This window comes from Chrysemys picta, chromosome 3, assembly GCF_011386835.1.
Source record: "Chrysemys picta bellii isolate R12L10 chromosome 3, ASM1138683v2, whole genome shotgun sequence".
Classification (NCBI taxonomy): domain Eukaryota; kingdom Metazoa; phylum Chordata; order Testudines; family Emydidae; genus Chrysemys; species Chrysemys picta.
The window spans coordinates 73,965,968-74,038,056 of record NC_088793.1 but is presented as its reverse complement, the minus strand read 5'-3'; the positions used below and the strand labels follow the sequence as shown (position 1 = coordinate 74,038,056).

General features: G+C 40.3%; 1 long non-coding RNA gene across 1 annotated transcript; it reads right to left on the bottom strand.

Moving 5' to 3' along the window:
- Positions 1-48,729: 48,729 nt before the first annotated feature.
- LOC135982037 (uncharacterized) lies at positions 48,730-63,573 on the bottom strand. Its single transcript, XR_010599236.1, has 4 exons — positions 63,410-63,573; positions 62,769-63,094; positions 50,395-50,472; positions 48,730-49,253 (listed from the first exon to the last, which is right to left on the bottom strand). It is a non-coding gene; the product is annotated as an uncharacterized LOC135982037 (long non-coding RNA).
- Between the last annotated feature and the right edge of the window lie 8,516 nt (positions 63,574-72,089).

The window sequence follows — 72,089 nt, the reverse complement described above, 5'->3', positions numbered from 1 at the left end:
AAAAGCCCACATCTGATACCATGTTGTTAAAACCAGAGGTGATGTAAAGAGCTGCTAGAGGAAGCTATTTGCAGTGCACAAGAAGAAGTTTTATTGGATCCATGTGTGATGGATTGCCTCCTGCCTCCAGGGTGCGACCTGATATACTGGGATACCACTGAGCCCACCTGTTCCACCAGCCTGGGCTCCCTTATACTGTCCTGCTGAGCCAGGCCCTCAAGCTTCCTCCAGCACACACACAGCTAGGGACACGCCCAGCTGCAGAAAGACACAGACACTGAAATCAGCTCTGCATGGGAAGACTCAGCTAGGGAATTGCCCAACTCTCAAGTGCACTCCCCCTCTGGAGAGTAAACCCAAAATTGTATCGTCTTGCACTGCACAGTTAACTGTACAGCGTAAGCTCATAAAATTCACTCTCTTCCTCAGTGTGGAGGAAGACATGCACAGCTTTGTGCCCCCCAGTTATGAATTCCACAAACTGGTTTCAGAGCAAACAAAAACAAGTTTATAAACTACAAAAAGATAGATTTTAAGTGATTATAAAAGAGTTAGCAAACAGATCAAAGCTGATTATCCAGCAAATGAAACAAACACACAAGCTAAGCATAACACTAAAGAAACTGGTTACAAGTAGTAATTTCTCACCCTAAATGTCGTTGTAGGCAGGTTGCGGAGTTTCTTGAAGGCATGCTACTCTTGGTTGCAGCTTAAAACAGTAGGTATTTCTTTTACAGGCCAGACACCTTCGCAGCCTGGGTTCAGTTCTTTTCCTCCCCCTGACCTTTGTCTTTGTTTCTTAGATGTTTCCAGCAGTCATCCTGGGCAGAGATTCAGTGAAGAATGAACACTGATTAAGTCACTCTCCGACCTTAAATAGGTTTTACATATGGCGGGAACCCTTTGTTTCCACACTGGAAAAATATTGGTGTTCTATCATGGAGTCTAGTACCAGGTGACGTGATCCATGACCTTTCAGTGTCAAAGCAGCCATGAGTAAAAGGCCGTTTGTAGCATCCCAGGAAGCTTCTCCGGAAGGTGGGAGATTAGCATCTTCAAAGACTTATTGTTCTCCCTCATGGTTCATAGACTTGTCCCAGCTAATCAGCTAGACTGATTGCATTTTGTCTGGTGGGCATTCTCAGGTGCAAAAAACTATTGTTGTACAGATGTATAGTCAATATTCCTAACTAGATACAAAAATGATACATGCAAACAATTAGGATAATCATATTCAGTAAATCATAACACTTCTAATGATACCTCACACGACCCCTCTTGCATAAAATACATCTTAGATATGCTATAATCATATTAGAACAATATTTCTATGAAGAATATGGGGCATAGTGTCACACCATGAACCTCAGGAATTATGCTATGTATTCTTGAGTGCCATCTACTTGCACTTTATCTATTAACTATTTATATATACACAGGTATAGATCACTCCTATAACACCCTCCATCATTGAGCAGCCACATGATTCCTACTGTGATGTATCCGGAGGGTACCCAAGGTTGCGAGGTACCTTGCTACCACCTGCCCTTAGCAAGAGGAAGCCTTGTCTGTGCCTGCAGGGGTCAGCTCCCAGCTCCATAGGCAATGCAAGCACCCCCTCTAGGCCTCACAGGCCCCACTGTGTCTCTACAGGTTAGCAATAGACACACTCCAACACTTGAGCCTTCCAAGCATCTCCCTGGAATGTCCAGCCTCTGTTCCACTGGACACTCGTAGTATACACAGATTGTCTTCTTCCAAAGAATCACTACACCCCAGCTTATCAGTTCCATGTCTCCACTTAAAGCACATCACTTAGATATGTTTACAGTGAAATCAAATAAAAGTTTATTTAACAAATCACAGAGATTCAAGCAATAGCAAGTAGAAGTATTGGAAACAAAAGGTTACCTATGAAATAAAATCATAACACACATTCCAGAACCTATACTTAACTAGATACTCTGATGTCTTGTAGAGTAATACTCACCAAAAGTCCTTGCAGTGCTTTACAGCCAGATTTGGCTGTGCTCATTCATTCATGAGACAGGCATGCAGTCAGCTTGTCTCATAGGTGAAGGACACTGTGTCTTCCTTTGAACCTACAGATATACCCTAAAAATCCTTTGTCTTTAGTCGTAAACAGGAAACCACATTGCTGTTTGTCTCAGCCTGTGAATTTCCTCTTGTACATTTTGCAATCTCTTCTTTTGCCTGTGGCTCAGTATGCAAAGAGGCCTCCATTGTGAGAGGCAATACAGAAGATACAGAAGATACAGAGATGACCAGAAAGGGAGATAAGCATCTGTTTCCTCTGCCTGAAAGTAACGTGCCTTAGTGCCAAGACTTTAAGGACATAATTTTCAGTGTAAATTCATAACTCCTTAAATGTTATCCATACTTATATTTCACAATGACCAGTGGGCTACTGGCTCTTCCTTTGGTGAATTATTATGCCTATAATTCTGACCCAGAGAATCTGTGAAAAAACCTGTATATTTTCTCTACCCTCTGCCAGTTGACAGCAAAAGGTCCCTTGCTCACACCTTCCATGAGCTGCTCCTGATACAACCTTAATATTCTTATACTGTAGTCTTTAAAATGGGATCTGAATCTCAGTGGTATTTATTATTTTATAGTTCTACATATCACACCAAAATAAGCGTGAAAAGCCAAAGAAGACAGAGGTGATATAAATGTTGCTGGAAATTACACTTTGGTAAGTAAGTGCAGCTTTACATACTTGTGGGGGAAGGGGGCAGAAAGCACCCAACAAGAGCATATACGAAGGTATAAGAAACCAGGTCTCCTCCACTCTTACACTCACAACAATTCTTCAAAGTGAAACTCATACAACTAAGGACTTAGTTATTTACTAGAGATCACACAAAAGAGACATGTTAATTGAAAAGAGATCATGAGCCAGATTTATAGTCCTACATAAGGAATGTCTGCTTTTGGGGAAAAAAAGAGTAAAAACCTTGAATGCCAAGATTAATTCAGAAAGTACTTAATCAGAGGGCTTGATTCTCTCCTACACCAGAGCTCAACTCAGCAAAGGAGAGAGAGAGGCATCAGGGACCTGGTTCCACCTGCCTGATTCTGAGCATCAGACTCATCCCTGAGGAGACTTAGAACTCCTTCTGGTCAGTTCTGATTTGTACCACTGACTCAGAACCCTACCCCAGATGTGGCCAGTTGTAGCATTGTGGAGATCTACCGCATCCACTCCTCACACACTAGAGCTGGGTGAATAATGGATATTTCAGTTCATTGGCAATTCTGAAAAATTGAAAAAAAAAATATTTTGGGTTTAACTTTTTTTTTTTTTTTAATTTTCAGTTAATCGAATGAAAAAAATCATTTTGGGTCAAACAAAATGCTTTGGTTTCATTTTTAACATTTTAAAATTATTTGTTTTTAAGCAAAAATAAAGCAAATTTCAAAACAGTCATTTAAATAATCGAAATATTTCATTACAAAAATATAAAAAAAGTTTCAAATTTTTGTTTGTTTTTTTAACTAGAAGAATTTGGAGAAACTGACATGAATTTACAAAAGTTTTTGGTGTTGCCGAATCTGAATTTTTCACCAAAAAAAAATGTTTTGGCCAAAAAATGTCATCCAGTTCTACCACACATTTCCATCATACTCCCCGTGCTGAGTTGGCCGGGGTAATGGGAATGGCACACAATTAAGATCATTCATATAACAAGTCAACAGTTGTGTGTAAAATGCAATGCTGACAGACTGGAAGGTCCTATTCTATATAGGCTCTTATACCACGCTCATAATTGTAGTATCTGTGTGCCTGATTATCATGGATTACATGGGTCAATTCAAAGAGAAGGGTAAAAAGATTCCATTCCCCTTTGTGTGCTTAGCATTCGTAGCCTTCATAATCTACTGGACAAACACTGCACTATAACTAATTATTTGCAAAATGCAGAGGTTCTCACTGTGCCATATCCACACTTTTTCAGCATGCTGGGAAAGAACTGCCACCTATACTTTTGAATTCTGCCAGATGAGTCCTGGAACAGAAGATTTTTGTTCATGTTTAGGTTAATCACTCCCCTTTTGATGAAACCCACCAAGTCTGAAATAAAAGATTTTCATAATTACAATGTCCAATTTTTCAGCTTTCCTCAAAAGCTTTATTTAAATCCTTCATGTCAGGGCTAATGAGTGATATGGGATGATGATTGGTACATTCTAATTATATTTCCCAAGCTTGGGAATTACCATAATTAGAACCTCCAACATCACTCTTGTCACTTAACCACAAATCCAAAATTTCTGATAGATCTTTAATGCCATGGGTGCCTGAAATTCATCAAAATGTACATAAAATTCCATCACCACTAGGAGATTTCACCTTTGTTTAATCTGCTGTCAGTCATTCATTAAATATATAGCATTCAATGCCAAATAACACATCAAACAGATTCATCACGCAAAGCCAATTACAAGTGCTTTCAAGAGAAAAGGAAGGAAGATGGTTTCAGTCCAAAAGAACTAAAATCTTATTCACAAGGACCAGATATTCCATACCCTGGGAACATAAAATGTAAAAGGACAAGCATCGAAAAAGGCACACCCAATTTGATTTCAACCATCCAATTCATGTCAAACACAGAAATCAACTGTAGGCTTGGAGGGAACTAAAATATCTTTATGGTAACTTAAAAAGGCAGGGTTTGAACTTCTTTTAGACTATTTTCACTAATAATGACCAGATTTCTAATCTTCCTTTTTTGGGGAAAGGTAGAGAAGCTGGTATTAAATAAACCCTTTCAGTAACAACTATTTAATCTGTTTCTAGGCCTGTATACTATCTGAAGACTACACCAATTTAATTGATCAAGGTAAAAGGCTAGAAACACACTTTTTTTCTTTTCTATACTCCTTTACAGAAGAGATTTCCCAAGGCACAAGTGGGAATTAAATGCCCAACTCCCATTGACTTTCCACCAGAGATTGGGACCTAACTGACTTGTTGCCTTTGAAAATCTCCCATTTCATGTCTATCTCCTCTATGTAAAAGAGCTTGCAGCCACAGGCTTTTTTGGGTGCAAATCTGTCTTCATTCCTTTCAGACATTGCAGAGTCACCTAAATTGCAAAGGCCAGTACTGATTGAAGAAAAGATGATTTACTCCTATTTTATGATTTGCTAAAACTTAATTGAAGAAAACCAGGTTGGAATTTGCTAATAATCTATTTTGACTTAACTCTTCTGAAACAAATATTGAGACAGATATTCAGTTAATATTAATTAACATAGTTCCACTGAAGTCTGTGGGGCTGTGCCAGTTTACACCAGTTAAGAATACGGCCTATTAAATATACGTTTCTCTGTCACTCATTTTGGACATCAAGGGAGGATCTGGGTTTAAATGAAAACTTGGAGTCAATTAAATCCTGCGCATTCAGTTAAACTGTGGATTGCAGAAAGTTGAAAGCAATGTATCTGATTAAAAAACCTCTTCAGAGTTCAACAACCAAGGAGTTAAAAATGGATCAAGAGCTCATGAAAAGTCCAAATGTTGAAATTTGGGAAGTGCTAGAGACAGGTGCCCTGGAAATTGTTCCTATTGCAGATCTATCAAGGAGATGATTTAGCTTCCTGCAGTCCCCACATTCTCAGTGGTTTGTAGTGTGTATTAAATCTAAACTTAGTATGTCTAAGGTCAAAACTTTTCAGGATAGATGCCTTAAAGATTTAGGAGTGACAGTTTATAAAGGAAATCTATTGCTTAAGTTAGATCTGAATATTACTTTACAAAGTATATTAAGTCACTAGAATTACAAGAAATTCCTTGGGTTTGGTTGGATGGGGAATTTATATCTATGGAATATGATGATTGGCCTGACAGTAGTATCAAGGGTGTTTATTATGCTGTTTTTTCAGTAGTGTGCATTCTTGTCAGGGACTTCACTTAGGTAAAATAAGCCTGTGGGAGGGTTGTTTTCAAACACAGAACTTCAGAAAGAAGCTTAGTGGATGAGCAGACAACATCAGCATTCCCATGTGAAGTAAAACCTGCATGTAAACAAGTGGTGAATTGTTAACACAATTAAGAAAAGTAAGAGGTAGATCCTGATTCTGCTCTCACTTGTGTTTGTGTCAATTCTAAAGTTAATGGCATTACGCTATGTAAATGTAGTGTCAGAATCAAAGACTATTTAGAGGGAGCTGTTCACGCTTTTGGGTTCCTGACTCATGCTGTTTATTTTCAGAAATGTTACTTAATGTCTTTTTATACATTTTATTACAAAACTGAAACAAAAATAAAATCAAGAGAACATATCACCATAGATAAACTATTAATAATATTAAACTAAACTAACAATAAAGCATTACCACTATCAAATCAAAATCTTATTGACAACAAATCAAACACGTCAGACTCAGTGTTGGATTGGAGTTAAATCATAATATTAGTTAAATCCTCCAATTAATGCCAAAACTAACCAATCCTTATAAGGTGACTATCCATTTAGTTATAAATTCCTACTAAAGAATATGACCTAAATCAACCAGATCTATACTTTGAACAGTTAAGTAGCTTAATATTAAAACCAAATTATCTAATATCTAAACCACAACACCAAAGCCAATTATAAAGCTACTTTCTTAGAATTCCATTCTTATGTAGTGGCTAACCCTGCCCCCCTCAGCAAAGATATTATAATACAGACTTTGACAGAACACTCTAGAGAAGAAGTTTAACAACTCTTATTTATAAGAAATTGCAGCTGACAATCTCAAGTCTCTCAGGACTTTTCAAAATAGAACATAGGACACTCTCTAATGAGTAATTTTATGAGACAATATTTAGGGCTGTTTAAAACCTGGGGAACATTTCCTTCTGGTGCCTTATGGACTTTATTGGCTCACATGTACGCACACATGCATGCACACATTCACACCCTATAATTAAAAAGGATAACTTCACACAAATAATGAAAATAGAAAAAGGAAAAATAAGATACCTACAATTACAAGGAGTTTGCAAAGTCTTCAGCTCTCACAGTGAACTTGACCCTTATATAGTAGGAACTGAAATTGCAGTCAAGGAGCCAGGTGGTGATGTTCCGCTGGCTGTCACAATTCTCAAGTTACTGATGGGAACCTCCTGATGCTTGGGCGCTGCAAAACCTGAAGGGTGCTCACATCTGTATAAACAGGAGTCTCAGTGTTGAATAGTGAAACTGTTTGAAGGGGATGGCACTCCTAACACCAGGAGGGGTTGTGGATACCTGTACTGACCATTTGGTGGCTTGTCTTGGAGCTTGCTGACCTATCCTGCCCAACCAGCAAGCCAGAGTCTGTTGTCTCCTTGTAGGATTATATAACCGTCTTGAGAGGAATTTCCCTGAAGTCTTTCAGGAGTCTCTCTGTGGGAGCTGTCTGCTCTCTCCTCTCTACAACAACTGACTGTAACACCCTGCTTTTTAAATTCTTATTCCAACCCTCACATGGTTGACAGTGCTGGAGGGGCAGGGCCAGCCTTGGCCACAAGAGTTCTTTAACCCCTTTGTTACCAGTGTGGGGTTTGTACAACCTTTTCACACATCCTCCTGCTTAGGATCAGGATAAGGATGTTAGAGTCATGTGTGGGGAGGAAATATGTTAGCATTCTGGTAAGCTTTTCCATCTCAGTGGTGGACCTGAAACCTATATGGTTGTGGTGACAAATACCAATGTTTTAGTCAAGGGTTGGTCTCCTTCATTGCATTCAATCATTGGATTGGTGCGTGGTTTGTAATTAATGAAAAGGGATTGACGAAACATCCCATCTCACAGCTAGTACCTCTTTTTCTATGACTGAGTATGCCTTCTCTCTGGAGAACAGCTTCCTACTGATGTATAAAATTGGATCTTTTTCCCCCTCAAAATTTTGTGAAAGCACTGACTGTAAACCCACATCTGAGATGTCAGTGTATAATACAAACTCTTTTGAGAAATCAGGGTTGAAAAGGACTAACCAAATTGGCACTCTTTGAGGATCTTAAATGCCTTGTCACAGGTTCCTGTCCATCATATCTTCCTGGGGTGTCCATCTTTTATGAGGTCTGTTAAATGGCGAACCCCAGTATAAAATGTTTGTAGTACCCAGCTAATCTCAGGAATTATTGCATTTGTGTTTCCATCGAAGGGATAGATTAGCTCATCAAAGCATGGACCTTGTCCACTAAGAGTCGGAGATGGCCACCTTCTACTGTAGGTGTGTAGCTCGACCATTCCTGATTGCATTTTTCCAGAATGGCAGTCAACTCTGTTTCTATGAGTGATTAAAGTACCACTGCTATCTGTTTCAGGTGGTCTCTTCAATTCCAGCTATATATGATAATGTCATCCAGATAAGCTGCAGCTTATTGCAAATAGGGTTGTAAGATTTTATCCATGAGTCTCTGGAAGTTCGCACCTGCTTTATAGAGCCTGAATGGCATGTTACAGAACTGGTACAATCTGAAGGATGTGGAAAACAGCTGTTTTTTCTTTGAAGTCTAGCGTAATGGGGCTCTGCCAGTACCCTTTGGTAAGATCAAGGGTAGATATATACTCAGCTACCCCAGCCATTCCAGTAACTTGTCCACCCTTGGCATGGGGTGGGTGTTGAATTCACATACTATGCTGACTTCACAGAAATTGATACAGACATGCATCATCCTATCTTAGGTACAACAGGGCTCCTCCATATACTGTAGGACACCTCTATCATTTCCAGGTCTAATATTTATTGAAGTTCTTGATTGACACTTGCCACAATTTCTATGGACAGGTCTGAGGGTTTCCCCTCACATTCTGTCCTGGAGCTGTTTCAATATGATAGGAGATCAAGTCGGTCTTTCCTGGAGTGGACAAGAATATTGCAGAGAACAAGTCGACAATTTGTTGTACTGGTGCCATTTGATCAGCTTGTAAGGTTATCCCATCATTACAGGCTCGCAGGTTTTTTCTGTTGTGGTCTGAGATCCTAATTCAGGTTCATGGAGGGGACTCGGTGGAGGACAGGAATCAATGAAAAGCCCTTCCTTGGCATTTCAGGTCTTTAGAATATTTACAAGATAATTTTGGGTTTCTTTCCATTGTCCTGGGTCTCAGATTTTGTAATCAATGAGCCCCGTCTTTCTAACCACTTTGAAGGGCTCTTGCCGGTGGGCTAACACTGTAGACTCCAAGCTGCTTTGCAGTAATAGTACCTGATCACCTGGCTTACATTTATGCAAGTGAGTGCTGTGGTTATAGGACATTCCTTGTTTGTGTTGAGCCTACAGGTGGTTTTCTTTGGCAAACTCCCCCACTTCTTTAAGTCATCTCCATAACTGGAAGACATATTGGACCATGATGAATCCCTGAGGGGCCTATTCTTCCCACGAATCTCACAACAGGTCTAGGAAGGCCCAGGATTGTCTCCCATACAAGACCTTGAAATGTGAAAAGCCTATAAAAGACTGAGGGACTTCCTGAATGCAAATATTAGGGGCAGAAGTAGTGGTCCCCATATTTGGGATCTATGATCACAAACATTTCTTTTAAAGTTTTATTAAAATGTTCTACCAGTCAGTCCATTTGCAGATGGTAGACTGATGTTCGTAATGTCTTGACTTTCATTAGGTTGCATAGTTCCTTCGTGAATTGGCATGTGAAATTAGAGCCTTGATTCATGAGGATTTCTTAGGAAGTCCTATGTGAGAAAATAATTTCATAAGATCAGTTGCAAGGTGACTGCATTGGTTGATCATACTGTATCAAGTGTATTGGTGTATCAAGTGGCTTAAGCTAGGAAGAACAAGATGTGCAGAAAGCTGGCAGCACTCTTTTCCAGGGCCCCCTCTAAATCTATTCCTGTCCTTTCAACGGGTAAATCCACAAGGAGAAGGGGGATGAAGGGTGCCTTGGGGATGTTCCTGGGGCCTGTCAACTGACACTCTGGGCATGATCCACAGTAATTCCTCACATCTTTATGGATGGTGGGCCAATAAAAACAGGCCATGATTTGGTCAATGATTTTCTCCCTCCACAAGGGTCTTGTGCATGGTATTTCATGGACTAGTCTCATCACCACCTTTCTGTATGTGGTAGGGACCAGGAGTTGGGGCCTGAGTTCTCACATCTGTTTGTCTCTCTTGATGTCACTCTGGAGTTCAAAACAAGGACACTAATTCAGTAGTTGGGGTTTGAGTGGTTTGCCATTCACTGCAGTGACCTGATCAAAGGCCTGACTAAGCAAGGGGTTGACCTGTTGTTCCTGTACTAAGTCAGTGTTCTGGGCGAGGATGTCAGTGCCATGGTCATCGGTTTCTATAAGGTCATTAAGGCACAGGGAGGAGGGTAGTAGCCTGAGAAATCATGTTGTTTGCCTACCTCAACCAATTCCCCTTGGCCAGACTTTGTCTCCAACTGCTGGGAGTATCCAACCTTCTCACAGGGCTGACTCCCTCACTCAGCTATGGTTTCTTGAAAATATTGATAATCTCTTCCTAGAATAGCCAGGTATTCTAAGGCCAGGATTAACCCAAATTTTCTGTAAGGCTCCTCACAGTTAGTTGTATATTTTGTTTCAGGTAGGGCATCATGTCTCCATGTATATACTGGAGCATGATAGTCTCCCCAGCATCACCTTCTTGTCTGACTAATTGCTCCCATACCAAGGTCTACCAACAGCCAGAGTCTACTAGACCACTGACCTTTTCCCCATTAACTCGTATGGGCACCACTAGTTAGCTTGGCCTCTTCTTCTGACCTTGGGCCTAAGCTGTTCATACTTAACCATAACTACATTCCACATAGGGACAGTCTTGGTGGAAGTGTCCTCACTGCCCACATAAAAAGCATACCTTGGCACTGCAGAAACACTGGTTTCTGTTTTAGAAGTTTGTAATTCTTGTTGAAGAAGTTCCTGGTTGGTCTTTGCAATGTGTCTAATGGGATCTCCGGTTCTGCATAAGAGATCCCTTCTCTAGATGACCAGAGCTTCCCAGCTCCTTTGCTCATGTTCCTTGACACCTCCATGTCTGTTTCTAGGGGACCACACTAAGGTAGTTTGTCTCCTGACTGGTCCCAGGCTCTGTTTGGTCAGGCCCTGTGGTTCCACATATACTGCTCCCTGGTGTCACTGGTAGACTATCAGCAGGCATATAATTTTCCAAGAGGTGAACCACCTTTAACATCTCTGGGTAATGTTTTAACACCCAGACCCTCCCCAGCAGATAGGATGTGTGTGAACTGTTTCACCACCACAAGTTCAGCTATTTGTTCACCTATCCTGGCTTCGGTGAGCACCAGTCATGATTTCTCAAGTACTGCGCCACCACTTGAGGTCATGGTCCTGAGGGATATTTCTCCTCTTGGAAGTACTGACATTGGGTTTCCTCAGTAATATTTAAATAGTTGAGGATAGCTGTCTTGACTTTGAGGTAGTCGTGCATGGCTGTCACATTAAGTGCTCGGTATGCCACCTGGACTGGTCCGGGCAGGAAAGGGGCCAGAAGGATGGCTCAATTCTCCTGTGGCCACCAGGCTGCCTGGGCCATTTGCTTGAATGTTATGAGGAAGGACTCGCGGTCATCATTCAGGCCTATTTTCACCAACTTTACTGGTTTGGGTGTGGCTTCCGTCATGGGATTCATCAGGCTCATTGAAAAAAGGTAACATTTGTTGGACTAACTGTTGCTATTGCTCCTGATGCCATGTTGTTATTTTTCTTAGCAGCTGTTGTTGCCCCACCACAGCTAATTGTTTTAGCAACTGCTGTCACTGTACCTGCTGTTGTGTGTCTGTCAGCCACTTCTGTAGCCTATACAAGTCCATCTTGCTTAGGTTGTCCACAGGTGTCATAACTGTAACAGGTTTCATACTCACTGCTGGGGAGCCTCGTTGTGGCTGCATCTCATAGACTCATAGACTCATAGACTTTAAGGTCAGAAGGGACCATTATGATCATCTGGTCTGACCCCCTGCATGCTGCAGGCCACAAAACCCTTCCCTGGACTCTGCTGTTGAAGTCCCCAATCCTGTGTTTTAGTGACTTCAATCGGCAGAGACCCTCCTGCTAGTGATCCCTGCCCCATGCTGCGGAGGAAGGCGAAAAACCTCCAGAGGCTCAGCCAATCTACCCTGGAGGAAAATTCCTTCCCGACCCCAAATATGGCGATCAGTAAGACCCCGAGCATGTAGGCAAGAGTCTCTAGCCTGACCCCTGTTGGCCATTATACTATTTACGTACCATTGCTTGGTTTTCCTTGGCTACTATGTTTTACCATTAAACCATTCCCTCCATAAACTTATCTAACTTAATCTTAAAACCAGACAGGTCCGTCGCCCCCACCATTTCCCTCGGAAGGCCGTTCCAATATTTCACCCCTCTGACGGTCAGAAACCTTCGTCTAATTTCAAGCCTGAACTTCCCCATGGCCAGTTTATATCCATTCGTTCTAGTGTCCACATTAGTACTAAGCTGGAATAATTCCTCTCCCTCCCTTGTATTTATCCCTCTGATATATTTAAAGATAGCAATCATATCCCCCCTCAGCCTTCGCTTTGTCAGACTAAACAACCCAAGCTCCTCTAGTCTCCTTTCATACGACAGGTTTTCCATTCCTCTGATCATCCTAGTCGCCCTTCTCTGCACCCGTTCCAGTTTGAGTTCATCTTTTTTAAACATGGGAGACCAGAACTGCACACAGTATTCCAAATGAGGTCTCACCAGCGCCTTATACAACGGAAGCAGGACCTCCTTATCCCTACTAGATATACCTCGCCTAATGCATCCCAGGACCGCATTGGCTTTTTTCACCGCCACGTCACATTGTTGACTCATAGTCATCCTGCGGTCTACAAGCAACCCTAGGTCCTTCTCCTCTTCCGTTACTTCTAACCAATGCATCCCCATCTTGTAACTAAAATTGTTATTAGTCATCCCCAAGTGCATCACCTTACACTTTTCACTATTAAATTTCATCCTATTTCTGATACTCCAATTCACAAGCTCATTCAAGTCTCCCTGCAGAATATCCCTATTCTCCTCCGAATTTGCAACGCCTCCCACCTTCGTATCATCCGCAAACTTTATCAGCCCACTCCTGCAATCGGTTCCGAGGTCAGTTATAAATAGATTAAATAAAATGGGTCCCAAAACCGAACCTTGAGGCACTCCACTAGTAACCTCCCTCCAACCTGACAGTTCACCCTTTAATACGACCCGCGGCATTCTCCCCATTAACCAATTCCTTATCCACCTCTGGATTTTCATATCGATCCCCATGTTTTCCAGTTTAACCAATAATTCCTCATGGGGTACAGTATCAAACGCTTTACTGAAATTCAGGTATATTAGGTCCACCGCATTTCCCTTATCTAATAAGTCCATTACTTTCTCAAAGAAGGAGATCAGATTCGTTTGGCACGATCTGCCCTTCGTAAAACCATGTTGTAATTTATCGCAATTGCCATTAACCTCAAGGTCCTCAACTAGTTTCTCTTTCAGAATTTTCTCCAGCACCTTGCACACTACAGATGTTAAACTAACAGGCCTGTAGTTGCCCGGATCACTTTTTTTCCCTTTCTTGAAAATAGGAACCACGTTAGCTATTCTCCAGTCTAACGGGACCACCCCCGAGTTTACAGATTCATTAAATATTATCGCTAATGGGCCTGCTATTTCCCGTGCCAATTCCTTCAATATTCTCGGATGAAGATCGTCCGGTGAAGAGCTCCACTCATTCTGATGCCCTCTTTTGTGTCTTGTTGATGCTGCGTCCCCTCTCACATTCCAAAACTTGAAGTGCTTCCTCTTCATGGCTTGGCCTTCTGGCCAGGTCACTCTAGTTTTCCCCTTCCAGAGGGGAGTCAAAGTCTCCCTCGACAAACTGTCTCAGGCAGTCTTCTGCTCCACTGCCCAGACTGTAACACTTCCCCAGTGGCTGGTAAGGGAACCTGGGCCTAATCATTACTTAGGGTTCCATCCCACGGACCCTAAAATCAGCAGACAGGGTCTGCTCTATCCCAAAACCCTTCCACCATTTCCCTGGGCTTTTACCTATTAAACCTCTATCAGGCTTAGCCACTCCACTGTTGGGTGTGTCTTGTTATAGCTTATTAAAATATGTGTATGTTAACCCAATATGTAATTTGTAAGGATATAGCATCAATTCAAAATGGAGTCCAAATCACCATTTTGTAAACTCCATCTTGTGACCCCTTTTGTGCCTTGTCATCCTGGCTTAGTTATAACTTGATCAAACTGGTTTTTCCTGCCACTGGGCGATCTTAAGAACAATTTTACCTCAGACTGTTTCCCGCCTTTGCTGGGACTGTACCATGTTTTCCCGCCACAAACTGCATAAAAGAACTGTGACCACAGACAAGTAATGCAGTCCATCCCAGTGACCACGCGTGCATGGTTCAGGTCTTCACAGCACCAGTGCGTCATTGAAGGGCACCACCATTCCTGAAGTGAAGAGAAAGGGAAGAAGACATTCCATCTTACCTGCTCCTGTTCCTGGGTACAACATCACCAGATGTCCCCTTCTTCTACCCCGAGACATCCAATGCGCCTCTTCTGCGGGTTCCAATTACCCAATGAGTGTAGGTCCTGGATTTCACTGCTGCCACAGACATGCTGATAGTGAGACAATTAGGGTTCTCTTAATCAGGGATTTATGCTGTTTATTGCCAGGGTGATTCTGGGCCTGAGCTTCATGCTCCAGTTTTAAAGCTGCTGTTTCACTGTTTTATATTGTTATTTAGCTACTGTTCTTTCACGTTTACCCCTTCCCTTACTGTACTCATTCCCTTACTACACTTGCCTGTTGTTTTTACAATTACCTATTGTCAGTTTTTTATTATTTGCACTACACATAGAGAAGAGGGAGGGAGTCCTGTACACCAGTCCACCGGAGACAGACACAGCAGAGGGCGCGTCTGCTCTTCTGAGTAAAAGGTGCTTGTTTTACATCTCAATACCTACACCTACACTACACATCTAGAATTACCTTGGCTCCCCTTTGAGGTAACACCACCAACCCGCTGGGTAAACCCTTCCTTCAGGGCCAGGATCCCAGGGCTTCCACTCTCTCCCTGGGTTTCCTCTTTTCCCTCTGATGGGTGCTTCCTACTGCTTGGGTGCTGCAAAACCCGTAGGGTGCCCCTGTCTGTATAAACAGGAGTATCAGAACTGAACTGTCAGTTTGAAGCTGATAGGGCTCCTGGATCCCACTCCCCTAGTCTTTTCAGTTTAGTTAACCGATTCTCCAATCCTCAGAGGAGTTAAGGATTGCAGTACTGAGTGCTTGGCAGCTTGCTTTGGGGCTTGCTGACCCATCCTGCCCAGATCAGAACAAACTTCCTGAGGGCATTTTCACTATGCCTCCTTCCAAGATCTTCAGACAAATCAGGTGCAAGGCTTACTTTGGAGCCATGCAGTTTGGTCCAATCAGATTTGAAGTAGGTCATTGCTAATGACTATCAATTTGGAAAAGTCCCATTAAATCAACAATTATAAAAATATTTGGTGTTTTGCAAGTCTGTGATTAATCCAAAAAAATATCAAAAATCTGGACACACCTTTGAGTAAGTTGTCATGGTCTTACTTGGGTGAAAAGACCTTGAGATGACATGTCACCAGTTTACTGAAAGTTCAATATAAAAATTCTATAAACATTGTTAATTGGAAAAAATCCTAATAATAAAACCAGTAACTTACCATTTATTCGCCAGCAAAATTAAAAATAAGTTCAAACTTATAATCCGTTTCATCACCTACAATTCCTTCTTAGAAATGAGGCATTATACAGTAATCTTTGTATTTTAGAACTGGAATCTTCTGGGATCTTCATAGTTACTTTAAATAGGTAGGTTTTTAAGTAACTATTCTATTGAAACTATCAAGATGAAACCCATTTAAAATATAAAAAATTAAATTTATATAAGTCATGTATTCTCATAAATTATTCTTTTCACAGTAGAGTAATGCCCTTGAAGTCAATGGAGTTATAGCAGTGTAAGAAAAACAATAACATACAAACACTTCATTTATATAGAATATATTTAGTATAGGTTTGTCATTGTGTATAACTTATGGGTGCAGAACCATGAGCTCCAGTCTGATGGTGTAGCTAAGAGGGAGCATGCAACCCTTACATGCATAAACTAGGGAATATAAAGTAGGAATAGGGAGCTAGTACGTCTATGTATGGCATTTGTAAGACCAGTACTGGAATACTGTGTCCAGTTCTGGTATCCACAGTTCAGAAAAGATATTGAAAAAATAGAACGACTTCAGAAAAGAGCTACAAGAATAATTTGAGTGAAAACGTGCCTTATAGTCACAGATTAAAGAAGATCAATCTATTTAGTTTATTTGAGAGAAGGTTACATGTTTATTTGAGAGAAGGTCTACAAATATCTATGTGGGGAGAAGATTTCTATGATAGATGGCTCTGTAATCTAGCAGAAAAAGGTATAACAAGATCCAACGTTTGGAAGCTAAACGAGGTGCTGTAACTCAAAAAGAAGTGATTGGCCTGATGCAGAAATTATTGTGTGAGGTTTATGGCCTGTGTTATGCAGGAAGTCATACCTAGGTGATCATAGTGGTTCCTTCTGGCCTTAAAATCTCTGAATCACCAGAAGCCTCTGAAAAAGAGAAATATAACCCTTTAATCCATGCAAAAATTGGTGGGCTCATCCAACTTCTCAGCAAAGATTTAATAGCAGTAATGAGGGTTCACCAGGACTTCATTATGTATATAGAATATAATGTAGTGCATTTGTAAGTACATTGAGTATTCCTAATAATGAAAATTGTACATATCAAAATAAATTGATAAAATAGGCAGTATTGCCAACCCCAAATGTTCAGATATCATGAGTCAAGTCTCAAAGAAATCATGAAAATGGGGTAATAAGCATTACATTTTTAAAATACTACATTTTGAATTTCTTTTATCTGCCTGGTGGGTTTTGTACATTTGGTGTTCATGTTTTAAAGCTGCAACTGGGAGGGCCAGACACTTAAAGAAAAGGATGTTGAGATTCTGATGTATTAGTAGAGGCTCAGGATCTAGGGCTTTGAGGAGAAACACCAAATATCACAAAATTCATGATAAAATTGTGAGCATTGGCAAAAGCGAGTATGTTTTATGATGCACTATCATTGGTGTGTGTATGTGTGTGTAATTTCATATTGGGTGGAATACCTCTCTCATACTGCAAAAGGCTTCCAAGGCAATTGAACTGTGGCAATTGTGCAGCTTCAGAGGAAATGCTAATGTGTTCATCCAACCATGGAGCTAACCAGGAATTTCACCTTTACTTGCTAAAAGGTAGTAATTTGCAATGGATCTGCCAGTTATTAGTATGAATTAGCAAACTTCTACTAGTATATTTTATTTACTTAGATTTCTTTGACATTCGTATCCCGATGGGTGTAGGTGATTTTCCCACATTTGAAAGATATGAAAATGAAGCATGAAAACCAAAAACACAATCTGCCCATACAAAGCAATTTAGCCTAACATAACACTTTATTAATAACTAATTAATAATCTCCTGCATCTGACCACTGGACTTTCACCCTCACCCCTTTCCCCAAAAAACAGATAAATAAGATAAGCTTTGCAACATGCTCTAAAAGAGGCTAACAAATCCGCCGTGCCCAATCATAGGGAGGAAGTGAATTCTAGTATCAAGGACCCCTCCTATAAAATGCTCTGCCTCCTACCCCCCACCCCAATCCCTTTTAAATTTGAGGACTGATCATTTTAAGCACCTCCATTGATCACATCTGTGGTGCTGTCCAGGGAGAGAAAGAGAGAGAGAGAGAGGCTGTCAGCCAGCCATAACATTCTACCTGAAATACTACCTCTAATCTAACTTCAGGATTTATCATATATCCATCATTCTCAGGAATTAATTACTTGCAGTTATTAACTAAATTGAATGGTGTTTTCTATAACTTCTGATTCATATTGAAATGTATAGTTAATTTTATTTGCATCAGTCTCTCTAACTTTGATTTAGGACTTTAATTATGGAAATATTATTTGTCCTCTATTTCCCCTTTAAAAATCTACGTAGGCCCCTGGAAGCTTTATTTTCTTTCTAATAGAATTTAATCTGAGATTAATGATACATAAATTCTACCTGAGTTCTTAATTCCACATTTAATTCACATTTTTCCTTCAACTTCATTGTAAAAGATTGTTAGATCCTGATCTGAACCAACATGATATTTCATTTTTTTTAACCTTTGATCAGCTTTGAAAAAAAAAATCTTCTACCTTTTCTAAAAAGATAGTGACTTTAATCAAAGTAGTTCCAGGGTAATAGCTAAAGTGACTATGATCACAGAAGTTCAATGCATTGCTTTGTGACAGCAGCACTGCAGATGCTAGCAGGACTGGTGGGATCACGTCTGTTCCTATGCTGCATCAAGCTATGAGATTTGCTGGTGGGTCAGGCTTACTAGCAAGGCCTGGGTAGTGAAAGCTAAGGGTCTGAGAGTAACCACTATATAAGAAATGAGGAAGAGGTGGTTTGGTTCTTGCTTAAGTAATATTTCTCCCTGACGTGTATTTTTATTTATTTGTAATATTTAGGGATGTGGGGAGAGTTCACATTTCCAGTCGCCCCCCCAAAATGCTACACAACAAAGGATAGGAGTGAAATCTCACTTTGTGTCACTACATAGAAAAAGGTAGAGAACTACCCATCTGTGCCTTACAAGGTTTCATCCTAACCCTTACACACAAGACTCACAGGTCAGGAGTCACAGCTGGGAGAGAGGGTATCCAGATCCACTGGTAGCCACAGTGCTGCTGCTACAGGGGACTAAATGCGAACAACAGGGAGAATTACTGTACTAACATACTGAACTTGACGACTGTTAGCTGGCTGGTGTGCTAAGAACACTACCTATCATACTGATCAATACTGTTTCCTTATGCTCTTCTGTCTGCATCCACCTATTGACACTTGTCTTATACTTAGATTCTAAACTCTTTGGGCCAAGGATTGTCTTTTGTTCTGTGTTTGTAAAGCACCTAGCACAGTGGCTCCCGGTCCATGTCTGGGGTTCCTAGGCACTACTGCAATACAAATAAATACTAAATAACATGAAACTGCTGTAATTAGAACTGAAACCTTTATTACAAATGATAGAAAATATACCAATTTCGAACAAAGTATCATATCTCAGATATTTAGAATGTGCTGCTAATATCTAAAGTCATTGTCAAATGACTTTTATTAAGATTTTGTTCAGGCAAAACGCTCATTGATTTCAATAGGTGGTTTACCTGTGTAAGGAGTGACAGACTCTGTAAGTAGGCTATGTCTACTAAGATGAGGGATCAGATTTCTAGAGCAAACATACTTTGAAACCTGGAACAAAGCACAATTTGATGGTTAGTAAAAACAGTGGATCTTTAACTTTTCAATAGAACCATAGTTGGAAAACAAACCAAAACAAAGCCCCCAAGTAACAACTAAAAATACTTTGAAACCATGGAAATAGAAAGGGTCATGCAACAAAGTCTGTACCCACTGCCAGTCACTGGAAAAGATGAAGAGAAAGTCCCATGGAAAGAATTCTCATAGGATAAAGTTTTATTATAAAAACAAAAATAAATTTTATTCAACAGTTTACTAACTGCAACCTGCTAACCTTTAAAAATATCAATGATGTCAAAAATAAGAATGCAGCCAGGGAAAGCAGTCTCCTAAGGGAATAGAGAGAAATTTCACTGGCAGTGGCAAGCCACTCATCTTGCTCTCTGGTCACTGTTTTAAGAAACTAATACGTTATATTTCCTTTTTCTGTATCACAGTGAATCAGTGTCAGTTACCCCTACTTTTGCTCAGCTGGGATGCATATAGTAATACAGATTATTCTTTCAGTTCATGCCTTCTTTACTTACTGCCCATAGCAGTTTGTTGGCAGACTTTGTGCACTAAGCCACTGATGTGTTTTTTGCATTTTTTCACACTTTGGGTTTTTAGAATTCTCCATACATTCTTCCAGTTGCTGGCAAATAAAAGGGTCACCCAACAAAGTGTACCGAGTGCCAATCATTGTAAAAGAAGAGAAAGAGGTTTCCATGCAGAATTCACGCTAATGTCAATGGAAGCTTTGAGCATGGATCTGTTGCAAAAGTGGGTGTATTATCAAGAGGATTTTCAAATGTGATTCAGGCTTTGGCTTACCTCTGCTTCCACTGAAGTCAATGTGAATTTTGCTACTGACGTCAAAATTGAGTTCGGACAGTGCTGAGCACTTATGAAAATCCCATCCTACATACTTAAGCACTGAATATACAGATCTATGTTTTTTATCCTACTAATATTTTAGAAGTATAATATTTTGTGGTTTTACTAGGCATCATCACTTGTTATAAGCAGCCTTTTCATCCCTCAAGTTACTGTAGAGTCATCTCCACCAAATGGCCCAGAACTTCATTTCCCCTAATCAGAGCTCATAGGGAAAGATACCTTCATAACAGGTGGGAAGTATCAAGTGGGAAGGAGGGTCTAGGGCACTCCAAAAGGGAAGGAAAGGAGGTGGAACTGTGGTCGTGCCAGCCTGCTATGTACAGGCCACCAGAGGGTATAGTAGCCGATGAACAGCTTCTGAATGCCTGGGTGCTCCAGAAAATACACAGATGTCTCCCAATAACAGTTTTTCACACCATGCAACCCTGTACTCACCAGATTGTGATTTGTGTCCTGAATAAGAGAGATTCTTACAGTGGGTTTTGTTAAAATCAGGAATCAAAATACTGCTGATATGTCAACCTCAATCTAATTTGATATAAAATGATAATGTTGCTTCCATATGTGGGGTTCCAGTGAAAACCTTAACATAACTAGTGTGAGTTTTTCTACATGGAGAATAAGTTTAGACTATGCTCAAATTAAAGAAAACTTTTAATATTTTAACTGGAGATGGGCCTGAGCAGCAAAATTTGTTTCTTTTATTTGAATTTCTTCAAAGTTTTTGGGTGTTTGGATGCAGGGCCTTGAGTCAGCCCATATGGCTAGTCGTGAATGTCAGATTCAACCTTTCCCATATTTGAGGGTAGGTTGTTCCCAGGTTTCTATCCCAACTTTAATTTTAACCCCATTTATATTAGGGAGAGGAAAACCAGTTCATGTAATATGAGAATTTTACACTCTCAGATATAAGCTCCAAAGCCTCTTGAAAGTTTCAGAAGTTAATTTAACTCCCCCCTCTCCCCATTGTGTCTCATTTTAATAGGTACCTGCAGTTCTGTAACAAGGCCGGGAATGGAAGTGACAGTGATAGAGGAAAACTGTCCTTGTAGTATAATATTCAAGTAGGAATCAGTTCAGGTAAGAAGCATCACAACCAAAAGCTATTCTTGTATGACTTTGTACTTCATTTGCAGACCCAAAGGACTCAGCATAAGAAATATTGGTTGTTTATCCAAAGAAATATAGAAATAACCCCACTGGATGACATCATTGGATCCATCTCGTAAGTCCAGTATCTTTTCTTGGACATTGGCCTGTACCAGATGTTTCAGAGGAAGCTCCAAGAAAATCCAGTGGACAATTACGAATAACTTGTCCAAGGGAGACATTTCTTGTCTCCCCTGCTCAGGCTTTTTGAGCCTCACCCATCACTAGCTTACACCACTGTCCTAAAGTTGGTGTCTACATTGTAATTCGGGTTACAAATCACCCAGGTATTATCAAAATTACACATGACATTTTACTTGTACAACTTTTTGTACCTCTTTCACTTACCTCACTGTGACTACCTATAGTCCTGTAAAACTCACTTTCTACCTGAAAGCACTATCAGAATCAATTAGCATTCCAATAGTTACCATGTGATTTCTAGGCAACTATAAAGGAATTAGGCTCTGAGCAGTAAAGGAGCATTGTGAAGGAGTGTACTTCCCCTTCTAGGGAGAGGCTGGAGGGTCTGTCTGGGACAGCTTGGAGTGTAATCAAAGGGGCCCTACCCTGGGATGGGCTATACAGGAACGGGAAGCTGAACAAAGAGAGGGAGTAGAAGCCAGGTAGGTTTCAATGAGTGGTGGCCATCATCTCCTCTTCTTCTAAGACACAGGAGACCAGCCTGCCAGAAAGAGAAGCTTTGTTTTATGGACTTTAAGTTTGGGAACTGAACCAGGGTCCTCATGAACTGTGTATTGTAATTACTCCTGTCCTGAAACCTCATTAAAAAGAGAACATGCCATTTGGTTAGTGTGTGTTGGTCTCTCCTTGCCGCAGGCTGTTAAAGTGAAGCTATTGCTGCTCCAGATGGGGGAAATTAAGATGAGGCACATTTGCAGTGCCACGTCCCACAAGGGGGAGGGCAGGGGCTTCCCACACCTTTCAAGCATAGAAAATGCAAAGATATTTAGTTTTCTTAACAGAGGAGAAAAATGCAAAAGCATTTGTACAAGCAAAAATACAAGCAATGTGATGCTTTGAAAACCATAGCAAAAACTCTACCCTAAATATATCTATCTATCTTAGTTCTCCCCTGATTGGGGCAGCAATAGCTTCACTTTAACAGCCTCGGGCAAGGAGAGACCAACACACACTAACCAAATAGTATGTCCTCTTTTGTCCCCAATGGTACAACTTATGCTGTGGTTTTCAAATCATCATATTGTTTGTATTTTTGCTTATACAAATACATATCTATAATGCATATTGGTCTCACTTTGGGTTAAAACCCATGTCATTCTGCACAGTTGGAAAAATCCTCTCAACACAACAATCATTTTTTCCCTATCAGTAATGGATTCAGCTTTATGAAATCTGACGTTTATCACTTTTGTTTAACAATATCCAGTTAAAATCCCCTGTGTTACAACTAAATCGCTGCCATATTTTAAGGATTTAGCAGAAAATATGTTAAAGGTGGGTGCAAAGAAATGTGATCTTTGTTTAAAAAATTCATAATAAGTGTGTCTTTGTATTTTAATCAATCTTCTTTGATCTTTCAAAGCATTTACAGTCAGAACATCCACAATCTTGTTAATCACAATGGTCACTCCCTCTCTGTCTCTTTTTCTTAAGTCTGCAGTAACCTGATCTGCCAAACTACTTCCATTCTCCATTCTTTCTAGGTTCTCAAATGGATCTTATGGATTCAGGCTACATTACAGTCTTTCTTTCGAGCATGAATACACTTGTCATGGGGTCTCTAGGCTACTTAGTTCTTTAATGCAGAGTGATACTATTTTAAGCCTCTGAATTGCCATACCACATACTGTTAATATCATAATAATCATAATAGAATATGCACCTTGCTCACACAGTAATCATGAAAATAACTTACAGTGACATTCGGCCCAAAAATATTACTGGAAATATCAATTTTCACACTGCATTAGACAGAATGCAATTCATAAATGACACCTACGTATATATTTCTATAAATGTAGCCGACTCCAGATGCAAGGGCCAATCGAATACGTCTATCAAAGTTAGTCCAACTTCAGACAAATAGCACTACCCATTAGGATCCAATGGATGAAATTAATCAAAGTACACAATGTGCATCATGTATAAAATTTGTGTCTATATAATTTCCATCCAGTGTTTGTTCTAAAATACATAATGTAAAAACACTTTAAAAAAATGAGAACTCAGGAAAGGAATTAAAACTCAAGGAAAATTTGCATAATTTAGGATCTATTTCCACTGAAACATCTACAGATATTCCAGCTATCTAGTTCCATTTCCATCAAGCATTAACTCAACTGGAGCATTTATTTTGCAACAATTAATCATTTAATAAAAAATATTAATTTGTCACATAGCATACATCAATGATACAAATCTACTGTGTTTGTGCTAGGCTTTACCAACATTTATTCCTTAGAAGTTCATAAAGCATGGGACAACATAGACAGCTGAAATCGGTGGCACAATGCTGACTGACACCAGCTGAGGACCTAGCCCTGTGTTCTATTTCACATAAATTGACCTTGATTGTTATTTAGCCTACTTCCAGCTTGGAACACATGGCTCTCTTTGCAGTCAGCTATTGGATGATGTAGCTCATAGTGATTGGGTCTATTGCTTAACTAATCTTATCTGAGTGATTCCCATTACCTGTAACTCTTCTGAGTTTCAAATATTTAGAGCATTAACACATAAAATCACAAGTGTCTTACTTTCTACTGAATTGCTTTACTATTATTTTTAGTTACCCTAATTAAATTTAAAAAATGTTACCCAATAAGAATTTTTAAAGTACCTATGTGATTTAGGAGTTAAAATTTCATTTTCAAAAAAGACTCAGGCACTTAGGACTGGAGCCTAAATCCAATTGCATGTTGACTTCTGTATCACTGCTCAGCTTGTGAAGGTGCACCTCAAGTTTTCAAAAGCAGATTGCAAGGAGGATGTGCTACTTCCAGAATACCCACGTTTATGAGGCACCTTGCTACCACCTGCCTTTAGTGTAAGGGAAGCCTTGTCTATGCCTGCCAGGGGTCAGGTCCTTGATTCTCCCAGCCATAGGCAATGCAAGCACTCTTCTCTCAGCCTAGCAGGCTCTGCTGTCCCTTTGCAGGTTAGTGATAGATACACTCCAACCCCCGAGTCTTCCAAGCCTCTTCCAGTAGTGTCCAGCTCCTTTTCCACTAGACACTCAGATTCACAGATCTACTGCTCCCAAAATAATAGCACACACCAGCTTATCAGCTGCACCTCAAGATCACGGCTCCACTTAACACTCAGCACTTACTGTTTTTACTATAAACATATCTAAGTTTATTTAGTAAAGAATAGTGATTTGAAAAGGAGAAAATAGGATTAAAAGAAAGAAAGGGTTACATATAACAACATGCTTTCTAGAGCCTAAACATAGCTAACAAGATGCCTTCTTGTTAAATAAAATACTGCTTATCCAAAGTCCATCAAGCAGCTTTTTTTCAACCAGGATGAAGGCAAAGCCCACTGGCAGCTTGTTTCCCCAGATAAAGGATGTCAGGGTGTCTCTAGAATATAGTCTAGAATATAGACCAGTCCTTTTGTTCTTCACCTGTAACCAGGGTTCCCCCACCATGCTGTTCACCTGTTCCCATTAATTTATTTTCCTGAAGTCCTCATCATTAGCATTTGACTCAGTATACAAATAGACGTCCATTGTAAGATACCTCATACACAATGGTCAGTCAGGGAGGTAAGTGTCTGCCACCTCCTGCCAGGTGGAACCTGTCTTAAAGTATTTTACCTGTGGGTGACCTGCCTTTAATGCTAAGGCTTTAAGAACATAATTTCCAATATAGATATAGATCTCCTTATATATTTTCTGCATATATATTTCACAAAGCTTATGAGGACCAGTGTTATACAGACTTCCTTCTAGCCAGTCATATTTACCAGTTTCCAAATTTTCCTGCTCATGTAACTTTATTTTGCCAGTGTGTTTCATGGGACTCGGCCTCTTACTGAGCAGACCAAACTAACAGCTATCAAGAATCAAAGAAAATACCTGTGCTCCAAGTTAAGCATCATTTTTGTCATGTGGGAAAGTCTTTGAGTCATGCAGTGGTATTGAATGGTGTTCTTGATTCACAGTATGATTTAAGTTTCATGAAGCTGAGTATTGTGGTGCCTAATCTTTATGAGATTAGATAAATCATAGGAACACCACTGCAACCCACAAAGCCTCAGTTAGGTGTCTAGCCTCCCTGTAAAATGAATGCAGGGAGAGAGGTACCTTAGAAAGTAATCCACAAAAGCCAGCAACCCAGCATGCTAGGTGGGGAGCAGCCTAAGATAGCAAATGGGAGATGTCAATCAGAGGGGGTGTCCTCCAAACCCTGCCTTTCTTGGAGATATGTACTTATATCCGACGAAGTGGATATTCACCTACGAAAGCTCATGCTCCAATACGTCTGTTAGTCTATAATGTGCCACAGGACTCTTTGCTGCTTTTACAGATCCAGACTAACATGGCTACCCCTCTGATACTTATATCTGTTAGTAATCCACAAACAGGAAACCAAATCCTGGAGTCAAGTATCTTAAGCAACTAACCAGTTTCTTGCAGGATCACATTTAGTTTCACTCCAGTGGCCTAATGGATACAGCACTACTGTCCTAAACCAGAGATTGTGGGTTTAAGTCCCATCTGGGCTTTTATTTTAAACAAAAAAACCCCTTCTTTCCTCCTGTATATTGCAAGGAAACCTTGGTCTTATTTTCACCAAGGAAGCTGGGAGATGTTGGAACACAAAGTACTGGATCTTGGGAACAACCCCCACAGAAATGTCACCAGCTACAGTGGAGGGCTAGTTCAGTGGGTTGAACATTAACCTCTTAAACCCAGAGTTGTAAATTCAATCCTTAAGGGGACCATTTAGGGATTTGGAGATTAGTCCTGCTTTGAGCAGCGTGTTAGACTAGATGACCTCTTGAGGTCCTTTCCAACCCTGATATTCTATGCCTGCCTCACTTGACATAAAACAACCAGAGTAGGAGGTAGTAATAAGGCTGGTGGTTACCGCAACATTTAGCCTGGTGATTAGAACACTCACTTAGGAAGTGGGAGACCCACTTTCTATTTTCCCTCTGACTGATGGGTGAGAAGGATTTGAAAAAGGGTTTCACACTTCTCAGAAGCATTCTAACCACTGGACTATGGCATATTCTGAGGTGGGTCTTCCTCAGTCTCTCCTGTTAAAGTGGATTCACTGTGGATAAATGATGAAGTGTGATTAGAGCAGGGGGAGTGGATCATGGATCTCCCATCTCCCAGGTGAGTGCCTAACAACTGGACTAAAGTAATTCTCACTCGCCCCAAGACTGTTCCACTGTGGATAAGTACTTTAATAAGCAGGAATGAGCAGCATCGAGTGGTGGGAAGTCCTTGTGAGTGGAATAGGTAATTCAGTTGGTATAACATTTTTCTGCTGTGATTGGAATCTGTTTCCCTGCAAATTGCAAACGGGTCTGTCCTTCCAGAGACCACGGGGAGAATGATCAGAAGGCCCATATATCTGTAACTCAACACCACCCCAAATTTAGGACTGTTCTTTAGTCCTACATTGTGTCTCAGCTTTTGTTTGGTTTGGTTTGGGTTTTTTTAATAGCAATTTTTGGAGAACCCACAACTCTTACAAAAGAGGCACACTAAAATTCTAGAAACTTAGCATTAAGGCATTTATCTGTATACATCCATTGTTTTCTTCTGTCAATATCTTATCTTGCCATCTTACTAACACTGGCATGTTTTTCTGGGCATGCTTTGTAGCCACCTGTGCATTCTAGATCCACACAAGAAGCATGACTTTGTTCGATATACTGCAGGAAGCTGGCAACAAAACTTGTAATTCAAACTCTTGGATTAGCATAGGAATACATGAGCGTACTTCAATGCAATTTTGCCAACTCCTAAGGCAAGTCACATCACCACATGTGGTGCAGCTACTGAAAGGTCTTGAAGCTTTGGTGAGGTAAATTCTAAAAGATAACATGAGCCTCTATTCATGGCTTGAATGTAATAATTAGCTGGTCTTTTTGATTATTTTTATTTTTGACAAAATTTGGTATTTTTTCAAAATATTCAACAAATGTTCCATTATTCATCCAGCGCTTTTTAAGTAATTTCCTACTGGACCAATAATTTAAGATGTACGTGTAGCTTACTTGGTAGACTTGCTGCTTTTGAGCCAGAAGAATTTGTCCCAGGTGTAGCCTTGATTGCAGTGGTGTATAAGTTACACACTGTTCAGATGGGTGGCCATTCCAGCCCTGCAGAGGCCAGCATCCAAACTGGCAAAGAACCAATGTGGTGTCAGCTCCTGAGAGTCAACCAAGATCTCCACAGGACTCCAGACCTGGGAGCCACATTGGCCAATCTTCACAGTGCTGTAGTGCTCATCTCTAGACTCATCTTCAATGTACCATTTGCCAGGGAAAGAGCTTGCGGTTGCGAAGAGTTGAGTATAGGCAGGTGGGGGATTTGTTGATGTTCTAGTACCAATTAGTTAACTCTAGCCCTTTCCTTTCCAAGATCCTGTTCTCCTTCTCCCAGCAAAGTCCTCCTTTGTTATATTATTGGTTTTGGGTGCATCTTTGCTTTGCTTGGGTTTGTGTTGTACTTTTTATTGGTGATGAGTTTTGTACTCCTTGCCAGCAGTGGTTGTATTATTCATGTTCCATAGGGACAGCTCCCCTTGTGTCTTGGGCACAGTGAGGACTGCAAGTGGTTCCTGAAAGACTGTTTCAAAATGCACACAGACAAGGGAACAGAATTAAAGTGCTGGGGCAACTGCAATTCTCGTATTTTCTAACTTTTGGCAGCTTGACTTTGCAGCCCAAGCAACACTATTTTAACATTGCTTTTGTAATATAATTTCCTGATTTTGTTAAGGGAAAAAAAAATAAAAAACAAATACTATAGAATGACCCCACCACCATTGTATCAGCATTGGGGTTTGACACCTGAACTTTCAGCACTGAAGCAGAGACTGCTACTATCTGAGCAAGAAACTAACTCCATTCATTGGCAGCAGGGGAAGGCTTTTGTCGGAGTCCATGGACAACCTGGTGCATGGGATAATTAAGGAAGAGCCCAGCTTGGCTTAACTCTCTTCCTCTACCACCTCCACAGGGAGCTTTCATCCACCCTCATGTGGCGCTACTACAGAAGGGGACAATGGTCACTGGTACCAGGTGGTGGAGAGGCTCCTGAAGGGTAATGGGAACCTGGACCAGCTCTCTCTCTCTATTTCCCCTGTCTGCCATCAGGAGGGGAGGAGTTCCTAGGAGGGAAATTGGGGCTCAGACTTGTCTACCCCTCCTTTGTGCTCCACCTCCTTCTAAAATAATGTGTGCATCTGCTGCTTCAGAAGCGGTATCAGCCTAGCCTTAGAACATTCATGGTGCTCAGTTATTATTTTGGCATGCTGACAACATTTTCCCGAGGAAAACAAGAAAGAGAAGGGAAATAACAGTTATTTAACAGTTGACCTTAACTGAATTTAATGGGACAGAGAAAAGGCACTTCTATAGCTGTTGGGCTACCACCCTGCATAATATCAGAAGCCTGTTGTCAAAATGAAGGTATCAGAGCATCTCAAAATTAGGCCACAAGAATCTTTTATAAGGGAAAGTGTTAGGCAACCTATGAATATGGGGGTCACTACCAGCTGTCTCTGTGATACATATTTATAGCTATGTATACACTCTCTCTCTCTCTTTCATCATTCAAATCCACACTGAAAACTCATTTTTTTCTTTGGAGCCTTTCAGTAAGTGTTCAGCTAGCCTTCTCTATTCCATTCATTATTATGTAGATATCGATCTTACTGCCTCTTAATCTTCTAGGTAGATTTAGAAAAAAGGTGAGCTTTTCAGAAGGTATGAAAAGCACAAAGCTTCAGATGTCAAGAAGTGAGACACAAGTTGCAAGATTTTAAAGTGAGACTTTTAAAAATCTTATCTAGGCTCTTGCTCTTGGACAATATGTGGCACACTGAAATCAGCTGCTTCCTGTTCTCCTGTGGGAACAAAAAAACACCCAAGGTTGTAGTTGTCAATACTCCTTCACAGAAAGCAAGAGGATGGGTGAGGGGATGGGGGAGGGAAACACATAATCAGAAAGGCTTAATGAAAATGTTATCATTCAGTGCAGAGATATCCCAGAGCAAACTCCAGGAATAAATTATTAAATATAAAAATATAGCACCTGCTGCAGCAAAGCTAATGGTGCAGTTCTTTTAAAAACAAGAAGTAGCCTGAAGTATAATCTGTTAATATATTCTGTGTGTAGAATTTTTGGTTTCAGCCTTTAGAAACCACTGATTGGACAGCGAAAGCCTTGATTAAAGTGTGGAATGCTTTTACTCTCATAATGGATAGGCCTCAGTGTGCCTCCATAATGCGGTGAGTCCTCTGTTTATCTTGATTTACAGCCACACAGCTAGAACAAAGATAAAAAGCAACTCAACATGAAGGAAAATAAAAAGAAGGTCATTTAATCACCCCGTTAGCTTAAAATGATTATTGATTCCTGGAGGTGATGTCTAATTCTGCCAGAAAATCCATTTCAGTAATGATTACTGCCCTCTGCTTTATCTATTATACTGGAGGTTATTAAAAGTGGGAGTCTCCAGGGAAGTATACAGCTTTAGACCACTAATATCATATTTAATATGTTTTTATCAGAACAGAGATTCAGACTCTGCCCTTTAACCTACAACAGAGTCAGGGTAGAGAGTTAGGAAAGTGTGTTTCACTGTAAGTCTAATTATTATATATACTCCATTGGGATCATTGCAATACATGATAGATAAATATCAACTGGGACAAGGGCATATTGAACTTTTCATTTTGCTCCTTATTACCAAGTACATACAGCTCTAGAAATATTGCACCTAGAAAACTTACAGTAGCCTGCTGATTTTTTTCATATGACTTATAACTGCTTTTCTGCATAACATAAGAACATAAGAACGGCCGTACTGGGTCAGACCAAAGGTCCATCTATCACAGTATCCTGTTTACCGACATTGGCCAATGCCAGGTGCCCCAGAGGGAGTGAACCTAACAGGTAATGATCAAGTGATCGCTCTCCTGCCATCCATCTCCACCCTCTGACAAACAGAGGCTTACACCTCTGACACCATTCCTTACCCATCCTGGCTAATAGCCATTAATGGACTTAACCTCCATGTATTTATGTAGTTCTCTTTTAAATGCTGTTATAGTCCTAGCCTTCACAACCTCCTCAGGCAAGGAGTTCCACAAGTTGACTGTGTGCTGTGTGAAGAAGAACTTCCTTTTATTTGTTTTAAACCTGCTGCCCATTAATTTCATTTGGTGGCCACTAGTTCTTGTATTATGGGAATAAGTAAATAACTTTTCCTTATCTACTTTCTCCACATCACTCATGATTTTATATCTCTATCGTATCTCCCCTTAGTCTCCTCTTTTCCAAGCTGAAAAGTCCTAGCCTCTTTAATCTCTCCTCATATGGGACCCGTTCCAAACCCCTAATCATTTTAGTTGCCCTTCTCTGAACCTTTTCTAGTGCCAGTATATCTTTTTTGAGATGAGGAGACAACATCTGTACGCAGTATTCAAGATGTGGGCGTACCATCGATTTATATAAGGGCAATAAGATATTCTCTGTCTTATTCCCTATCCCCTTTTTAATTATTCCTAACATCCTGTTTGCTTTTTTGACCACCTCTGCACACTGCGTGGACGTCTACAGAGAACTATCCATGATGACTCCAAGATCCTTTTCCTAATTTGTTGTAGGTAAATTAGCCCCCATCATATTGTATGTATAGTTGGGGTTATTTTTTCAATGTGCATTACTTTACATTTATCCACATTAAATTTCATTTGCCATTTTGTTGCCCAATTACTTAGTTTTGTGAGATCTTTTTGAAGTTTTTCACAGTCTGCTTTGTTCCTATCTTCAGCAGTTTAGTATCTTCTGCAAACTTTGCCACCTCCCTTTCTACCCCTTTCTCCAGATCATTTATAAATAAGTTGAATAGGATTGGTCCTAGGACAGACTCTTGGGGAACACCACTAGTTATCCCTCTCCATTCTGAGAATTTACCATTTATTCCTACCCTTTGTTCTCTGTCTTTTAACCAGTTCTCAATCCATGAAAGGACCTTCCCTTTTATCCCATGACAACTTAATTTACGTAAGAGCCTTTGGTGAGGGACCTTGTCAAAGGCTTACTGGAAATCTAAGTACACTATGTCCACTGGATCCCCCTTGTCCACATGTTTGTTGACCCCTTCAAAGAACTCTCATAGATTAGTAAAACACAATTTCTCTTTACAGAAACCATGTTGACTTTTGCCCAACAATTTATGTTCTTCTATGTGTCTGACAATTTTATTCTTTACTATTGTTTCAACTAATTTGCCCGGTACCGACGTTAGACTTACCGGTCTGTAATTGCCGGGATCACCTCTAGAGCTCTTTTTAAATATTGGCGTTACATTAGCTATCTTCCAATCATTGGGTACAGAAGCCGATTTAAAGGGCAGGTTACAAACCCTAGTTAATAGTTCTGCAACTTCACATTTGAGTTCTTTCAGAACTCTTGGGTGAATGCCATCTGGTCCCAGTGACTTGTTACTGTTAAGTTTATCAATTAATTCCAATAACTCCTCTAGTGACACTTCAATCTGTGACAGTTCCTCAGATTTGTCACCTACAAAAGTTGGCTCAGGTTTGGGAATCTCCCTAACATCTTCAGCCATGAAGACTGAAGCAAAGAATTCATTTAATTTCTCCGCAATGACTTTATCGTCTTTAAGCCTCCTTTTGTATCTCGATCATCTAGGGGCCCCACTGGTTGTTTAGCAGGCTTCCTGCTTCTGATGTATTTAAAAAACATTTTGTTATTACCTTTTGAGTTTTTGGCTAGCCATTCTTCAGACTCCTCTTTGGCTTTTCTTATTACATTTTTACACTTAATTTGGCAGCGTTTATGCTCCTTTCTATTTACCTCACTAGGATTTGTCTTTCACTTTTTAAAAGATGCTTTTTTTTTTATCTCTCACAGCTTCTTCTACACGATTGTTAAGCCACGGTGGCTCTTTTTTAGTTCTTTTACTGTGTTTCTTAATTTGGGATATATATTTAAGTTGGGCCTCTATTATGGTGTCTTTAAAAAGCGCCCATGCAGCTTGCAGGGTTTTCACTTTAGTCACTGTACCTTTTAATTTTTGTTTAACTAACCCCCTCATTTTTGCATTGTTCCCCTTTTTGAAATTAAATGCCACAGTGTTGGGCTGTTGAGATGTTCTTCCCACCACAGGGATGTTAAATATTATTATATTATGGTCACTATTTCCAAGCGGTCCTGTTATAGTTACCTCTTGGACCAGATCCTGTGCTCCACTCAGGACTAAATTGAGAGTTGCCTCTCCCCTTGTGGGTTTCTGTACCTGCTGCTCCAAGAAGCAGTCATTTAAAGTATCGAGAAATTTTGTCTCTGCATTTCGTCCTGAGGTGACATGTTCCCAGTCAATATGGGGATAATTGAAATCCCCCACTATTATTGAGTTCTTAATTTTGATAGCCTCTCTAATTTCCCTTAGCATTTCATCATCACTATCACTATCCTGGTCAGGTGGTCGATAATAGATCCCTAATGTTATATTCTTATTAGAGCATGAAATTACTATCCATAGAGATTCTATGAAACATGTGGATTCACTTAAGATTTTTACTTCATTTGATTCTACATTTTCTTTCACATATAGTGCCACTCCCCCCACCCCCTGCATGACCTGTTCTGTCCCTCCGATATATTTTGTACCCTGGGATGATTGTGTCCCATTGATTGTCCTCAGTCCAAAAGGTTTCTGTGATGCCTATTATATCAATATCCTCCTTCATCACGAGGCACTCTAGTTCACCCATCTTATTATTTAGACTTCTAGCATTTGTTTACAAGCACTTTAAAAACTTGTCACTGTTTATTTGCCTGCCCTTTTCTGATGTGTCCAATTTTTTTATGTGAATGTTTCTCATCTGATCTGGCCCATACATTATCCTCTTCCATCCTCTGCTCCTGACTATAACTTAGAGAATCTCTATCAATAGACTGTCCTCTAAGAGAAGTCTCTGTCTGATCCACATGCTCCTCTGCAGCAATCGGCTTTCCCCCATCTCCTAGTTTAAAAACTGCTCTACAACCTTTTTAATGTTTAGTGCCAGCAGTCTGGTTCCACTTTGGTTTAGGTGGAGCCCATCTCTCCTGTATAGGCTCCCCCATCCCAAAAGTTTTCCCAGTTCCTAATGATCTAAACCCCTCCTCTCTACACCATCGTCTCATCCACGCATTGAGACTTTGAAGCTCTGCCTGCCTACCTGGCCCTGCGCGTGGAACTGGGAGCATTTCTGAGAATGCCACCATAGAGGTCCTGGATTTCAGTCTCTTCCCTAGCCGCCTAAATTTGGCCTCCAGGACGTTTCTCCTATCCTTCCCTATGTCACTGGTACCAATATGTACCACGACTACCGGCTCTTCCCCAGCACTACACATAAGCCTATCCAGATGCCTCGAGAGATCTGCAACCTTCGCACCAGGCAGGCAAGTCACCATACTTTTCTCCCAGTCATCACAAACCCAGCTATCTATGTTTCTAATGATCAAATCTCCCATTACTAACTCCTGCCTTTTCCTAGTGACTGGAGATCCCTCCCCCGGAGAGGTAACCTCGGTGCGAGAGGAGACCCTAACACCTTCTGGAAGGAGGGTCCCAACTATGGGAAGGTTTCCCTCTGTTCCCGTTGACTGCTCTGCTTCCCTGGGCCTTTCATCCTCCTAAACAGAGCAGGGGCTGTCTGACCGGAGGTGGGACAATTCTACAGTGTCCTGGAAAACCTCATCAACATACCTCTCTGCCTCTCTTAGCTCCTCCAGTTCCGCCACCCTGGCCTCCAAAACGCATACGCCGTCTCTGAGGGCCAGGAGCTCCTTGCACCGAATGCACACATACGACACTCGCCCACAGGGCAGGTAGTCATACATGCTGCACTCAGTGCAATAAACTGGGTAGCCTCCACTCTGCTGCTGGGCTTCTGCCTGCATTGTCTCCTGCAGCTACTTAGTTAATGAAAGGGTTTTGTTTAAATCAAGACGTTTAGAATGTAGTTTAGTTTACAGGTTTTAAAGGACAGCAAGCAAACCTTGCCCCCTTCCAAACTCCCTTGCGAAATTCCCTGTTAGCAGTCCCTGGTCACTTGTGCACTGCTTTATAAAGCCCTGGCCTGCTTGATAGCCCTGCCCACTGACTAAGGCTCAGCCAATTAACAGAGGCTTCTAGCTTTCAAACCTTACTTTGAAGCTCACAGCTTCCAACTGCCAACCACAGCACATGGTCCTTCAAACAACCAAACAACCAGACTGACAAACACAAGCTCAGCACACAGCAAGTAACCCCCAAACACAAACACACACTACAGACAGCCGCTTACCCCAAGGGTGCTGTATTTGCTCCTGGAGAACTCCCTTGCGAAACTCCCTGTTAGCAGCCCCTGGTCGCAAAGCTGGATGTTCAAATCTTACGAAACAGGCTCAACTGTAGAATGTATCTTGGTTCTTCTTTATAAAGCTATGATAGTGCTAATGTAGATATAGCTACCATGTGAAACAAGATCCATCTATGTAACAAACTATTAGTACTATGATTATGTTTGTAAAGACATTTCTAAACTGGGCTACACTAACTATATTACACATGTGGTCAGGCCTGTGTTATACAGGAGGTTCAGATTAGATGAGCTAATGGTCCCTTCTGACCTTAAAAATCTCCAGATCTCCTACTGACTGTAACACACAAGGGACAGGCTGCTCTGGAAGGAGAGCAAACTGGTGCCAGTTTATGTGTTGTTGTCCTATGGCTTATTGGAAGTCGCATAACCCTGCTACCCTACTTTTATATATAGACAGCAAAGTATATCTTTTTGGGGGTGAACTACCTTGAAAACAAGCCAATTTTTTAAAATAAAATAATTACAGAAACCATGTGTGACAGGGTGTACCTGGCCTCTGCAGCTCCCTACAGGAGGCAGGGCAGGATTTACACCTTACGTGCCTCTAGGCACAGCATCTTCAGCGCCCCACTCCTCCCCCCACCTACCGTTAACCTTTGTGTTGCACACAGTTTTAGAAAGGTAAGGCACCCCTACAATGCCAGTGCACCATGGCACATACCTACTGTGCTGAATTGGAAATCAGGCCCTGACGGGAGACCATGTGGGCCTTCTACACCCTGCCACAGGCTAGAAAGACCTGGCTCTGAAAGTACTGGAAGGGCTAGTTACAGCTAATCAGAACCCAGCAGTCTCAGATAAAAGGAGCTGCAGGGCCTTAGCAGTTCAGTTCCTGGCTAAAACCAGAGGGGCAAGGAAGGGAATGCCTCTTTGGCCAAAGCAACTTGAGGGATAACCAGAGTTTTTCTGACTGTACTTTGCACCACTGGGTTTGTAGGGAGAGAGAGGACCTTAGTTTATCCCTGAGATAGGGGTGAAGTTAAAAGTGTCAGGAAAGAAGAGGTCCAGGGAAGAAGCAGAAACTAATTGAATCAATCAATCCGGAATATGGCTGTTGATGTTAGGATCCCTGGGTTGGTACCAGAATAGTGGGTGGGGCTGGGGTCCTCTAGTGGCCACAGGTAAAAAGACATAAACCCCCAAAAAGGGATGGAGCTTATTTGGGAGCCTGAATAAAGGGCCGAATTTAAAGGATACAGAGCTGGGGTTCAAGATGCTAGCAAGGGCAAATAGTCTTTTTGATTTCTGGACTTTTAAATACACCAGAAGGGTTCATTTGGGCTTCGTGGCCTGGCTTAAAGGCAAAGCTATTGAAACCCCAACACATCTGGCAGGCAGCCTGCATAGGGCAGTGGTTGCAAGAAAAGGAACGTGATACTATACCCTGCTGCTCAGAGGCACTCCAGAGGTGAGTTCCCTGTTACACCATACTTCTGAAATATATTAATTAATACTTTCATTAATAGTTTTATATTTTTGGAATGAATGATATGGGAGAAAAATCAAGACAGTCAGATAATCCTTCTGCCTGCCTCTTATTTATACCATGCTTGTCACCATGCTTTCTGAGTGTCTTACAAGTGAGGGGCTATCTTTACTTTATGATGTGCCCTGAGCAAAGGAAAAGCTTTATTTGCTGTGCCCCGAGAGGAGCAAATTGTGACACCTTCTCCCTGCTGGTGGGTGCTGAGCCAAGGTTCCACTTAGTCCCCTGCCCCTCTTGCACTGGATGAAGAGATAGCAGCTCCTTTGCCAGGAGAGTATGGAGGTGCTTACAGCCCCTTATTCCGTTGTGTGGCTCTGTCAGCTTGTGATGATCTGCCCTTCATTTATTTTTTACTAGTATTTTATGTATCTTAAGTTTCCTTGCCTCTCTCCCACCAGATAGGATTCTTATTACAGTATTTATTATTGACATTTTTATTAAGGTAAAGTTACAACAAAATCTTAACATGCTACATCATACATTACGTATTCAGGATCAGGTTAATATTCAAAGAACTTGGCTAAGGATTCTGGCTTGCTGGCTGGGGAGCCCCCCTCCTCTGAGTAAGAGTGACCAAACTTCTAAATAATTAACTCCTTTTTGGTTCTTCTCTTGTTTGTGAAAGCTTTTCCCTTACAAGGACAGTCCATGTTTTACTATATCACAATTCCATAGGAGCAGATGTTTTCCCAATAATATGCAACACCAATTCTAGCTGTTAACAATAAATAAGAAATTAATTTAGTTGTGTTTTAAAATGTAGATCCTTTACTGGAGTATTAAGTAAGTCAGTCAGAGGATCTCTAGGAAGCCATTATTTTGTCATAAGATGAATCTCTTTTACCTTAAAATCTGAGGCCACATTATCCTTCTTTCTGCCCTTGAAATCCTCCTTTCAGGCAGGTTCTGGGGGCAGCCACTGGCTCAGGTGCCCATAGTAACATGGCTTCAATATAACCACACCTCCTGAGACGAGGAAGGAGGCCCCAGAGCCATCACAGAGTTGCTATACTTATACACAGATGGCCCTGGCCTATTAAAATCCAAGAGAACTGCAAAGGGTTGGAAGACAGTTAGAGGTTTGTTACAGGTGTGGGTGGGTGAGATTCGGTGGCCTGCGTTATGCAGGAGGTCAGACTAGATGATCATAATGGTCCCTTCTGACCTTAAAGTCTATGAGTCTATGAGACAACCACTGCTCATTCCATTGGCAGGCAATCTCTAGTCCCCCTGGAGGAATGATCAGAGGAAAAGTCTCCTAGATTTCCTTGACCTGGTCTCCTGCCATGGGTATTTCCTTAGGAGTGAGATATCTGGGCCTGGTATTTCCTCTTCTAAATACTATTCAGGATATACGTTGGCAAATGATGAACACTGAAGATCAACACAGGAGACTGTGGTTTCTTCGGCTCCAAAATGTTTTGTGAAGTATATTCACCACAGAAAGTATATTACTTCTGATTTAGTTTGTTGTGGTTTAAAAAAGTCATTGTATAAATAGATAAATGAATAGCACAGACATAAAAGTCAATTGAGCCAATTTTAAGGTAACAATGATACACGTCAGACGTCTCCTTACTATAGTCATCAATGCCCTCCTTTTATTTCACTTTTTGCTTATTTACGTGGACTTGCATTGATTGCCATTGGAATACGTAGCAGAAAACCATAGCTTGGCTAACAGAATTTTGGCACTTAGCTACATTAATATCCTCAAACCTCCTTGGTGACATCTGATCATCTTAAGTTTCTGGCATCCTCCCTACTTCCTGTCACTGATGCCGCCATGAGAAGAAATCAGAATTTTAGCTTAATGGGCTTAATGTATCACTGTCACAGATGCTAGCCAAGACTGCAGTACACGGTTTTAATGGAACAAACATCAATCAATTTCTGTTCAAAATACAGAGGCAAAGAAGTTGACAACAATATGGGGGGAAAAACCATGATTAATCAGTTTTTCAACCAGATCTTCAGCTGGTGTAAAATTGGCATAGCTCCACTAATGGTGATTGGAGCTATTCCTGTTTACACCAGCTGAAGACCTGGTCCACTATGTCTCTCTGTCTTAGAGCTTTGCATTCAAGCCCATCACTCTAGTACCTTGTGGTTACTATTTTACTGCCTGACCATCTTTCCTTCTGTCCTGCTCATGCTGCTACTGTATTTAAAACTTTAATATAGTTTAAACAGTTCATTGATCAGAACTGAGTTTCTAATATGGCAACCAAAAGGTTAGGGATATATCAGTCATTAATAGGTACAGATAATCATTCTGTTCTTATTATATTAAACTATTTAAAATAAGTTCTGATATCTGAGCCAATGGTGAGCACATAAAGTCTCAGTTCATATTAAGAGTTTTAGCAATGATCTTTCTCCCCTGCTGTTAAGACCTATTTTCCTATGTGCTTATGAATCCTGTTGGCATAAACAGAACAATAAACTAAATGATGCTGGGACTGTAATGTTTCATTCCATATCTGGGTGTGAAGATGGCCCATAAATAGTGGTTGAACAATGAATTCATTTGCACTTAAAAGAATTGCAGACCAGACAAGAATAGAGAAGAATCATTGTTGCATGAATTATTGCAATCCCCAATAAACAACTAGCCAAAACAATCTAAACTATCTGTAATATAGGGTTAATGATACTGTAAAGTTCCATGAGATCTACTAATGAAAAGGGCTTTATAAGAGCTGGATATTTATTTATTTATTACCAGGAAACCGCCTACAAGTGTAGGCAAAAGTGAGTCCAGACATGCCCCTAAAACAATTCCTTCCTATAGGGCCTGACCCAAAACCCACTGGGGCCAACAAGAGTCTTTCCATTGACTTCAATGGGTTTGGACTAAGAGCTCAAATAAGGACAGGAGGGATACAAAGAAACCCTTTTTGAATCAATCTATCACACTTTTCTTAATACCACCTCTCTTCTAGTTTGCTTTTTTGACCATGCAGTACACATCAAGCAGATGCTTTAGTTGAGCTGTCCACCGTTTTCCTTAGGTCTTTTTCTTCGAGTGACCTATAGTTTATTTAGAACTTGTGAGTATGAGTTTTTAAAACATTGGCCCTAGTTCTATTACATTGCCCCTTCTTCAGTGATACTGCACGGGGGAACAAGAAGAAATGGTACAAATTACTCTGTAAGATTTACATTGTTTGTATTTCTTACGGTTAGTGAACTAGAACTATTTTTTAAGATATTGCATATCTTGAGTGGTTGTATTTTGTGTCAGGAGCTCTGGCTCTCCTGCTGACCTCACATTATGGAATGGGTAGAGACAAAGGACTTCATTCTCAGACTGAAGTCACAAGTAACTAGCTTTAAATTATTTGGAAGACAATCATACCTGTATATTGTCTATGCTATAGAATGGATTGGAATGATAGCAAATATTAATAGAAGTTTGCACAGTTCCACTAGAGTAAGCTATTAATTGGATGCTAAATTAAGGGTAAAATTGGCACTCAATTAGCAGTGGATAAGTCAACAAATATTTAATTATAGAATTAGCAGTAACCAAATGGATACTCAATATAATCCCTTCCTCGCACAACACAGGGAGCATTTACCGGGGCATCATTCAGAGCATAGTCATGTCTCTCTTCCTCCCCTTCAACCTCAGTAACCTCACGGCTTCCTGCTGCTCCTCAACTCTGATCTCTCTCTTCCCAGCCCATTTCCCCCTCTATGAGTTGGCAGGGATGGGGGGGGGGGAATATTAATGGTTCCCCTCATGTCTTCAATCCATGTCCTCCAGGAGTATCCAGCTGCAAGTCTGTACCTTATGCACCATCCATTGTTCCTTACCCCGTGACTCTTAGAAAGCAGCCCACAGACAGTTCACTGGCTGCAGATGCTCTCAGAAGAGATGTCAAGAACCAACGTACATCCTCTTCCTGCCCCATTCAAACTTCCCAGGGATCATGGAGGAGACCGTGCAGATGGTGGTTGGAAAGCTGGTACCTGAGGGGTTGTGATAAAGGCAGCTCTGAGTTCTGCTCCTTTGACCGCAGTTACAACTGGTGAAGTATGATAAAAGCACACTTTAAAAAATTTGTAATTGTACACCTCTGGGTTTGTTTGTTCATTCTTTTGTTTTCTTTTTTCTTCCCAAAGTTTGGACATTGTTGATAATTTTGTTTGTGGTCAGTCTCTATGGCTCTTTGCAAACCTTTCAAATTCTCACTTTGTGATTGTCACATCAATCTCTGTGGCTCTTCTTGACTTTCCATTCTTGTAATTTCTCTCACCCCTTAGGCCCTGGTCTCACTGAAAGATTATAAATACTGTTGCTTTCTCTGGGTGTATTGACTGGCTTAATCATCATATGTTTTCATATCCTCTTCAATGTCCTGTTAGGAAGAGTCTTTAAAACATTTTGTCATATTAGTGTTATGCTCATCCTTCTGTTATCTTAACTATTTGGCCATTGATAGGTTTGACGGTGCTCAAGATAGTAAACTCTTCATATTTCAGTTTGTCTTTATGATCTTTTCCTAGAGAATGGTCTTATTAATCAAAGAATGGGTGTAGTTCTTAGTGTATGAATTTTCAAGAGTCCATGTGCTGAAACATTTCACAAAAACTGTTTCTCCCAAAACAAGAGAGATCCTGTCTGAATCTGGGAAAAGTAACTTAAAACATTCTAAAGAGCTCAATTCCCAACTACAGAGCTGGGAAGGGGAAGATATCTCCACATCTAATGCCCCAAACCTGGGCTGGCATATATTTTAGTGCAGAGCCAAGGCTGCTCTACACTTGTACCAGCTGTACCCAAGGGCTGAGGCATCCAAGGATCTGAAAGAATGCCATGCTCTCTGCCATACCTCTTCCAATCCAAGATATGCCCCCCTTTCTGCCCCCTAGATGATCTTATGCTGAGGAGTGGGTGGTGTAGAACCAGCTATGCCAATTTTATAATATCTGAGACTTTTCCTGGCTTCTCTTTTAAGACAGCTTTTTGGCAAAGAAGCTAGAACTAAGGTCCAGGACCGGACTGGTCCCTACAACTTTAAAATTACATTCTGTTGAACACAAATTACTCTGAAGAAGAGCTCTGGGTAGCTTGAATGCTTGTACCTTCCACCAACAGAAGCTCGTCTAGTATAAGATGTTACCTCACCCCCCTTATCTCTCTAATATCCTGGGAACAACGCGGCCACAACAACTGTTAGAAAATTCATACATGCCATTCAAGGGAAATACCTGGTGCGCCCTTAGCAATGGTGTCATTAATGTACCCCTGTGTGTGTGTGTGTGTGATTATATATATATATATATATATGCAATAATGTAGTGTGTGTGTACAATAGAGTTGGTACATGTTGAAACAATGGTGATCAGACAGATTGGGAAAGGCTAGGTTAACAATAGTTTGGTCTTATCTGTCAAAAAAATACATGTCTCTGTCAAAAAAGTAGATTAAGTTTAACACTATGCCCTGAGGAGGCACCTTTGCATCTGTATATCTTGTGTCTGACACACAGGTATTTAAACTTGTATTAACAAAGGCATCAGACAGAGCTGTTTTGGAGGGTGGGAAATATCATTACTATTGTGGCAGAAAATAGTGAGACAGACCAAAGAAGTTCATTAATCCTCCTCACTTTCATCTGTTTGGCTGTCCCAGTGAGGTTCAGGTGAGAAAGACAGGTGTACAACTTAGGAAATGTTCCAGATTCCATTCTAAGAAAGGAAGGTATTCACAACAAATGGCTCCATACGAAGTTCTGTCTCTCACTGCTACCAGAAACACTGGATATACAGAATGGGCCAAACTGCAAGGTCCCTATGTGTGTGGTTTTTTTCTGTTTTTTTGTTTTTTTTAAACAACTGAAGCTTGCTTAAATAAAAATATGAATAAGGATATCAGTAGTCATGACAATGACAGTCATAACTACAAAGGAAGGCTGGAAACCAAAGTGGAACCCTGTTCCCACCACGTTCTTAATCACTGTCCCCCAAAGGAAACATTAGAGATTAAGCAGTCTTTAGTTAACATGCCATTATTAAGGGATGGTTTTGTAATAGTGGAGCAGACCAGTGGTGTTTTAGCGACTGGGTCTTCGGGGCCTGTGCCCAGGTGCCCTGGCCAACTGTGGGGCCCTGGAGCCCCAGGCAGGCGTGGAAAGCCCCTGCGCCTCTGATCCTGTTTCTCGGAGGCCGTGCCAGACATGGTGGTGGCGGAAACCTCCACACCTCCTAACCCTGCTCTCTGGTGGCCAGGCAGAGGAAATCCTCGCACCCCCTGACCCGGTCCCTGATGGCCAGGTAGTGGGGGAAGCCTCCAGTGCCTCTAACCCCACTCCCGGGCAGCAATTTTGGGTGAGCAGGGTGGCACGGCTGCAGGAGAAGCACCCTGTGCCACCTGCCCCTGCTCCCTGGCAGCCAAGCGGGGGAAACCCCTGCACCCCCCAACCCTGTTTCCTGGTGGTCAGGCAGGGGAAACGTGCCCCCCGACCCTGATCCATGGCATCCGGGTGGGGAAAGCCCACAGCACCTCCAGACCTTGACCCCAGAAGAAGCTGGGGGCAGCAGGGAAAGCCCCAGCACCGGGACCCCTGTTGTGGCCCCAGGACTGCAGGAGCTCTCGGTACCTGCCACAGCTTCAAGGCTGGGGAGCTCTCACTCCTCGCTGCAATCAGGGGCCATGGCAGGGGGACAGCTTCTTGGGCTGCAGCGGAGGGAGGAGGGCGGAATGGAGGGATCCTGGATGGAACGGGGGCAGGTAGGGTGCCCAGACAGCAAATGTGAAAAATTGGGACAGGGGTGGGTGGTAATAGGAGCCTATATAAGAAAAAGACCCCAAAATTGGGACAGTCCCTATAAAATCGGGACATCTAGTCACCCTAGGGGCGGAGCCCCAAGGAAGGGGCAGAAAGGGGTGGGGTCACATGTGGAGGGGGTGGAATGGGGGCAGGACCACAGGTGGAAGGGCTGGGCTGGGCTGGGGAGGGGGCCCCCACTTGCTGTGGCCTAGGGCCCCAAGCAACCTTAATCCGCCTCTGGAGCAGACTTCTCCATGTTTAAGGACGTCAGCACACTTCCTTCACTAAACAAAGCACTGATACTGTCATGAATAATGGCATCACAGCCACACTGCCTCTCTTAAGCCATGAAGAAGGGCAAGGGTCAGAAGAACCACAATTGGTGGGTACCAGGAAAACCAGAAAAACACAGACAGTGCTGGAATCCAACCTGGGGAAGTGAGAGTGACTCTTGTGGTCAAAAAGTGCTGAGTTATGGGTTCCAGGAAGGTCTATTTTAGTAATTAAGAATGTAAGAAAACCTTTCACTACAATAAGATGTATGAACTACTGATGGAACAAAACAATCTGGATTAATCAGACTGTACTTCCTGAAAAAGTTTAGCTAGATGATTCCTGACCACGTCTTTGTAATAATGCCTCAGTAGTAGCACTTTTGTATTCCTATATATAATTCCTTGACAGAAAAGATCATAATCCAAGTATTTCCCTAGTCGTCTTCTTTCCAGTCTTTGACCCAGTTAAAATAGATCAGGAAATTCTATTTTTCCACATGAAAATGTTTATAAACTTCATTTTGTTTTTTTCGTAAGCATTTTCTTTGAAATTATTCAGGGTTTTTGTGTGTGTTTGTTTTCTTGTTTTTCTACCAAAAAAACCCAAACAATGTTTTCACACAAATTTCTGGAACTTCTCCCCCTCCCCCTTTTCTGATCAGCTCTGATTACCACATTTCATAAGCGTCTGAGACTCTAGAAAGAAAATTGGTTCTGGTGCTGATGCAGTGTGGAACTGTAACATACCAGGACACAGGAATAGCTCAATCTAGAAATATGCTCTCTAAAGCATGCCAAAGTTGATAACAATAGCGTGGTAGCAATACTATTGCCTAATACCTGCAAGTGTTCCCTCTGCCCTCTTTCTTTGCTGAAGGAAATTGTAAATATCAAGACTCATAGTTACTGGATAGTCAGCAAAATAATGTATAGGGCTTTATATGGCCTGTGCATTTTTTCTCATAGCGATGTTCACGTGTGCAGAGAATTGAAGTAAACCTGAAGATTACTAGAGTTACTGTAATGTCTCGGATTTCTTCTGGGGCTCCCCAGCTGGAGCTGTTCTCCCTTCCCATTTGTATGATATATAGGCCATTGCTGTGATCCATCTGCAAAATACCCCTCAATCCAATTGATTATATTATCAAAGTTTAAAACAAGAGCCATAAGAGCAAGTTCATGGCAAAAATAGCAAAATATTATGTTATCCCATGGCCTGATTTCTCTATATTCTCTTTCAAATTTTGTAATAAAGAATTCTTTTTAAAAGGAAAGCAAAGGTGCTCACTGAAGGCCAGACTGTGATATCCATTCTTGTAATCATAGAATCATAGAATATCAGGGTTGGAAGGGACCTCAGGAGATCATCTAATCCAACCCCCTGCTCAAAGCAGGACCAATGAGCAGCACCTTATTCCACAGGATGTCTCACTGATTTCGAAGGGGGACTGCTTGTGATGTAAGGTACTGTGTAATGTGAGAAAGGGTGTCTCAATCTGAGCTTGAATTTTGGGGTTTTCGGGGGAGGTGTTTTGTTTTTGTTTTCATCCAGATTCTCAAATTTCTGCTTTGGATACTAACTTGAAACCATGGAATGTAGGGTTTTTTTTTTAATAGTGGTTCTTTTTGTATATGCTTTTAGGCAGCACATTAGCAATTAAGAGGCAAATAAGTTTTCCAAGACTCATTGAGAATTTCAGCATGGCAGTCTCATCTCAAAACTATAAGTGATTTTCAACATGCAGTAATACTTGCATACAATGCTAAGAGTGAGGGGAAAGTGTGTTGGTAAGGTATGTGACCGATTCGCACTCACACATACCCTTGTGTGGGGAAAGGATAGGGAAATTTGTGAACTGCAGAATAGACATGTCTGTTCAGTTTCCATCAAAGAATTTTAGCTGGTTTGGTGCTCAAACAAGAAAAGGATGAAGAAAGCAGAGGGGAAAGGTTTTGCTCCCTGGAGTTAAAAAACAAACAAACAAAAACAAAAACTGGCTTTTGAAATTAAAGGTAGTGGCCCCTGCTTCTGACTGGTTTCTGGGAACAAAGCCAATGCATTTGGCAACAGGAAAGAGTCTGGAATTGATATATGAAAGGTTCTTTGTAGAAATGCTTTAATCCTAAGGACAGGGAAGTGGCAAACTTATCCAGAGAAGTGCAAATTCTAAAGTAATTAGCTACAGATTTACGGAGTTTGTTATCCTGATCAAGGAGTATTTACCGAGACCTGCAGAATCATACTGTTAAACAAGAAAATAAAATCATCATAATAATAATAATAAAAAAATTGGACAGATACTTTGCAGATGCAAGTCAATGTAGTTCCATGGACTTTGGCTTACACAGCTGAGGATCTGGCCCTACATGTCCTTGGGCTCCAGAATTGAAGTGGAATTGGAGGACACTGAAGCTTTCTTTCTTTCTTTGGCTAAGTGATTGTATCAATTTAAAAGTTCTTCAGTTCTTGCAAAGTTGTAATACAGTGTAAAGCGTTGCAGTCTAGAAATAAGGAACAAAATATATCTTAAGCTATTTGCTCTCTTCCTCCATTCATATTCCTCTGAGCCCTTACCCCCTAGTTGCGATGCATAATTCCCATTTCATTCTCTTCTGGTTGCTCTGCTCCTTTGTCTGCTGTTCCCCTGTCATGGAACATTACTGTTATCGCCATTCCCCACCCACCTCTCTGGGTGCTCTGTCTTTTTCAATTTTCCTCTCACCCTCCCACCACCATCACACACCAATTTTCCTGTTCCCTCAGGTTCTCTGTTATAACCTTGTTCTGCTCCCCTACATTGATCCTCTGGCCTCTTTCTCTCTGTGTGTTGCCCCACCATTCCCTTTCCTTCTAGGTAATATTCTCCCACAAATACCCATATTGGGTGCTCTATTTTCTCACTCCCCTTCCCCAAATAAGCTTGTTGCCACCCATGGACAGTCTACAGTTGCCAGGAGTCCATTTTTTGGCTGGAATGCCCAGTTGAAAAGGGACCCTGGCGGCTCTGGTCAGCACCGTCGATTGAGCTGTTAAAAGTTGGAACGGCGGCCCAGCGAGGCTAAGGCAAGCTCCCTGCCTACCTTGGCTCCATGCGAATCCCAGAAAGAGCGACATGTCCCCCCTCCAGCTCCTAGGTGTAGGAGCAGCCCGGGGGCTCCATACGCTGCCCCGCCCCAAGTGCTGGTTCCACAGATCCCACTCGCTAGGAACTGTGGCCAATGAGAGCTGCGGGGGTTGCACCTGTGGACGGGGCAGCACACAGAGCCATCTGGCCATGCCTTCACATAGGAGCCGGAGGGGGGGGACATTCTGCTGCTTTCAGGAGCTGCCTGAGGTAAGTGCCACCCGGAGCCTGCACCCCTGACCCTCTCCCCATAGCTCCCCCCCCATGCCCCAACCCTGATCTTCCTCCTGCCCTCCAAACCCCTTGGTTTCAACCCGGAGCACCCTCCTACACCCCAAACCCCTCATCCCTGGCCCAACATCAGAGCCTCACCCACAGGCAGAGCCCTCTCCAATCCCCACTCCAACCCCTTTCACCATCCCAGAGCCACCCTTCCACACCCTGAATCCATAATTTGTGGCTCCACCCCGGAACCAGCCCCCACAGACCAAAGACCATACCCCCTCCTACACGCCAACTCCCTGCCTGAGCCCAGAGCCCCCTTCCATACTCCAAACCCCTCATCCCCAGCCCCACCCCAGAGCCCGCACCCTCAGCCGGAACCCTCACCCCCTCCTGCATCCCAACCCACTGCCTCAGCCTGGAGCCTCCTCCTGCACCCTGAACTCCTCATTTCTGGCCCAACCCCAGACCCTGTCCATCACCCCAACCCGCATCCAAACCTCGTGAGCCAGTGTAACCCACACACCTTCTGGGTGTGATGTTCTGTTCCATCTAGTGGCACTGAGACCACTTAGAGAGAGTTAAATGAGCTGCTCTACAGCTTTACTTAATAGCCAGCTGGCTTTAAGCTCATGTGGTAGAGGCTCATGCACTAAGCCCCAGAGGTCCTAGGTTTGATCCCACCTGCCCACAACTGGGTTTTGTCAGCATTATATCAGCTCAGTGAAAATGAGCAAGTGAATGAGGGGTGGGAGAAGAGCAAGTGATGGAGGGGGGTAGAGTGAGGGGGGGCAGGGCCTCAGAAGAGGGGTGGGGCAAGAGTTTTTGGTTTTGTGTGAATAGAAAATTGGCAACCCTAGGACAGTCAAGTACCACAGGTCTCAATCCTAGGCCTAGAGAGCAAGAGCCTTACCATCTGTGCTACTACACTGCAGGGTGCGATGAGAGAACTGAAGCTAATGCCCCACTACCATAGGCTACACCCTCTGACTCAGCAGGTTCAGGTGACCAGCAGCAGATTGGACACCACTGGGTATAAAACCTTTGTGTTTCTGTCCTAGTCCTTGTCCGAGTAACTAATTGCTAGGCCTGTTGCTACCCAGACCCCTGAGTCTAGGTCTCTGCTTCTTCTCTTGGTTCCTACTACATCCTGATTCCTGCTGCTTTCCCTTGCCTCCTGTTCCTGCTACCATGCCTTGTCCCCACTCCTGCTACCACATCTTGTTCCTGGCTCCTGACACCTGCTACTGACTCCATATTTGACCTTTGGATGGCTTTGGACTCTGACTCTGACACTGACCTTTGGTGTGACATCCAACCATGAACCCAACACCAACCTGACTCTGACCACTAGGTCAGACTATGCTGTTATGGGCCCTGACAGGACATGTCCCCCTAAAATCAAAAATATGTATGGAAAAAAATACATTCTTCTTGCCCTCATTTGAACCACAGTATTGGCAATAACAGAATAAAGCATTGCAGGTGCCATTTGATACGAAAGTGCAATTATTAGATGATCTTGAAGATGAAAAGGTACTGAACTTACAAATATTGTAAAGTACATGAATTATTAACTAAAACAATATACAACATTTTTCATGTATTCTGACCCTTGGTATCTCATGGCTTGTCAGATCTCTTAAAGTTTGAGCCTTCCCTTTTCAGAGCACAATGTCTCTGCTTCCGTCTAATAAATCCATATCTGGAGTACTATATGGGTAGTTCTAGTCATTTCATTGTAATAAAGACATGACAAAAGGGTAAACAGCAGAAGGAAGGGCAAGCAGAATACACGGCGCCAAAGTGCTTTTTTATTTAAAAAGGTTAAACAGAGCCAGGTCTCTCTTCAAGGGAAAAGAAAAGGTGGGTACAAAAATCTGAAGAAATGAGAGAGGATAAATGTTATAAGGTTATTTAAACTAAGCTTCAATTATAAGAGCAAGTGGGCACAAATATAAGTTAAAGAAAGGACAGGGCCTTAAGGGATTCAGGAAGAATTTCATTATCCAGTGAGATGTTAATACAATATACAGAATAAATGTATGGACATGGTTTGAGATGATACTACCACCTCATAAAGGACTCCATAAAAGGACTTTCATGCTCTTCAGGAATATCTGGCACTATCATTATCTTCTTTTTAAAAAGGAGAAAATCCCAGCTGCGATTTATCTGCAGCTGAATCTTCTTCTTCAGATATCAGGATGATGCAGAGTAGGTCAGTTTATTGGTCAAGACGACTTAGCATGAAATGAGGAAGGGAGTCTTCTCAATAAACAGCTGTACCCCACTGTCCCCAGGCAGAAACCTGGCAATCAAATGAGAGGGACAATCAAGGAGTGTGCCTTATGCAAATTGTAGTGTACATTCACATTCAGCTTTTGATTGGGGAGAATGCCTGCTTATAGTGGAACATGAAACAGAGATCAGTGAACTCAATCATTGTTCTTGGCAGATAAATAAATTACTGATGTATATGGGGTAGCAATACACAAAAGTTCCTCAAACACCTCTGGCCAAAACTCTGACATTGAAATAATTAGTCAGCTGAGAGATACAAAGAGAGGACTTTCTTTGAGAAATGAAAGGCCACTGCAAGTAGGCCTTTCATGCATACATGTGACTCAAGATTGCAGAGAAAATGATTACTGGCAATCAGTGTACGGGATAGATATATGAGATACAACTTCTTATATCAAGTGAGGCTGGAACACAATACATTGCAGTTCACAAACTCCTCTCTATCCTGACCAGACTTTCAATAATGAGGTAGTCAATCAAATGAGTGAGATGCAAACAGCATATGTACATGTAAATGCAATTACTTTTTGTGAATATGAGAATAATTAAAGCAAAGTTTGCTCCATAGCCAATAAATCCGGTTTCCATCTTTCTTTTTTCTCTGACAGAAAGCAGCAGCCCAAGTATTTTTAAATCTGTGGTTCACATTTGTAGCTAAATACAATATTTTTGGGGGAGAAGAATAAAAGTAAAGCTTTAAAATGTCCATTATTTCCTGAGGTGGGCTTCTCTCCTTTTTCTTTTCTTTCCCGAAAGTGCTCCCTGTCTACTCCCTGAGATAATCAAAGCCACAATGATATTGCAGGCACATCTCCAGTTGTTAAAGAACATGTCAGACCAATTAATAGAAACAATGCAATGTGACTTTACGTGATCAGTAACAAAGCATGGGTAGCAAACTATAAATATCAAATACTTTGAAGTAATACTTACGGTGAGTAATCATATGCTGACATTTTAATACTTTTTTGGTCAAGTTACAGATAAACAAATTTGTAAATATCAAGTTCTGATCATTGATAATTCTTGAACAGAAAAAAGTATTAAATCCGTTAGATAGTTATTCACTATAAATTATTTAATTAGCTTTTGGTACAATTAGTGATACCTGAATCTGTTACAGATAATTTTGCATTTTACTTACTTACATATACAACTTCCTTGTCCTCCATGGGCCTTTGTTTAAGAAGTCATGGTGGGAAGATAATGAGTCAAAGACTAAGTGCCTGAAAAGAAAGAAACTGGTAGATATTTTAATGCGAGGCATGAAACTCATAATTGAAGGTAACCCTATGCTGCTGGCCTCTCTCTACAAATATCCTTTTATACTGGGAAAAGAGATTTTCTACAGTTTCACTGAACATTTGGATAAATAGAATCTGTAAATGATGTCATTGTTTGAATTTATAGACAGTGACTTTGAAAATGGCATGTTGCTGTAAAAATAGACTCCTGATAGCACGAAGGCTCTTTCAACTATTCTTGAAAGCATTGTTCTGATTTTAGTGGCCACACACTGCTAAATGACTGACTTTGCCAGCTATGGAGGGCAATTCTAATTCAGTCGATATATCAAAGAAGGAACAAATTATATTTTGTGCTCCTACTGAGAAAAATTGATACTTTCTGGTTTGTGTGCTGTATGTAAAAACTATTTTTCTTTCTTTTTTATGTAAAAATATATTTTTTCCATGGATCAGCTCCAAACAATTCAGTTCAAAACATTTATTTGTGACTGGTCCCTTTTTATATTATCTTTTGGTTGGTGTATGCGTGCACAATCACACATACCTTTTTCCAAAACATTTTTTACAGGAAAAGTAGAGTACAAACAAAAATGTTGCAGAATTAATATGTATATGTGATACAGATGATTTTCTGTCTCTTAAATCTGCTTTCAGAGATCTGCTTCATATCAGCCACAATCCAAATGCCAGACTGATTTAGACCAGATATTGCACATCTAGGGTAAAGGTCATTTGTTTGATACTTTATGAGCACAGCAGCAGATAAGACAAATGAGCTATGAACTGCAAGGGTACTGGTCTAAAACTGTTCTGCCACTCTAAGGATATGTGAGGTAATACTCTTGAGTAGAAAAGAGAGTGAAGAATAGCACTTAAAACAGTAGTGGCTTGAGGTAAAAAAATTCAAGTAGGGCATTAGAGCCCCTTTTATTAATTTTACCTGCCAATTCACTAATATACTGCCTTTTAAGTATGTCCCTCTGGTTGTTGAATTGTTCAGTGATGCGCTGCTGACTGGATGCCACACCCAGACTGTGTAACTCAAAAACTTGCGCACTGGAGAAGTAGCCCACACAGAGATCGTTCAGTTTGTATGACTCTTAGAACTGGACAAAATAGTAATAATAAAATACAAACTACTTGTTTTTAAAAATGCAAAAAAGTTAAAAAAAAATGCTGTGAGGATGGCTTCAAACATACAAAACAAACAAAGAAACTTTTCCATGTTTTCATTTTTCTTTTTTGCATTTAGTGGTGGTTTGGCTAGCTGAGTTTGGCCACATGCTACTGGTTCTGTTTCCCTTAATGGAAAAGCTGATGCTACATGGACAAGAGGACAAGCAGAATCTAATTTGACTCATTTTCTCAAAAGATGAGACAGCAGCTGAGAGTGGGCTTTGTCTTTAGAGGGTAAGGGATATTCACTTATTATCCCTTTCTTAGAGAAGATAAACAAGAACATTTAGAGAGAAGCAGCCTTGAAGATACTGAAGATGAGAGCAATCAACCCACCAAAGACAAGATGGAGATAGTATGCTATTGTTCCTTCCCCCACATGAGGTAACTGACCAACAATAGCAAGATAAAGGGGCAACTGGGGATATTTTTATTTTTTTAATCAATAGTTTTAAAATATTCAAAAAATTATTATCAAGATAATGTCTATCAACACCTTGACCATTTTATCTGTTTGCTTTATCCTTCCCTTCATTCTGTTAGTTCGTCTGTCCTGTCTTTTATTTTGTTAATCATCTGGGGAAGGGAACATAGCTGCCTGAATCACTGATGCCTCAAGGTGACATCTTGGATCTATAGAAACTAAACATTACCCAGGTATAGTGAGTTCAAGTCCTGCCTTTGGCAGCTTTCTGGGAATGTTGTTCTTTATCGGCATTCTACAAGGCTCCTTCTGTAAAGTACTGGGGAAGAAACAAAGGAGACGTAAGGAGGGAATTTTTCCTCTGTATATGGCATTGGTGAGACTGATGATAAAATACTATGTCCAGTTCTGGTGTCTACATTTAAAAAAAAAAGATGTTGAATAATTGGAGAGGGTACAGAAAAGAGGCACAAAAATGATTTGAGGGCTGGAGAAAATGCCTTACAGAAAAAGACGTAGAGAGATCAATCTGTTTTAGTTGATCAAAAAGAAGTTTGAGAGGTGACTTAATTACCATATATAAGTATCATCAAATATCTCTTCTGAATCAAGCAGGGGCTTGAACCTGGGTCATCTAAATCCCACATGAGTGCCCAAACATCAGGCTATTAGCTATTATGACAGAAAGGGGGAGCCAGGGGAGGGTTACAAAATAAAGGGTGACATGGCCAAAGTTATGGGTTTGGAAAATGATTAACCTTTGGAACAAAGTACCAAAGGAAGTGGTGGATTTTCATCTCTGAATGCCTTCAAATCTAGACTGGGTGCCTCTAACAAGTTACTGGGCTCAGTAATGAGGTTACTGAGTGGAATATAATGTGTATGATATACAAGAGGTCAGAGTAGATGATCTTTTGGCCTTAAAATCTATTAATCTACCTTCATGCTTACAGTACCTCGTACATTGCATGAATTAGTTGACACCAGGGCCGGCTCCAGGCACCAGCTTAACAAGCAGGTGCTTGGGGTGGCCAAGGGAGAGGGGCAGTACCTGCAGCAATTCAGGGGCGGCAGGTCCCTCACTCCCTCTAGGAGCGAAGGACCTGCCGCCGAACTGCCGCCGCAGAAATGCTGGAACCGGCCCTGGTGGACACAAATACTATGTAAATAATAATTACTGTGTGGAGTCAGGGGTCATACTGCCTGATGGTTACCTCCACAGAATCAGATCATTTGGACAAACATCCAAATACTGAACCTTTTTATGTCTCTTGACACATATTTCACATGGAATCTCACTAGTTTACAATGTGCTTTTCCCATGTGGTTAGGCTGGATTACAGTGCGCTGTTACATATACTTTTGCTGTGTTGGAAGGAAGGTTTTTTAAATATATTATTTCCCTTTTAGTCATAGTGTACATGTCATAAGATCAGCGATTCTCTGGCCTGCCGAGATATAAGAAACCAAAACCAATGACCAACATGCCCTGTGCATCCAGCTTGCATCTATTGCTCCCAGTTCTAGTCCTCCCTGAGTTGTTTGTGCAAGTAGTGATATGGATACCCTGTGCTACATGGGGAGGTGATAAGAGAATGAAAATGTCTCTGGGACACCCCCCATCTCCATCTGACACCTGTCTAATCTGTGAATGTTAATAACATAAATGAAAATGAGAGAAAATATATTGTGCACTCTCATGTTCGCTAACATTGCCAAGATGGTTTTTGTATACAAAATTCTGAGTGAGCTAAATTACAAAATGGACAAAATTCAAAATAGAAATGAATTTTGCAAGCTGCTTTGCAAATAAATATGTACATATAAAATAAAAACATTGGAATGGTTTGGACTTAGAAATTCATGGAAAATATAATTCTGAGGAGTCAAATGTGTGAAGCAAATTGTCAGAAAGATTGAGGGAATTTTTTTCCCCACAAATATTGGCCAGCATCAGCCTTGAATGAAAACATGATTTAGAGTCATAGATTGCAAGGCCAGAAGGCCATTGTGATCATGTGGTGTGACCTGCTGTGTAACACAGGCCATAGAACTTCCCCAGAATAATTCCTAGAGCATACATATTTTTTTAAAAATCCATATTGGTTTAAAAATGCCAGTGATGGAGAATTCACTACAACCCCTGGTTTTTTTATTCCAATGGTTAATTACCCTCACTGTTTAAAAAAGCAATAGGCCTTATTTCTAGTCTGAATTTGACTAGCTTCATCTTTTAGTCATGATGATGTGGATAGAATAAGTCTAGAACAGACACCAGTTTTAATGGCTGCATATGCAAAGTAGAAATAAGTAGGTTATTATTTAGAATAATTTCTTTATTGATAACATGAAGTAGGATCCCATCATAGTAGGTAGTATATAAACAAACACAATGACAGTCTCTGCCCCAGAGAGCTCATAATCTAGGATGAAAGCAGCACACAAAAGGTGGACAAAGATTAAATTTAGAGGAGATGAATGGAAAGATAAGGTGACAGAGACGGGTGTGAATGGATGTTGGTAGTTCAAATTATTTTGATCACGTGTGGTTACAGATTAACCAAAGATAAATGATGACATATTTATTTTACCTTAATTTTATTGTAATGTGTTTCTGTGTAGGTCAGTGCTCCAAGTGACTCAGAGGAATAATTTTTTTTTTATATTAACAGTAGTGCTGGTGCTGCATACTTCTTCTATGAGGAATCCCTCTTTTTAAAAAAAGGCCTCCTGGATACATACCAGAGATGGATTCCAATCGGAAGGAGTAATTTATAATGGTTTTTAAATTGTCATTATTCAATAAGTTGTTTTTCCATGATTTGAGCAAACTTTATGCATTCATTTCAAGTATCTTGTTGCTGTATTCAGCCAAACTGAACTAGTAATATTGGACTTGAGATTTTTTCCCCCATGTGCTTTGTTATAGATTTTCTTATCATTTCTAAATCACCATTACTGGATAGCTTTCTGAGTGGAGTAATTGAACTTTAAATCACAGAAATGAAAACCACTTCATGTATTAGAATAAAATGTCAGAACTGACCTGAAGCATCACCCAAAACTCAATCAAAACTTCTGTCTGGTTTGAATTCTAAAATGTCTGGGTAACATTAAATAAAATAAAAAAAAAAGATATTGGGCATCCATTTTAGGCCAAAATTTACAATTGTTTAAATTTACTCCTCCCATGTTTTTAACATGAGAAAGTGAATCCTGTACCAGAAGTTAATTAAAACTCTTATTATACTAAAAAAAAAAAAAAAGACTCCCACTGTCATGGTATATGAAACCATGGTGCTTCTTAAACAAGAGGCCATTACTAAAGGGAACAATTACAACCACAGACTTCCATAGAGATTGAATTCCAGCTTTTGGCTCCTTTTTGTTTACCAAGGACCACAACCTGTCATAAGAACAGCCATACTGGGTCAGGCCAATGGTCCAGCCCAGCCCAGCATCCTGTCTTCCAACAGTGGCTAACACCAGATGCTTCAGAAGGAATGAAAGTGAATATGACAATTACTGAGTGATGCATTCCCTGTCGTCCAGTTCCAGCATCTGGTGGTCAGAGGCTAGGTCTAACCAGAGCATGGGGTTGTATACCATACCATTCTAGCTAATAACCATTGATGGACTTATCCTCCATGAACTTATCTAATTCTTTTGGGCCCAACTTAGAAGGCATGCTCTTTTTGCTCAGACTGTAGTGGGTTCAAGTTTTAGCTATGGAGGTCCCTCAGTTCAATTGCCAGCCACAACCCAGACTCATGGACCCTCTACTTTTGTTCCTTCTTAAACCTAAACCATCATCTTATCCAAACATTGAGACCCTGCAGTTCTGCTATCTATCTGGCCCTGGGTATGGAACTGTTGCCCTTTTTTTTTTTTGGTTTGGGTCATAAACTGAAGCACCAAATTATCACAAAATATGTTGTGTTGTCATAATCCCATGCCTAAACCATATGAAAGTGGACATCTTTGACCAAGTTCTGATATCATGAGATTTCAAACCTGATGAAAGATAAAGGTCTGGGTTCAAATTTCTTTACCCCAGTTTGGCCACATGACAGTGCTTAGGCAGCACAATGGGGCCACATAACCACCAGCTCTCCCCAGGTTAGTATTCCTTTAGCATGGGAGTGGGTAGGAAGAGAACGTGGCTGCAGAGCACTGGGCCTTGGCAATCACTTGCTGGGACACAGCCCCTCTCTGTGCTCACCCCAGCATAGATTTAAAAAGCCTCACGGTGTTCTAGTCTATGCCATCTCACTATGGCAATCAATCTGAGTCCCACAATGGAAATGTTCACTATTTAGAATGGTGTTCACAATAACCTTAAGGTTATTCAGCTCTGCAAGCTACTCCTGCAGTGTTTGATCAGACTTATACAGATGTTCTCTGCCCCCTTGTGATTTGGCTGAGTAGAGCTCATTGGCACCCCTCAAAAATTAATCACACTCTTTGAAAGTGACAACAGGGTAAATTGCTCAGTTTTGATCCCGACCCATTATTCATGGACAAAAATGACCCTGTCAACAGATGGCTATTGAAATCCTACTTGCTTTATGTTGGCACACCTCAAGTTCAGAGGGATAAACCAATGGGGTTGGCTGGTGCCATCAGGTATTAATGATGTCTTTTCTTTAGGGTTACAGGTCCTGCTGTGAATGTGTGAATTTTCAGGCATGGTTTCAACTACTAGACATAGTAGTGTATGATCAGCCAAAAATAAGGCTTATAACTAGAATACAATTCCATGGAAGCTGTGTGATATAGCAGGGTAACAAAGAGAAAGATAAAATCAATAAAAATCAGGTTGTGTTATTACAATATATATGTATATGTGCCAAGTGCTATGGTGTATGTCTGAGTTATAGCTAATTGTAGACCTTTGGGAACTGTCACTAGAGATTGTAATGACCTCTTTAAATAATGAAGAGGAATAACAACAACAAAAATTAGAAAACTCCCATTTCAAAGTGAAAAAGGAAATATACCTCTCAATGATTTGTTTAAGAAAAACTCAGTCTTATATATTAAGTAACTGGCCCTTTTGGGGTGGCCCTCTTCATCTCTTGAGTTAAAAGCTTTGTCACAATGCTTTTTGAGAAGATAAAAAAATAGAACTCAGTTCACAATACAGGAGAAGCCCTTTTGCAACATTTTTGAAATAACACTTATTCCATGAAAATGCAGAAGTAAAGATCATCCATGCACATTATATTCAGACATCTAAAGAAATGTAAAAATACCCCTTATTTTCTGATGAAAGCCAAATTGGTTGATAATCTCAGGTAATTAAACTTAAAATCAAACAGAGGAAAGAAAACTATAAAATAAAACCATTGACTGCAGGCCAGAATTACTAAGGCCTGAAGATTGCAATTTAGCTAATAATTCAAATAGCAAGGTTGGACTAAGGGGAAATTAGTAATGGTTGTCCACCCACCATCCCTCAGCTATTATCACAGCTGGGTGTTCTGGTCAGTGAATGATATGAAATCTACATAACAGCAGCCTCATTACCTTGTACCACTATGTGCTACAGGAAAGAGTACAACAAAGGTGCTTCTCATCTGGATCCTGATTCCCTTCAGGTATTTCACTCTTACCCTCCAACAAAGCTCAGTCCCTTAGTAACACAGGCAAGCACACCATGAACACCTTAGGTGATGCAAGGGTGGAAAAAATTACTTCAGAACTAAAGCCACCTGCTGCTAACAATAAAAGCCAAGAGAGCTATCCTTACTCCTTCAAACTACTTCACTTCATTGTTTTATTCATGCAATTGTTTGGAGAATTTCTTCCTTTGCTATTTGAACGTGTTTTTGAGCAGCATTTGACTGGCAACTATTAACAATTATAGTTAGCACTGAAGCATCAGGAAAATCTTTTCGTGAGTTCCAGGGGTGAAATTCTGGCTTCAGTGGTGCAACTTCCATTGATTTTAACGGGACCAGGATTTCAGCCCAGGTACTTTGATTAAAAGTAGATGATCTTCTATCTATCTATGTGATTTATGGAATTAAAGAACTACATGATTTTCTTCTGAAACAGGTAATGCAAGCAACTTATATCATTAGTTTTGTATTCAGAACAGAATGATGATAGGGAGCTATCTCTAGAAGGGTAATCATGTTCTTAACTGACAGATGTCTGCCACCAGCTGCTGCACATTAGAACATATTATCTGACATGCCCAGGTTCATTGAGAGACACTTCTTAAAATACTCAACAGCATAAAACTAACATGCTTCAGCTTCTAAGAACTGTTTGTTACCTCTTCTGTCACACAATTGTGTTTTTCAACAATGACACTTGAGCTGCTTTGTTCTTAAATTTCCTGTTTGAAAATTACACTGTACCCTCTTAATCTGTTTTTTTCAGAGAGCCTGTTCATAACAAATTGAGTTAGAGCTTAAGAGAAACCTATGGAACTAGCAGGATGTGCAATATCACTTTTAAACTGATGCTGTTTCCTTGTATCATGCTTATTTTCAGAATCAAGACTTTTTTTTTTTAAAAGAGTATGAGTATTAAAAACATTGCAAGTCTTCAGGGGCAATATGTCTTCCAAGACTTCCTAGAATTTGGGATCTGTAGTACTTGATGCATCTCAAATCTGTTTCAGGCTTGAGAAATATCTATCTTGTCTTTTTGAAAATCCTTGACAAAGCATGACAAATAGGTTCCTTTTCATCTTTCTAGAAAGCAGGGTCCTTTAGACTCCAGGCGGAGAGGCCTGCATTCTACTCTTTGCTGTACAGAACCTGGCAACCACCTGGAGTAATGTAATACAAGCAGCTCCAGTGTTGAAAGCCACATTACAAACCACAAGAAGTGAAGGAGCTGAATATTTTCTGGTATTAGTAGAGGCAGCTACAAGGACCCCATATCCCTTTTGTGAGGATGATGGTGCTCCACTAGGTGGTAGTGCTGATTTTTTTTTTTTTTTAAGAATCTTCATGAAAGGAGAAGTAAAATATTTATGCAAATTTGAGCTCATTTTAGCTATCACTAATGAAAATACACACACACACCTATACAAGGTTAAAGGTGGGGACACAGCAACTATTTGTCAGGGAAGCATTTGAGGAAGTGAAAATAAAAATGAAAGGATAGATTCTCATTTTGAAGGACAGGTAGCTATAAATATCTAAATGTCAAGGTGAGAATGCTGTTACAGTTATTTACATTACAGTAGCACTTGTTGATCCTCAGCTGAGATCACAATCTTGTGCTGGCACTGAACAAAGACATGTTGAAAAACAGCCCCTGCCTCAAAGAGCATACAGTCTAAATAGACAGGACAGACAAAGGATGGGAGAATGGAAGCATTACTACCCCCCTTTTACACAGATTCCATTCTAAGAAAGGAAGGTATTCACAACAAATGGCTCCATACGAAGTTCTGTCTCTCACTGCTACCAGAAAGAGTTTACACGTGGGAACTCTATCACAGAGGGATGTAATGGCTTTCCCACGGCAAGTTTATGACAGAGCCAGCAATTGAATCCAGATCTTGGGAGTCCCAGTTCAGTACCTTAACCTCAAGACCATCCTCTGTCTGGATTCAAAAAGGAACTAGATAAATTCAGAGAGGATAGGTCTATCCATGGCTATTAGCCAAGGCAGGAAAGGATGTAACCCCATGCTTGGGGTAACCCTAAACCGCTAACAGCAAGAAGACAGGAGGTGAAGACGGGTGGATCTCTTCAAAATTTCCCTGTTCTTTACTCTTCTCCTGAAGCTCTGGTATGGGCCACTGTCAAAGACAGGATACTGGGCTAGATGGACCATTGGTCTGATCTGGTATGGCAGATCGTATGTTCTCTCCAGTGCACCCGTAGAGACTATTCTTGTGGACCAACTGACAAAGTACTTCTCACCACCACAACCACCTGAATTTCAGGTAGCAAGAACTTCTATACACACATGTTGCAACAACTAATGCAATTTGTCATTAGTCTGACATCTAATAACTGAGGTCACACAAGCAGAGGCTTAATGGTATATATACACATGATACATAATCACACTTTTTAAAAAGTTCAGAAAAAGTTGTCATGGTTTATCTGGAGATATCTCACACTTCACCTAAATCTCCAGGGCTTGCTGACATCCCTGACACTTTGTGAATGAGGCCTTTTTTATTTTCCCTTCATTTGTTTAGTTCTTTACCTAATTGATTTTCTGTGCTAATACACTAAAGGTCTGAAGAAGGCAGAGCCTCAGGTGTGACAGATGAAATAAGTTGCTCTTAGTCATTGCTTTTATCTTCCATGTCTAATGTGTTGGTTACAGCTGTGCAGTTTAACAGCAAAATCAATACATCATTTGCTGCAGGTACCTGAAAGAATTTGGAAGCCTGCTGGTATTTTAACTATTAGGTTTCCTCTGAAAGACTCTCCCCCCCCCCGCCCTCGAAATCAATTGTTGCAGAAAAACAAGTGTATGTGTGAGAGAGAAAGAGGGAAAGAAAGAACCATTTACTACTCAGCTAATTGGGTAAGTTACTGGTGGTTTGTCATAGGAAACATCCATTCATGTGGTTGAAATATCACAAATAAAACTACTGTCCAGTGAATATATAGTGTCAAATTTTTGTAACTAAATCCAAAGCTGTACATGTAAAATACAAGACACAAATAGGAAATTGCTTGCATGACAGTTACAGTGAATGAGCAAAACTGATCTTTTGTTTGTTCATGCAGTCAGCTGCTTGTGCATGCAGCTGGATATTTTGCACTAAAGGTTATTGCTTCTATACATATGCAGAATTTGCATGCACAGCTTAGACATCTGCTTTGGAAATTGTGGCCTTTTGAAGCTATAAATGGAGCAAAAGCAGAAAAGGCCACTAAAATACAGTGCAGTTAAATTAAAAGTCAAAGTGACAAATTGGTTATTCAACCTAGAATTATGTCAATTTAACTCACTCCCATGTAGCATATTTTACAGTATTTTTATCCTCATCATCTTAATATGTTTTGCTGTATCCAAACCTTGCGTTTGCCATGGTAGTGCAGTGTTATATCTTGGTGATTTTTTCTGACTAACGTAATTGTTTTTGTGATCCCTCACACTACTGTATTTATTGCCATTTGTTAAGGAAAAGCTCAGGCACAAAAAATGTTCTCTAAGTAACATGATTATTGATTGATTTTCTAGTTTGCGGTAAGTGTGCTCAATGCTGTACAATGAGAGGTCTGTGCCAAACAAATAACAGGTTCCCGGCCTCAAAAGCCTGAGTGTAACAGTACAATCCTACATGGTGCTGAATGATGCCAGGGAAATACTGAGCACCTTCACCTCCCATCAGTTTCGCCCACTGACAACTCCAACAATGCTCAGCAGCACCTGCCCCGATGAATCCCAGTTCACAAGTTGCTCAGTGGAATAACACTATGATAAGTGAATTTTAGCTACTGCAGTTTGAGGACTTAAAAAATATTCTTTTGAATTGTATCATCTCCAGATAAGCACTCAATGCCCTAACAACATATTACTAATGTAATGAGGCTGATTATAATTAGGATTGACCAAACGAGTGTGGATAAAATAAGAACTGACCTGAACCTTTGCCCTAATATTAAAAATGAAGCTGAACCAGACATTTTTTTCTAAGTTTTAGAACTGTTCATTGCTTCCCCCTGATTTTCATGGTTTTTTTTCCCACTTCTGTACTCTCCTGGTTCTGTCTAGGAGTGGGAAGACCAAATACTATTAAAAAAAAATGTTCTAGTCCAGGTCAAACCGTTACCACTATTTATACTCACGTAGCATACAATGTTCTTGGCATCAATCCAAATATATATGAAGATATATTACCCGCCCTGAACACATCATATTTTAAAAAGGTAGTGGAGGTCTTATGGAAACGTCTGTTCTCCCCCATACATATATCCCAATTTGCAAGCTCAAGAGGCTAGATAAAGCAGAATTTCTAAGGCTTTAATAATGATTGTTATTTGAACTGAGCTTCTGAATTTTGCTTATCACTAATTACGATGACTGATGTTTTGCACTAATGTGGCACCAGTTCTGTAGGTGCATTTCCTCAGCCTCAATGTAACTAGGACAATTTACAGCAGCTGAGGATTTGCCCAGAGATTTTAAAATCAAAATGAACTATTATGATTTAGTCTGACCTGCTAATTAATACAGACCATAGAATTTCACTAACTGATTCCTGCATCAAGCTCATAACACCAGGCTGAGCTAGAATTTGTCTTAGAAAGACATCCACTGCCAGTTTCATTGTCTGTCGTTTCTTTACTGTTATTTAAATTTAATGGGGTTTACAGTTGAACCCTTTTATTTTGTCTAATCAAAGTCTATTGGACAAAAAAGCATTGCAACCAGCTGGAAGTGTGCATTTCCTTCTGCCAGGGTTGGCAAAACTCCCCAGCATACCATCCTGAGCCAGATGCTTCCCTTTATTGCAAAATATGGAGGCGGAACAAATGAGTGAGGGGAAAAAGCACCAACGAACCCGCTCTTCCAGCTAGGGAGCAGAGTGTCATCTCTGTAGCATGCTTTTCTCAGTCCCATGGAAACTCCTTTACATGAAAAAAATGTGGTTGAGGCTCAGTGGGCATTGGGAAAATGGCTGGCTAAGGTGGGGTAGAATTGGACAGCAGCTATTCTACAAAGAATATTTCTGTAGTACCTTAGTGGATTTCCATTGTGCTCTTTGTGGTAGTAGCTTAACCTGCAGTTAAGAATGCGATCTTGGTAGAGTAGACAATAGCAGCAGCATGACACCTGGCTGAGTAGTGCTGTCAAGAGTAAAGGGAAGGTAGGAACTAGAGGGTTTCTCTGAGATGTGCAGGGACAGAACAAAATTTCTCCTGACCTCTTCAGGCATTGTCTCAATACAAAACCAGGCTGCTCCTTTCTCTGCAAACTCCTTCACTTGAGGAGAAAATACAGCCACAAGTCCACAGTCCTATACAGGTATTTCAGAGACGTAGTCTTTTCTCTCCTGCGGAGTTTCTGTAGGAGGAAAGGATGTGGCTCGTAGCAAGTGTTAATAAGCTTAACTTTTTGAAACTGCTTTTCAATTGCCCAGTATTAAAACCAAATCAAACTGCATTTTTTTTCCATTTTCCACAGTTCCAGAGACATGGTTACTTTAAAAATATATATTTTTAAACATTTTCACAGGTAAACCTTCCTTTGTTTAGTTATGACAGGGGATCATCAATAAGATGACAGCAGAAGCAGCAACTGGGATACTGAAAAGGCAAGTGCACAGGATTTGAATGTGAAACAAATCCATTTTTTACTTAAAATTCACTGATAACTTACTGGCAATGAGTTGGCAGGGTAGGTACCTTGTGGTTAGAAAGTTTTTTTCTTTGACAGCAGATGAAATCATGTGGATTGGAGAAAGCCAGCCAAACTTACAATGCTACAGACATGGTGGGTTAATTTAAAGTATTTCAGTGCTGACTATTCATTAAGTCTCTGAATTAGCAATTCCTCCCTATTCAGCAAACAACTTAAGCACACACTTAAATCCTTTGCTGAAATGGAGCCTAATCTGTGCCACTGGAGTCATGCAACCCAGCTGCAAATATGTGAAAGATAAAAGAACATTTTAACTAAGGCAGATGACCTAAACTGGCAATTCCAAACTGATTATTTGCCTGGCTCTACCAATTAAAGATCCCCTTTCATGTTTCCAGTAATCTAAAATTAATTTAATCTATCTATTCTGATGTTTTTTTCCTTGTTCCCTAAGCACATGCATTGCTTTTTTTATGCACTTTGTGCATTTTTAATTCTAAGCATGATTTTTTTTCCATTTTATTTTTAAAATGGTGCTATTGGCAAAGAAATGTCTTCTGCTGGGGTCTCTAATTTGTCTTTCTCTGAAAACACACACATTCATGCCTACATCCCACTGTGACATATGCATCCAATGTCCAAGGGACAACTAAGGAAAACTGGCAACACATGTTTTTATCACTTGCAAGAAAATCTGAAAAAAAAACCTATAACAGGAACTTACCTTGGTATCTGTTGTAAAATTAATGTAAAGAACAAGCTGTTTGGAACCCTGGTCAAACCTTCATCCCTACTACTGTTTGACAGAACCCTTTCATAACCTTAGAAAGGAATATTAAAAGAACCAGATAATAAACTGCCTGTACACCTGAACCCAGCTTAAAACTAGTTTCCACCCCACATTCTTTAACCTGTCTTGGTGGCTTTGTCAAAGATTTTAATTTATTTTTTACTAGAGCTGAGCAAATAATGGAAACATTTCTCCACAAATACTCATTAAAATATGAAATAATTTCTATTCAGTCATAATTGGGACCTCTTTAAACACTTGGATGTTGACAGAAAGCGAACACAATCTTCACTAATTCAAATAAGCGGGAGAAGCTAATTTTAAGCTTAAAAATGTGCCAAAAGCAAATTTCAAATTGTCCATTTGATTGTAATACACTCATTTCATGCTGTGCTGGTTTGTTAGATGAGTCATCCGATAAAGGAAGAGAAACAATACCAGAGAAATCTTGCAGCTAACCAGCACAGTGCATGTTGAGAACTGTGACTAGTCACTGCACATGATTTTGCAATAGCAAAGCAGTTTTCTTTTTTTTTTAAAGCTTTCTAAAAGGGCTATTCTTTGGTCATCTAGCACCAAATGAAATAAATATGATATGATTGCTTTTTAAAAAGAAAAGCAAAACAAAAAAGCCTCCCTTCAGTTGTAGACTTTCCCTTTCAAACCAAAGTATTCTTTTTACTCACCCTCAATCCACTAGTGGCTTCCCATGGAGAGCTGAAATCACCAGGTTTCAAAAATCAAATGGTTAGTTTTCTGTACTTTAAAGAAGTTTCAGTTAAGTTACACTTACAAATTTGCACAGCAGGTGTGTTGTTTCACCTTGAGGCAAACTCTTGCAATCCAACAGTCCAGCCCTCTGTCCAAAGTACCAAGATCAGATATTTAGAAAAATATAAATAGAGAAAGAATAAAATGTCTCAACATCAAACAATCCTCTTCGGTCAAATTCTGTGCTGTTTTTCACTCCAGCAAGCCCACAAATCTCCCTGAGGGAAGGATTCAGCCCATAATGTTCAAGCCTTTCAGTCGATATCAGTTAAACTGATGTGTCTCATGTGTCCACACTTTAACAGAAAAAGCCAAAAGCCATTGAATTGGGTCATTCAGAAGGGCTGCATACCTGAAGTGTATCAGAAACTAAAAATAAAAGTGCACCTGGGTAAAATCATGACTCCATTGAAGTCAAAGGAGCTATGCCCTCGGTTTCTAAAAAAAAATCAAGACACCTTTCATGATTTTTTTAATCTCATGGATCCCATTATCAGACAGAATGAAATTTCAATTCGATATGTACTGTTTGAAGCAACAAAATGCAGAAAATTACCTTTTAGTTAGCTTCATAATATTTATTATGGGCACTTTCAACATGTTTTATATCAATACCAAATAAAATAAACACTCTTTCCCCATGTAACAATTGTCCAGCTATACTGAAATGACAGAAGGAAAGAAGGATATGGATTTAATCAGGCCACAACTTTATTATTAGATGTCTGGGACTATCCAGTAGATATACGGGTACAGTGAAGGTAACCCCTGTTTATTCTGTAATTACCCAGGGGGCTTCCACTAGCTCCCCCCTCTTTTCCATCCAAGTTCCTCCAGCACATCCATTGCTGGGACCTTACCATAGCTGGGGGGCTTTTACCAACTCCCCCTCTTTTCCATCCAGGTCCCTCCAGCAAATCCATTGCTGGGATCTCACTATGCCCAGGGGCTTTTATCAGCACCCCCTCTGCAGCAACAAAATGCAGAAATAGGACATTTACCTTTTGGTTAGCTTCATAATATTCATTATGGGCACTTTCAACATGTTTTATATCAATACCAAATAAAATGAACACTCTTTCCCTATGTAACAAATTGAATATTTGAATATTGAGATAAGAAATCTAATTAAGTTCACTATATACTTGTTTTCCCAAGCATTAGTAATTTGAAAATCTTTAAATGAGCATGTTGAACAACGACAAAAAGAAAATATTTTTAAATGGTCATAATTTTTTTAGAACTGTTTTTTTCCCCTTAAAGACTTAAATTTTGTGTTTATTTTCCCTTTTGCTCCCTTCCTATCACCTTCCTTTTTTCCCTTTAAACTTTTTTCCTTGCTCCTCTCCCCCACCTCCCATTTTTCTACTAAAGCAAGAGACAGAAACAAGAAAGGAGGGGAAGGAGAATTGAAAAAGAAACCTTTTTTTTTTTCATTTTTGTAAAAAAAAAAAAAAAGTTTTTTTCACCCAAAAAAATGTATTTGGAAGATTTAAAAAAAGGTTGTTTTAAAAAAAAAAAAAACAAAAAAAAAAAAAAACCCAACTAACTAGCTCTACTCCAATTACTATTATCACTTTTCAGTCAAGCTATTTCCAGCATCCCAGATAATATCACCATTTCAGGTAATATTTGAACAACCTTTGTGTTTATGTTGTCTTACAAATGCTTATTTTTCAAAAGTTATTTAAAATATGTAAGTATTAGCAAACTAATGTATGCACTAAAGCCAGAAATTGAAGTGATGGGTTGAGGTAAGCAGGTGTCCTGTGGAGTGAGACTGTTGGGTTGGATTAGATCATACTAAATCTTAATTTAATCCTCAGGCCAGACCACTTTTCAGATATAATTAACCTCTTCACAGAGACATATGTAAACTAAGGTCACTCATTCTTTCCATATTTGCCCTTAAATTGTCATATTTGCTCCTATTTTCTGTTCTATATAGGTTCTTATGCCACCCTTAACGCCGCAGTATCTGCACAACTTCTTCTAGCTGAGAATGGCATTTTCTATTTATGTAATTTACTATGTTCTACTTGCTTTTGATGTTCCCCCTCCCTTTATTCCATTTTTTCTTTCCATTATCTACCATTTCCTTTTCTGTCAGTTCCTCCCCTTTATCCCCTTCCTTTCCTTGTGTTATCTTTGCACTGATTTAAATCTTTTCCTTTTTCAGTCTCCCTCTCTTTTCTCTTCCTAACCATCTTTCCCTCCTTTCAAGTATCTTAACCTCTTGCTCCTGTCTTAAACTGTTACTTCTCTTTTCTAAGCAATCCGCTGAGCTTTTGATCCTCCTCCGGCCTGGACACAGGGAGATGGGGTTTTGTCCACACTAGGCTAAGGCCTTCCCACAATGCAGACCATTGTTTAGGGAAACAGGGAAAGATGAAATTCTGCTGTAGTTATGTCTTAGTAAGGTGCAAGCCAAACAGAGGTGGCAACAGAGGTCTACTCAGTGGAGGCAACTGGGTGTCTGTCTGCTCTTGCTTGTGAGAGGGAGATTCAGAAGCACTTTATAGACCAGCACGTGGAATTCATTGTTCAGGAAGTCAAGCAAAGTTCATAAAGGTAATCAAGTCCCTTCAAAACTTTGGGCTAGATTCTCTGGCTATTGGTTCAAAGGGGTCATAGTCCTTTCAGAAACATCCAGCAGAGAATGCTCCTGCCAGAAGGGAACTCCTTGCTGATGCATTGGCACTACATCCAGGACCAAATGTCCTGTATGTTTCAAATGCCAAAACCTCAGTATTATACTATTGTTATTATTTTAAACTAACACTTGTTTCTCTCTTGCTTAGTTTTATTTCACTGGGCAAAATTTCTGAATTTTACTTTATTACATTTTAGTGGGGGGACTGAAACCATTTTGCCAAACAGTTTAGCTAAACCTACTTTCAGCAACTTCTGGAGCCATTTTATGACCCTTTGCAAAATGTAATATGAAAATTAATGGTGGAGAAAGATCCCTCCATTTTCAGAATGTTTGTTGGTAGGAGAGTAGGTGGTGTAATGTGGGAGATTCATTAGTGCCTATACATAGCAATGCTGCATGTACTACAAGAAAAACAGGACGATGTGCAATATAATACTGCTTCCCATTGTAGACTGGTTTTTCAGTGAATTGCTAGTAGTTTGACCAGTTCAGTTTAATTAATAAAGCCTAGAAAATTATTGAAGGGATTGCTTGCATGTATCAGTAAGACAACTGAATATTAGAACAACAGTAACTTCAGTTACAGCAGTAAATTGTCTCCTTCTACCCCCTACTACATTCACAGCCACTAAATCAATGCCCCTGGTTATATCGTGTTGATATGCTGGCTATCATTATGTTTAAAAATCCTAGAATAAAACACGTATTTTGCTTTTTTTCCCCTCAAGTTTCTATCTTGCTGACGTGTGGGGAAAAAATAAGTACAAAATCTGTGCTAAACTAAGATTATACTTCCTTCACTTTTAACACAGAAAATCAATAAAAAGCAAACAACCAACAAAATGAAACAAAACAAAAAGCAAACCCTCCCCAAATAGGCAGCACCTAGTGAGTAATAACTTTATTTCTGTATAGCTCAGGGGGGGTTTCAAAGAGAGTGTGAAAAGTTCATTATTATCAGCCAGGAAAAAAAGAGCGAGTGCTAAGAAGAAAGAAGCATATTTCCTACTGGGATTTCTCTCAGACTACATGATTTGCATGAAGGGCGCCACATCAAACGTTTTGGGTGCCCTTTTTCAAATATTAATGTGAAGCTTGTTTTAAGTTCTCTCTTGACTTTGTGCCACCTTGTATCAAAGGAAGTTAAAAGTAGGACTTGGGAGGAAAAAACAGTTTTTCCAACTGTTTCAGCACTTAGTAAAAATCTTTCTGTATTTGATCAGTTCTGCCTCAAACTTTTAGTATTTTGACAAATAGGCACATTTTAATCGCCTGAACATTTTTTTATCACAATCCTTTTGCAATTCACTATTCTGTGGCATGTTAAAACATCCCACGGTAGGTGATGAAGTGGGGGAAGTTCCATTCCTGACCCAGTAGGAGTACTTATGCTCAGAGCTTAGCAATTAAATGATCTTCCCACCAAACCCCCAAATCTGCATTTTTAAAAAATAAAAGCTGAATTACACTCTTAAAGGCAACTCCTAAAAGAATCTCAGTCATTTAAATTATTTCAACACATGTATAAAATAAGGTGAAATTGAGATTGGGGATGATTCCTTGTATAGCCCCCCCCGACACCAAAGAAGGCAAAAATGGTGCAGCAGAAATGACAGGGGGGGAAAAAGACATTACTGACCAGCAAACTGGATGACCAGGAACTCCTTTCAGAAATAAAAGGTATACAATCAGATATATATGTTGTATTCATGGTGTACCCACAAAGAAGTTAACAAAACATAAAATACTCTTTCTAGAAGGTTGCAACATAACAAAATTTTATTTTTTAGAATTCAGAATGACAACACAGAAGAACCCAGACCCACAGAGAGATAAAGCAGGCTGTGTCCTAAACCCAGAGTGGCACCGCTCACCCTACCTTACTATAGGCTGCCATTTTACTATTGCAAAACTCAGACCACACATTTCCCTACAGAGCCCCCAAGCCTGCAAACAGAATCGGGAAAACCACCTGACTATGTAAAGTGACAGCTTACAAGTTCAATAGTTTTTAGTCCACCACTATATTTATATGGAAATAAGTTTTGGAGAAATGTCTGCAGTCAACTATCTGCAGAACAAAACTAGATAGCTTCAACAAAATGAAAACTAAATACAAAATGAAAGTGGTGATTAAGAAAATAGAGCCATAATAAACCTTAGAGTTAAAGTTTTTCCTGAAGACCTTGGAAAAAGTAACTCCATTGCTCTATTGCAGAATTTAATAAAGGAATTCTTAAATCCCAGTTGAAATATTTCAGAGTAGCAGCCGTGTTAGTCTGTATCCGCAAAAAGAAGAACAGGAGTACTTGTGGCACCTTAGAGACTAACAAATTTATTAGAGCATAAGCTTTCATGGACTACAGCCCATGCATCCGAAGAAGTGGGCTGTAGTCCACGAAAGCTTATGCTCTAATAAATTTGTTAGTCTCTAAGGTGCCACAAGTACTCCTGTTCTTCTTTTTCCCAGTTGAAATAATCGCTGAGAGGACACAATGCTCTGTGCCAAATCCCAAAACGAGGCCATACATTCAGAGAGATTGTAGTATTTTCATCAGAAGGAACTTGAAATGCTGTAGAAAAAGAAATAATTTGCTTAGTTCATAAGATACTGATCTTCTAAGGGTACCTCTTTTTGGATTTATGCCACTACTGTATTGGAGACTAGTGAGCTTATTTCTTGTCCATCATAGAAATAGCAACGTTTTTGTCATTTTGTTTTCATTCTTTTTGGTTTTGTTTTTTAATGAAATTTAACTGAGATGTTGATGCAAAAAGATTTTTTTGAGAATCAGTTAGAAATACCACGTGGGAAAACTGGATTTTTTTATCTGAAGCGTTTTGAATGAAGTTTTTTTGTTTGAAATTTATCATAGGAAAATTTTTTTGACCAACTTTAGTTGTTACAGTAAGAAGTTAAGAAAATGAAAAAAATATATAATCATAAAAACTGTATACAAACCTGGCTTTTCTCACATAGGGCACGATCTGGCCCTTAATAACTGAGGATGTAGTATGATAGTCTTCCCTCACATACAAAGGCTCAATTCTTGATTTCAGTGGGGTTGTGTCCACATAACTGAGGTCAGGATTTGCCCCCAATTTAATTATCTTCATTTTAACTCCTCTGCATTTCAAGAGGTGATTTCCTTTAATCTTGTTTCAACTACTGCCAGTTAAATTATATGGGCATACAATATATTCACTAGGATTAGGGGCATAAACTTATACAAAAAGAAATATAGTATATGGGAAAAGGATAGGCTAAGGACTAACATGGTTTACTATGTAGTATACAGCATGAACAGGTTGGTTGGGTCCTATATGTTCAAAAATAAAGGATTATTATAGAATAATAAGGCCTAATTCTGCTCTTATTTACACTGATATAAAGCTGTAGCAACTCCAAAGAAATGGAGTTATTCCACATTTGCACTGCTGAAAATGAGAGCAGAACTTAGACCATAGAAATTAGGGATGGAAAAGATTCATTAAGTCATCTGGTCCATCTTTCTGTCAGGGAAGTTTTGGTTCATAATGCAAGAAATCAGTACAACTGAGTAATGCAGTCTCAGAAATGGACACAAGGAACTTTTACCCCTCAAGGACACGTGGAGTATGTATGTGCCGTAATAATAAGCAAATACCATGTGCAATATACTTGACAATAAAGTGCATCGAAGAAAGCACTACATTTTTATTGGGTATTTTTCAAGTAGTATTTCCTAACAACACAATAGAATGGCTTTTGTCTTTTCTACAATTATTTGTAAAATTGAAATAAAAGAAAAAAATAACATCCCACAGATAACCTCCTTAACCTTTTTGATCTACTTTTTGTACATTGTGAAAAGCACAGAAGTTTATGGGCTAAATGTGCTAGCCAAATAATGTAAGAGCTCTATTTTCTTCTCAGTGCAGGTCCCATTAATGTTAATTGGAGTTATGTGTTCTCTCTCATATGCCTCTCTATTACATGTGGAACACAGGACCTACATCACTGCCTTCCATCTTTGCCAGTCTCCTGCTGCAGTCTTAGCTTTTTCCCACATCATTTTGATAGCTTTCAATTCTGGTTCCATTGTGCATTTCCATGTACATATCCTTAGTCTAACCTGGTCACCTCTTGCTCTGAGGGTTCCAGTCCAACACTTGTCTTATATGTTATTCAAGTCTTTTCTCCATGTATGTCCTAGCCAGCTCTATTTTTGTTAGACAATTTCTTGTCCTATCAGATTCTGTTTCCTCCTCCTCTAGAGTTCTCTTTTTGTGATTGATTTTTTCTGGCCATCTGCTACTGTGGATCTGTTTAAGGCAGCTGTTTATGAAAACCTGGAGTTTAGATAAGAGGGTCTTCTTAAGTCTCCCAGTTTCAGCACCATGTAGTAAGACCAATTTTACAATGGTGTTAAATATTCAAAATGTAGTTTAGAGAGCATGATTTGTTTCTCTGGATTGGCTTTAGAGTTACAAAGGCATGT